The sequence below is a fragment of the Scomber japonicus genome, chromosome 23 (genome assembly GCF_027409825.1).
Source record: "Scomber japonicus isolate fScoJap1 chromosome 23, fScoJap1.pri, whole genome shotgun sequence".
NCBI classification, from domain to species: Eukaryota; Metazoa; Chordata; class Actinopteri; order Scombriformes; family Scombridae; genus Scomber; species Scomber japonicus.
In genome coordinates, this window is record NC_070600.1 from 13767617 (window position 1) to 13839705 (window position 72089).

The 72089-nt window shown below is 39.0% G+C and overlaps 3 protein-coding genes across 4 annotated transcripts; 2 read left to right on the forward strand and 1 right to left on the reverse strand.

Moving 5' to 3' along the window:
• Positions 1-5034: 5034 nt before the first annotated feature.
• Positions 5035-7625, forward strand: LOC128385232 (OX-2 membrane glycoprotein-like). The gene is made up of 7 exons (XM_053344086.1): positions 5035-5080; positions 5813-6151; positions 6352-6660; positions 6740-6769; positions 6875-6971; positions 7143-7193; positions 7400-7625. The coding sequence occupies exons 1-7, from the start codon at positions 5062-5064 to the stop codon at positions 7527-7529; spliced, it is 975 nt and encodes a 324-aa protein (XP_053200061.1). The 5' UTR covers positions 5035-5061; the 3' UTR covers positions 7530-7625.
• A 1771-nt stretch (positions 7626-9396) lies between these two features.
• Positions 9397-29203, reverse strand: zgc:113263 (uncharacterized protein LOC503753 homolog). 2 transcript variants are annotated; one of them, XM_053344068.1, is made up of 24 exons: positions 29141-29203; positions 22984-23186; positions 21270-21374; positions 21030-21125; positions 20050-20160; positions 19164-19287; positions 18491-18968; positions 17912-17979; positions 17580-17826; positions 17275-17453; positions 16654-16876; positions 16434-16570; positions 15704-15795; positions 15312-15469; positions 15083-15222; positions 13956-14208; positions 13637-13752; positions 13317-13554; positions 13022-13161; positions 12681-12930; positions 11963-12093; positions 11378-11630; positions 11135-11232; positions 9397-10162 (listed from the first exon to the last, which is right to left on the reverse strand). In XM_053344068.1, exons 1-24 carry the CDS (start codon positions 29169-29171, stop codon positions 10155-10157), a joined length of 3879 nt encoding a protein of 1292 aa, XP_053200043.1. In that variant the 5' UTR covers positions 29172-29203; the 3' UTR covers positions 9397-10154. The 2 variants fall into 2 exon arrangements, with proteins under 2 accessions (XP_053200043.1, XP_053200042.1); XM_053344067.1 differs by lacking the exon at positions 29141-29203 and adding an exon at positions 25384-25639.
• A 6129-nt stretch (positions 29204-35332) lies between these two features.
• LOC128353090 (zinc finger and BTB domain-containing protein 40-like) lies at positions 35333-39959 on the forward strand. Its single transcript, XM_053313780.1, has 9 exons — positions 35333-35644; positions 35917-36103; positions 36299-36501; positions 36800-36904; positions 37178-37273; positions 38106-38216; positions 38470-38587; positions 38802-38996; positions 39133-39959. The coding sequence occupies exons 1-9, from the start codon at positions 35342-35344 to the stop codon at positions 39957-39959; spliced, it is 2145 nt and encodes a 714-aa protein (XP_053169755.1). The 5' UTR covers positions 35333-35341.
• Positions 39960-72089: the final 32130 nt, after the last annotated feature.

Sequence of the window (72089 nt, forward strand, 5' to 3'; positions counted from 1 at the left end):
ATTGACATTACTGTGTGTCAAATGTGGTAATACTTGTAAGCCCCGCTGTTGTGGGCATGCGCATGTTGTAAAGTGATGTTATTGTTGTTCTATTTTTTGTCTTATGGCAGATTTCCAAGCAGGGAACATCCTATACTTAGACTATAAAATAAAAACAAGGAGGCTCTGCTGTTGAACATGACCTGCCCTCTTTCTCCTTTTGTCAATTGCAGGACACAAAAACATACACAGTCACTTCCGCTCCACCCCTCCAAAATAAACCCCCCACATATACACTGTAAATGCTAAACCGGAAGAAACATATATTGACTCTAAGCTGTAAGCTCTAAGCTAAAAATAGGTTACATTATCATGAGCTTTATTGGGTTTAAAGGGCCCGGTCATGTGCCCCGCCTCCGACCCGGCACTGATTTGTTCCGCTACTGAATGGGTGTATCTTTCTTCTAGTGAATTACTGATGACCTTCTTGGGTGAATCATATCTACATGCAGAAAAATAGAAAACACACAGCAAAAACAGCATGTTGGCATTATTTTTAGAGACCCCCCCCCCCCCCCCCCCCCGCCAATATTTTTTAGCGATTTTTTAGGGGTAGCTCGTGTCTTATTAAAGGGGGCCAATGCCCAGGAAACAATAGTAGCAACCAGTTTCCCTTTTGAATTCCGTAAGTTTGTGTTTCATGAGTAATTAATTAATAGCCATACTAATCAATCATTTGGAGGAAGCTCATCAAGTTGTTTGTCAGTGTTTGATCAACACACCTTTGGCTATTACAACTGAACCACTTACTTTCACCTACAGTAGTACAAGAACAGTTTTCATGATGCATACTGAGTTCATTGCTTTTTGACAACATCTATAACCTTCCTTTCATTTCCTCCATGCAGGTCTAACAGCTGTGATACAAACACAGAAGACTGTGGTGGCAAAAGTAGGAGAAGATGTCCCTTTGAGTTGTCGGCTCATGCAGACTAAAGATGTTCTTCAGGTCACCTGGAAGAAACTTCTACCAGAGGGGAAGAAGAATTGTGCCACCTACAGCGAACACTTTGGGGAAACAGTGAATCCTGGTTTTCAGGGGAAAGTGGAGTTTAAAGATGCTGGACTTCAGAACTGCTCCATAGTTATCAGGAAGGCGATGGAGAAGGATGAAGGCTGCTATTACTGTTTGTTCAACACATTTCCTGATGGTTCTCTGACAGGCAAAACCTGCCTCCAACTCTATGGTGAGGACTAGACCTTATTTTCATTATTATATTATTATTATTATTATGAAAGACATTTCAACAATCTAATTCTGTATTTCTAGTATTAAACACAATAAATGAATGTATTTTCATACCACAAAATGCAAAAAGTGAAAAAATAGCCAGCACTTGCGTACATAATGTTCATATACAGTATATTCAAATAGAACTGCAACAATTAATTGATCAACAGAAAACTAAATATACATACTGGACACAGAGTTTCATGTGAAAGCTGATGTCTATAAGCAATGAATTCATGTTTAACAGTATTTCTTCAATGTTTTGTCTTTGCAGAGCTGCATGAACCCATTCTACAAATCAGAGAATCAAACTCTACTGAAGAGACAGTGGTGTCCTGCTCGGCCACAGGTCGTCCTGCTCCCACAGTAACTCTGAATGTCCCACAACAAGGTCTCTACTTCTCTAACAGCAGCACAGTCAGTGTCACCAACACCAACAGTACAGTCACCGTCACCACGACAGCTGTGCTGTCTGGTTTCCATGGAAAGGACACACAAGTTGGATGTGCGGCAAGACTGTTCTCAGTCCCTGAAATGCAGGTGTTTAAGATGATTCCTGCAGTCAAACGATCGTCTGCTGATGGTGAGGAACATTTCCAAAACCACAGATTTAAAGATCGATAATCACTTCATGATTCTGATCTTTGGTTTTTATTTTTTTCAGGTTTGAATGAGAAATCTGGATCTGACAAGAGTAAGTTAACTTTGAAGTTGTCCCAAATCAAAATTCACATTTGATTTGCAGTTGCTTTATGAATGTAATGCTCCATATCACTTTTTTTTTGTTTTTCTTATAGATTTCACTTTGATCGTTGCATTGTCTGTACTAGTGGCCATTGTTTTGGTTGCTGCTGTAGTCGTTGCTGTCCTACTCAAACATAAACATAAGAACAGGTAATTTCAACCTTCAACTCAGAATCAGTCTAGTGGTGATACAAGAGTCTCACAGTTAAATATGGTAATAAATTACTGACATTAAGAGAATACACAGAGCTTAAAAAATCTGTATAGACAACACCTAGAAATAATTGATATATAAATGTTTTTAAATCCTTCTGTCTGTCACACAGGGATGCTAAGAAGAACAGACCAGGAGAAATTGATTCATGCTGATAGTTGAGCCCAGAGTTCAAACTAAACATGATGAAGCAGCTTTTACACAACTGGAACAAACTACCAGCAGAACTGAAATCATTTTTAAATCCAGGTTAAAAACACTTCTCTTCTCCTGTGCTTATGATTGAGCTCTTTTAAAGCACTTTACATTTTAATCTTTCATTTGCACTCTATGTCCTTTTAATGATTTTACAGCAAATCATTATTTTATGATGCAATCTTATATTTAAAGCTCTATTCTAGTATTTTATTTATGTCTTTCTATTTTTCTGTACTTTGTTTTTATTATTAGTGTGTGTGTGTGTGTGTGTGTGTGTGTGTGTGGGGGGGGGGGGTGTTAATTGTATGTTTTAATGTTTCTGAAATTACATGTTTTTCTGTTTTATGCCATTGTGTATGAAATGTGCTATGTAAATAACATTGCCTTGGCTTGCCTTTTATGTTTTCCTTACGTGAAGCATCTGTTTATTATTTATTTTGCCACTCAAATAGCATACACTACAGGATACATTCATTGTTAGCATATGACCAAACTATGAATAGATTATTTTTGAGTCTCAAATTACCACTATTAAAGCACAAGATCATGTTCACTTTATTTGATCTTATTTCTATTAATGTTATCAAGTTGTTTATTTATCTTCCCTATGTGAGATTCATTTGTTTTTCTTTTCTTCTTCTTTTTTTGTTTACATGCTTTTGAGTCCTTTTTTGAACTGTAATGGTAAGTATGTCAGGTAAATAGTTTGTTGTAGTTATTGAAATAACTTTTCATATTTCAAATGGATCACTTGTTTGTCACCAGTGTTATAATCTTCTATCCATCCTGTTTTAAACCATTTTTCTAAGCTAAAGGGGTAAATTTGGGAAACTGACTCATAAGGCGTCATAAAATACAGAATTCTCAACACTGAGCTCAAAATAAGCAGAATGATATTTAAACAGTGAAGTAAATTGTTTCTGCTGAGTTATTTAAAAGTAATTTGAGCACAAAAACAAAATTCCTACATTGCATTGGAGTGCACTTATAACTTCAAAGATGGATATTTAAGGTTGAAGTGAATTATATTTATATAGCATTTTAAAAAGCAAACATTTTGCTCTTCACAGTGACAGGCATATATGTGCATAACAGATAGCTGTGAACAATAGAGTGAGATTAAGATAGAAACAAGTATAAAACACAAACCCAAAGAAATCAGATTAAACACAATTAAAAGCCAGAGGATAAAAGTGAGTCTGCATCTTTAAAGCATCAACAGACTCAGCCCGTCTAAAAGTTTCTGGCAGGCTACTCCAGACCTGAGAGGCTGCAACAGAAAAAGCCTTATTTTCCCACAAATGGGGCTCAGCCAACATGCCATGATGGGAGGATCTAAGAGGTGTAGCGGTGCTGTATAGGGGGTGAGAAATTTTGAGATATATGTAGGAGTGAGATCATGAAGAGATTTATAGACAATTAGAAGCATTTTTGAAGGTTATCCTATAAAGATAGGGGAGCCAGTGTAAGGACACGAGGATAGGGGTGATGTGGTCTCATGTCTTGGACCTTGTGAATAACCAGGCAACAGCAACTTGGATTAATTATAAGTGGGAAATAGTAGCCTGAAAGATGTTTCTGTCACATTAGGTATCATTAATAACCTACTGTAGCCAACAGTTCATAGACTTATTATCATTTTCCAGTGCAACCTGCAACAGAAACGTCGCCATAACTGTATTGTTTATATGAAAAGTGTAATTCCTTTCTTCAAAACTGCATATAGGAAAGAACTATATACTATATTTCACATAAAGGCTTTGTTGTGTCTTCTGAGTGTATTTTCAAGAATTATAGAAACTTGTTTGTCAGGGGATGTGGTTTCTGACTCACCACTGTTAAGGCTCTAGGCCGTTTTGCATGGTTTCTCCCCTTCCTCTTTGTGTGTGTGTGTTCGTTTCAAACAATCAGGGAAATCTCTGTTACTTTGCATCACATCCATTTATTTTCGTAATGAGTTAAGGTACAGTATCACAAAACATAAACTTAAACTTTCTCCTTATGAAAAAAATAACAAAAGTGCTTGTGTGTGGTCAAAAGACATTACAGATTTACCCCTTCTCATCACAATTTCAACCCGCCTGTCTCCAATCACTCATTCATTCATAGGCTCTGTCACTTCCACCTCCCGACCACAGATGCAATACATATTAATGACAGCAGGGGGCGACTCTACCTTCAACCATACATATCAATAAATAATATCAAAATAATGAGGTGAGTACACTTACACCCATCAAGGTAATTAATCAAACAATATCCTAATATAATGAAGTAACAGGTCTATAAATGTTTGTTTTTTCATATGCAACACTCGGCCAAGATATTAAAAAGGAAGACTGAATTGGCCTCTATCGTTAAAATAATAATAATAATGTTCTTTTAGAGATTACAATGATAACTTCCTACCTGTTGGTATTTTAGGACTTAAAGGTGCAACAACAGTATTAAATGCTGCAAATGTGTGCAATTTTGAATCTTTGCTGAAAGTAGACTCATGACCACGAAAGTGAAAGTTAATGTTCAGTCCTATTATCCCAGAGACACACCTCTCTCCAAAACTCGCAGGATTTTGAATTTGGGCGCACATTGAACAAACATGGCGAGACACGCGGTCTTATATTTCCTTTTTCTGATGGAGGGATTTTCAAAAGGTAAGAAAAGTCTCTTATTATAATGCATATTACAGTTGGTCTCAGTCATTCGTTGTGAATAGATTAAACCTTATAAATAATTGCAACTTTTCAGATTTTGTGAATGACTACTTCGTTACACATACATAACATTATGCTGCAGCAAAAAAACCTCAGCCTCACATATACAGTAGAAAAATAGGGGTATAATATAATATAGTCTCATGCAACCACACAACACAAGTCCTATAAAGTACAGAGTATCAACTAAAATAGGTGCAGTATGCGCCGGAGTAATATGAAATATTGCACATTAATAAATAGATGACGATAGATAATGATTATTGCACAGTGTGAAATTCACGAAAATATGATATTATTGTACTTTGTGAGAATAAATATTAAGTTGTAGCTGTGCACTGGATGTGAGAGTGGAGTTTTTCCCCCCACTGAGTTTATTGCCTTAAGGAGCAAATTCCAGCTTTGTCTGTGTCCTCTAATCAAAACAGTAAGTGCATGTTCTACCTGCCTTTGTGTTTCATGAATGGTTAATTAATAGCCATACTAATCAATCATTTTGAGGCAGCTCATCAAGTTATTTGTCAGTGTTTGATCAACACACCTTTGGCTATTACAACTGAACCACTTACTTTCACCTACAGTAGTACAAGAACAGTTTTCATGATGCATACTGAGTTCATTGTTTTTTGACAACATCTATACTATAACCTTCCTTTCATTTCCTCCATGCAGGTCTAACAGCTGTGATACAAACACAGAAGACTGTGATGGCAAAAGTAGGAGAAGATGTCCCTTTGAGCTGTCGGCTCATGCAGACTAAAGATGTTCTTCAGGTCACCTGGCAGAAACTTCTACCAGAGGGGAAGAAGAATTGTGCCACCTACAGCGAACACTTTGGGGAAACAGTGAATCCTGGTTTTCAGGGGAAAGTGGAGTTTAAAGATGCTGGACTTCAGAACTGCTCCATAGTTATCAGGAAGGCGATGGAGAAGGATGAAGCCTGCTATTACTGTTTGTTCAACACATTTCCTGATGGTTCTCTGACAGGCATAACCTGCCTCCAACTCTATGGTGAGGAATACACCTTATTTCCATTATTATTATATTATTATTATTATTATGAAAGACATAATAGACATAAAAACAACCAGTGTTTGTTTGTTTACATAATGTTCATATACAGTATATTCAAATATAGACACAAAGTTTCTGATGTCTATAAGCAATGAATTCATGTTTAACCATATTTCTCCAATGTTGTGTCTTTGCAGAGCTGCATGAACCCATTCTACAAATCAGAGAATCAAACTCTACTGAAGAGACAGTGGTGTCCTGCTCGGCCACAGGTCGTCCTGCTCCCACAGTAACTCTGAATGTCCCACAACAAGGTCTCTACTTCTCTAACAGCAGCACGGTCAGTGTCACCAACACCAACAGCACAGTCACCGTCACCACGACAGCTCTGCTGTCTGGTTTCCATGGAAAGGACACACAAGTTGGATGTGCGGCAGGACTGCTCTCAGTCCCTGAAATGCAGGTGTTTAAGATGATTCCTGCAGTCAAACGATCGTCTGATGATGGTGAGGAACATTTCAAAAACCACAGATTTAAAGATAGATAATCACTTCATGATTCTGATATTTAGTTTTCTTTTTTCAGGTTTGAACGGGAAATCTGGATCTGATGAGAGTAAGTTAACTTTAAAGTTGTCTCTAGTCAAAACTCACATTTGATCTGCAGTTGGTTTATGAATGTTTAATGTTCAATACACATTTTTTCCTGTTTTTCTCATAGATCTCACTTTGATCGTTGCATTGTCTGTACTAGTGGCCATTGTTTTGGTTGCTGCTATAGTCGTTGCTGTTCTACTCCAACATAAACATAAGAACAGGTAATTTCAACTTTTAACTCAGAATCAGTCTAGTTGTGATACAAGAATCTCACAGTTAAATATGGTAATAAATTACTGACATTAAGAGAATACACAGCTTAAAAATCTGTATAGACAACACCTAGAAATAATTGATATATAAATGTTTTTAAATCTTTGTCTGTCACACAGGGATGCTGAGAAGAACAATACGCCACACAAACCAACCAAAGACACTTATGAGTAAGACAGTTTCATAATTATTCACTTGCAATATCTCCTGAAATAATGTGTTATTCATACATGAAGCCGATTCTGATATACTTTACTCTCCATGACCCATTGTGTATTCATAGACAACCTGTTTATCCACAGAACTGTTAACTTTAATTGAGTGATATATTGAATAATGTGAGTGGAAATAGGCTCATCTTTTGTTTATATTTAAGGAGCGAAACAGCTTTAATGAAGCAGGAGAACGAACACATCAGGAAACGAACACCTGTGAAGGAAAATCCAAAAGAGGAGAAACCAGAACCATCATCTCGTACAGTTAGAAGACTATGTGACTCTTTATAGACGGACTTGAGCAAAGCTGAAAGCATGCATTGATAAAATGTGCTTTGTAAAAAAAATCAAAAGGTGATGTGCTTATCTTAAGACGGAAAAGATGAATGTACAAAGATTTTTGGATGCATTTGTATGATTTCTTATTATATTTTTGATAACATGGGAGGATAACAGGGATGAGTCATTCCTATATCAGAGCTGAAGAGGCTGCAGGAACAGCTAGACCCGCCTCCTCTCCAATATAAGGTTAAATGCTTGTGTATAAATCCTTGTCAACCCAAGGACTTCTACACAGTCCTAATAGAGGAGGGTTCACCACAGCTTTCTAACAATGCTAAGCTGGTTGATGCCGACAAACCTAACATGATGTATGTATGGTGTATCGGACCTCGTGTTTTTTCAGTTGAAGATATTGTTTGGTCCACAGTGTGTAGGATTTAGTGACATCTAGTTGTGAGGATGGAGATTGCAACCCACAGTGGAGAATTATATATTAAAGATGGAGCCATGTAAACCATTAAGTTAATGAACAGCCTGTGCCTTTCTGCTCTGGTGTGTGATAAAGCATTAGCACAGCTGTGGTTACAGTGTAGGACTACAGTTTGGGTCATAATTCAACACAATTACACAGTCAAATATATGCCTGATGGGAAACGTTTGCTTAACAACTCATTACTCAGCAACCTCCTCTGATTTCCCATCATTCCACTTCACTCCACGTACTTTGTTTGGGTGAGAGAGATTGAGATAGAGTACACTAGATCACTGCAGGTTAGTAACACAAGACAAGTTCTTCACATAACATTGTTGTGCATACTTATGCAACATTAGTGCTATATAGATGTTTTAAGACCTGAAATTTCCCTTCCTACTGTATGTCAGCAGGAAGAAGTATTCAGATTGTTTATTTACAGGATTGGTTCACAATTTTTCAAGTCTCCCTTAAAACAATAACCAGGCACCCAAATAAACATTGCAAGAGGTTTTTCTTGCTGTGATCATTCCTCTGACCATTAGAAGCTCTCTTCATAATTCACTTACAGTGTACAGTACATGATGGGGGCCACATTCTTCTTTGCAAAAATGTATTTAAATGTTTATTCAAATCTAATATGAAGCCAAGTAGATATCTTTCAACATTACTCTGCAGCTCATCAGGGAGACACTGTCTGAGGAGCCACAAAGAGGGACTTTGATGCAAAAAATACTGTAAATGTGGCAGATATCCACTTGATAACTAACTCAGACTGCTGATGCCTCATATAAGCTTCAGATAAACTTTTAAAAGCATTTTTGTAAAAATAACTGAGAGAACACACTGTAGATTTTGCCCATCATTTACATTGAAAAAGCATTTGGAGGGGATCTTTTGATAGCCAGTATGAACAGGAGGAATGAATACAACGAGGGAAACCACTGTCGGTGTTCAGTGTTAAGACAGGCTAGAAAAACTGTGAACCTATCCTTTAAATAAGAGTAATATTACCAGAATATAAAAATACCTAATTCAATCCTGCATTAAGACAGTCACTTTTTTCACATATATAAATACTCAGCTTGGAGTAATTATCCGTGTCTATTTTGGTTGCATATTTGGTTATTCTTTGTGTGCATGTTTTTATCTGTCACTTTTGTAAATAATTTTCTGGGCAGGATGATGATATGCATTTAACCACCTCCTTGATTTTATTAGGCACTGATTGTATTTTGCAATAAACTGTGGTTGTTACCCTTTAAATGATCTACTGCTGTTCATTTTATTGTTTATATTAACACACATTTTTAAAATTACACACAAACAAATCACAGAAATAAATCCTAAATTAGACATTTCAATTTTTTTAATGTAACAAAACATACACATTTGTGGACAAAATATGCCTCAATAAAGTTTGAAGAGTAACATATTTAACGTAAATTGTAAAACTTTGAAATACATATTAAAACATTAATGTAAATAAATAAAATTCTGAACAAGTTCAACACAAATTAAGACTTAACTTAACAAAGGAATCTTTTACTTTTCAACACGTAGATTTCAAACATGACAAACAAATGCAAAGACAAGTGAGACCTGAACTAGCGAAAAAAGCAAATGTAGGCTGTGGTTACAGTGCTAGAGGCCTTGTGTGTATTTGTTTTTGCGTGTGCTCTGCTTCAGTTACTTCAAGTTCAAGTACAAAATAAATTTGATACGAGTAAAAACACGTTTTCCAGAGGAAGACGGCATCTTGTGTGACTCCCACCACCATAGATTCTTTCTGGTCCCTCGAGCCCTGAGCATCCTAGTTTTAGTGTCATGGCTCTGTCGTAAATATTCAAGAAGACACTCCGGTGGAGGAACACAAACACACAGTCACACACAGTCACACACACACACACACACACACACAGACACACAGCAATCCATACCTCAGTAGGTCTGTGTGTCTGAAGAATGTAAAAGTATTTTAAGTATATACAGAAGCAAATGTAGATGTGTGAGCCTGTACAGGCTCTGTTCTGTCATATGTAAACAACTGCTCACTGCAGCTGATAGATTCACAGTTTCTGCTTGACTGTCCTTGTTGGATGTTCTTCTTCCATCTGCTGCTGTTATGTGCTCTCAATATGGCTCTACGATAATGCATGGTTTTATGACTCTAGAGAGAGAGAGAGAGAGAGAGAGAGAGAGAGAGAGAGAGAGAGAAGAAGAGGTGGAGGGAGTGGGAGAGAACAAACACATTTTTAGATGTTAAATTGTGTTTTAGTAGCTACTTTGCCATTTTCTTTGTTAGCGAGGGAGCTAGTTGCTGATCTTTCTTTCTGGATTTGTTCTTTTAACTTTAATGACAGTAAAGAAAGTCTATGGAATAGTTTAATACTGAGAAATATGCTTCCTTCAGTTTTATATGAGAAAATTGATAGACTCTCTAGTCTGTCCATTAACTATGTAGCAAGAGCAAGAAGCTGATTAGCTTAACTTTGCATACGAACTGGGAACAGCTATCTTGAGTCTGTCCAACATTAGCAAAATCTACCAACCAGCATCACATTATTATAAAACAAATTATATTTAATTGATTTAATTTATACAAAAGCACAAAAAAGATTAAAAACACCACCACACCATATAAAGCCAAAAAATGTTGATTTTGAACTTTGTTTTTTTTTATTGGATTAAACATCAGAGATATAGCATGGTAGTACGTGTTAGAGTTGTTTTTTTGTTACATTTGGACAGAGCTAGCTAGTTTCCTTTGTGCTAAGCTAAGCTGACCAGCTCCCAAAATGTCAAACTGTGTGTATATAAACACAATGTACACACACTGCACTGCACTGTGTACAAAAACAGCACAAAAAACGAGTAACATCCTCTCTAGTTTCATTTTTATACACTGTATGTTGTAAAAAAAAAAAAAAAATTAAAAATAAAATAAAATAAACCCTCAAAGTAGCTGTGATCTTACTTTTGAAACAGAAATTGGACTGGAGATAATTTGATGAATCTTTCCTGTTACAAATTGAAGTATAGCTGTCATAGCTTGCTGGTTCAGGCATTATTGTTAAAGCTGCTGCCTAATGATGTTGCCTGATGAAAATCTATAAACATGATGGGCAATGTGCCTCCTTACCTATGGCTGTATCCTCGGCTTGGGGGTCAGAAGTTACATACTTGCTGCCAAATATCTGCACCAACTGGTCAAAGAACTTGCATTCTTGTTTTTCTCCTCTGGAAACATGAGAGAGAACAGCAGTAGATCAAATGTTATGAGGTGTTTAGAAGATTAAACTTTTATTTTGGGGATGTTCAGGCTTTAAAATGATCATTACACTTCCTGTTCATCCCCCAACAACTGAAAAACAACAGTTCCTACTTTCTGCCTTCCAAGAAGTGTCGGAAATTGGCCCTCAGCCTCTTTATCCTTGTTTGACATTGCTCAGGAGTGCGCAGGTAGCCCTGGCTGACCATGACCTCAGAGATCTGGATGAAGATGTGTTTGTTCTTGGTGCAGCCTTTCAAGTTCTCCTGAATCTCCTCGCTCCCCCAAATTTCCAGGAGGACCTCTGTTTCTCCGTCGCTCCAGGGCAGCTTAGTGCTATCAGACACCCATTGGTTACCTGAGCCAGCTGACAACAAACAGTAGTAGTAGTAGTTTTAGAGTTATCTTGGTAGTATATGGTATTAATTATAATAATCAGAAAAGCTACACAGGTTTATTCACCTCAACTCATCTCAACATCTAAAATGTTATTGTCACCCCTGACTCCTTGCTGTGCTAAACTTGGTGTTTTCTTGTGGGGAGTGACAAAGAGCTTAGATGCCAAATATCAACGCTGTATACAGACATTTACATACATGATCCATTCCACAAGAGTTGGGTAATTGACCTAAAGATTAGATTTTTATAATTTCAAACATTTCAACCCTGTGTTAAACGTTTATACTTTATTTTTTTAACCTTTCTTTTGGCCCACTTCAAGTGTGCTGTCATCCGGCTCATCTGTGACCGGCATGTCTGTGACTGAGCTGTCCGTGTTCAACTCCTTAGTGAAGATTTTGTCCATCTCACTGAAGAATTTAAATTCTTCCCTGTAGGCCAAGACCAAAACAGAGTTACCACCAGTCACCTCCCATTTGAATATGTAGCCTGGTGAATTAGCTGGCAAAGATAATCCCAGACATTTACAATGATAAACAACAGTGAGTCATTTTCTTGAATAACATTGGTCAAAATCAATCAGCTTTTATTGAGCTGTGGCAACGACGCACAGTATGAGCACCGATGAATAAAAGATTCATTAACTTTGTTGTTTTTCCCTTGGATGGAACAGAGGATGATACCTTGTTTGACTCTGGGACTGACACAGAGTCCGAGGACAGTGCACTTTGTGAGACAGCGCAATATTGACGCACAGTGACAGCTCTGATGAAGAGTTTTTTGGGACTCAGTAAGCACACAAATGAGTTAATATACTGGTCCAGTTCAGCATGACACCCTCCAAAATAGACTGCGACTTCTACACCGTTTTTGCGGTACCATAAAGTTCGACTATGTGTAAAGTGTAACACCTAACCAACCAGGATCTCCATATGATGCTGGCTATTGAATACAAAATATAAATAATAGAAATTAAAAACATTTATTTAGAAGAAGAAATAATTTTGTCATTACTGACCTTTCATGGAGGAACCCATGCTTAAGGCGCTTGATGCGGGTGTAGCACTGCTCTGAAGTCCTTATATATCCTTGATCACCCATCTTCTCTGAGACGTACTGGAATATGTGGCGGTTCTTCAGGCACCCCCTCAGGGTGAGCTGGACAGTATCTTCACCCCAGATGGCAAGCAGTGTGCGAGTCTCCTGGTCCGACCAGGGCGTCTTTCTGCTCAGGTCAGACAGGAGGTGGCTGGTTGAGGGAAGTTCGTCTAAAAAGGAGAAACAGCAGCATAACTATTCGATATACAAATGCATAATGACACAAATTGCACTTATTAAGTGGACCATATTTAAACTTACACACAGCAGGATCCTTGTCTATAAATGGTGACAAGGTGGCGTCAACGGCAGCGCTGTCCACCTCACTAAGCACAGAGTTGTCACCAAGCACAGGAGCAAGGAGGTCAAAATATCGAAACACTGCAGGCCGGCCTCCACTTCTGGAAAACATAAACAAAGGTTAGCTGGGAAACACTGAGCTGCAGTGGATATTTTATATTTTCAGTTTTTTCAGAGTTCTGGCAACCTTTAAATGACCAACTGAATAAATCTTAATAAAATGCCTCTAAAACAATTGCTTATCCATTTTATTTACCTCCGATTGTTGCAGAATCGCCTGTAAGTCTTCTTCAACCTTTTGATCCTAGAGTGGCACTGCTCTGCCGTCCTCATGTATCCCATGGCGACCATCTTCTCCGATATTTCGATGAATATGTGCCCGTTGCGGACGCAGGTTTTCAGGCTGTGCTGCACATCATCTGCAGCCCACACCTCAACGAGAGCTGCTGTCTCCTGCTCCGTCCACACAGTGTTCACACAGTCTGTCCCTACCGCTGGAAGACGCAGCAGAAAACTTATCAAAAAGGGGCATTTCTTCTACTGCTGTGTGAGTGTGTGAAAGAATGTTGACTGTACCTGGATCCTGTTCGGGTTGTTCGTCTCTTTCATCGTACTCATCAACAGAAACCGCCTCCGGTCCAAGTATTTGTTCCAGCTGGTTGTAGAACCTATAATCTACTCTTCTTCCACATCTACAAAGAGTGAAAAGTTGAAATAAGAGCCATTAGAGCGTAGTCTTGTTTTCATCTGTTTTGTTTTGTTTTTTTCTTTGGGTGTGTTAAAAGGCGCTATATAAATTTAACTTATAATTATAATTATAATTATTATTATTATTATTATTATTACTTAGTGATACTTGATTATATTTGCAAACAGACAGAAAGCTTGATCTCACTTCTTCTTGTCGTAGCACTGCCGAAAGTTGTTCCTCAGTGACTTGACTTTCCAGCGGCACTGCTCCTGGGTTTTTGTGTATCCGAGGCTGCGCAGTCTCTCTGAAATGTCGGCATAAACTCGTCCGTTGTGGACAAAACCCCTCAGCGCCCTCTGAACTTCTCCTTCGCCCCAGATATCAATAAGCACCAGGGTCTCCGCATCTGACCACGAACCGGGTGCTGGTTTATCTCTCGATATGTTGATTTCTCCATCTTACAGTCGAGACACAACACGCGTCAGCACTGCACTCTTTCACAAGTTAGTTTCAGCCAGTAAATGTGATTCGGCTGCACTATTACATTTCCTAATATGCAGCAAATTCTAATACAGTGAAGCACTAAAAATACTGTGGTTGCCATTTCTATTTTCTTTTCATTTAAAAATGCTTTGAACAGCACATGGATCAACTCTACATGAGATAAGTACAGTTTATGAGTAATTATGTGTTATAAAATGCATTAAAGCTATAGTATGTCAGCAGCAGTTTTTGGTGGCCAAAGTTAGTTACTCTTAGTCAAATTGAGATAGATACTGCTTACTCTACTCTACTCTTACACTATATTTTAGCATTTACTATTATATTGTAATTGTTACATGATTATAAAAAGTTCTATGGCCATGCTTCAAGTATATGGGAGACCCATTCACTCCCACACAATAGCATTAATAACCCAGCAGGTGTCATAATTGGAAATGCTCCAATTACCCAGTAATAAATGTCACATAAGCCCCTTATTGTTATGTGTTCAGTCCATGACTCAACAGTACAAGCTTCTTATGATTATGGTAGGTGTACTGACATTAAAATAAATAAATAAATAAAATAAACAATCCTGCATTATATTTCTGAAAGCATGTGGGGCTCACTTTTATTTTATTCCAGTCTCAACCAAAAATATATTTAATTTACAGTGATATAACAGAGAGATAGACAGCAAAATCTGAATTTTATAAGGTTTTTGTTATTTGGTTGCTTTTACACTGCTTGAAAGAAAACATTACAACGGTGTAAAACAGCACCCTCCAAAATCTTGAGTATTACTGCTATGCAATAAACTGCTATGAGTAGATGAGGAGGTATTTTACCTGTTTCAGACAATGATTCAACATTGGAGTCTTCGGATATTTCAATGGAGTCCGTTACTACAGTGGAAGATGTTGATGGTTGCTTGTCCAGGATTTGTTCCAGTAGATCATAGAATTTGAAATCGACAGTCCCAGATACGCTACAGACAGTAAAATTAAAAAGGAGTTAAACACACACATCCTGTTGTTAGTACAGCATATGAGATGAATATTAATGTGCAGTGTTTACCTCATGTTTTCCTGACACTGGCGATAGCTGCATTTTAGCCGTTTGATTCTGGTGTGGCACTGCCCTGCACTGCGGGAGTAGCCATTGGCACAGAGTTTCTCTGATATTTCTGTGAAAACGTGACCATTGTGTGGGTAACTTCTCAGGTTTTGCTGGACCTAAAGGTGAGTGGTAGGTGAAATTCATATTAAAAGGGACAATTTTGTGAAAGACCTCAAGACCATCAAGAGTTTCACCTTGCTTTTGAACAGTTGGAAAAAAGTCAAGGCGAGGTCCCAGACCTCCACAGTGTTGTCCTTATCTTTAATTTATTCTTTAGCGATGCAAATTGGGAAGTGCAATTATAAAGTGAAATGAAATGGCAATTCAGTTCGACTATCAGTCTGCTATACCTGCGGGTCTCCCCAAATCTCCAAAAGGATGATGGTCTCTTTGTCGGACCAGGGCACTTTCTTCCTGTCCTCCTGAATGCCCACAGCGGACTCTAAAGAAACGCAGATACAAGAAAGAAACAATTTGAATGGATGATTTCACACTTCATTTGACAGCTGAGTTCACAGATTTTTGCTAACATTTCACTGTTTGGTATTGAATTGGCCAGACTGCTTTTGTTGCATTTTTGTTTTGAGTATGCCGTGATACTGAAGAGGTTTTTTGACTAAGTTGAAACATATACCGGGTACTTCTATTTAACAATACATTTCAATACACAGAATCACCTCTAAGTATTATTATTGTTATGTTATGTAAATAAAGTTGGTTCAAATGCAGTAGTTAGTTGAGTCAGAAGAGACAAAAATCTCAAAGTGTGGGTCCAAAGGATTGTTGAAGCGTTGTTCTTTATATTAACTTCTTATTTCTTCCTTAAACCCAATAAATCCCTATATAAAAGAAGCAGTTTCTCATTAAATGCTTGAAATATGACTTGAATCAGACTCAGAAAACTTTGTTAGATTGTGCTGCTTGTTGTAAATATTAGGTACATACAGTGATCAGTCAGTATATAGACATTAGATGTCAGGATTGATGTGGTGTAGGTAAAGGAAAGAAAGTAAAAACACCATAGTTGGTTAATCTGAGCTCTCTTCCCACACCCCCTGCAGTTATTAGAGAATATTTTACCTATGTCCAGATGGGAGTTGGCAGGCAAGTCGTTCTCGTCGTCTTCAGGCTCTCCCGGTATTTCATCCAATTGCGGCACTAAAATGTGTGCCATTTCATCGTAAAACTTGCACTGAACTTGCTCCTGCCCCTTCATGCTGATGTTTGGGGATGAGAGGATATATCAGTAAAAATCCTAAACTTTTAACCTTTAATTATTTTTTGCTTTAAGCATACATACTTGTTTTCGTAGCATTGCCTGAAACTTGATTTCAGCCTCTTCAGCCTTGTCTGGCACTGCTCGGGTGTTCGGGAGAATCCTTGGGCAGCCATGTGGTTGGATATGGTGGAAAAAATTTGCCCGTTTCTGTGGACTCCTCTCAGCTCCTGTTGAAGTTTTTCCTCACCCCACATGTTGATGAGGGTCAGTGTCTCAATGTCTGTCCAGGGAACACTTCTAGTTCCTTAAATATACATAAAAAACAAGAATTTGAGAATTATTTTTTTGGACTAATTGGACTAATTTTAATGAGCTTGTTTGAAAGTTAAGTTGAACTAATGCTGTTTGTTGTGATGATGCATTTTGCTACATTATTTTGTAAATGAATTGTTCCTTTTATCTGTTCATATCCTGTTCACCTGATATACAATTATTGGCGTGTAGGTCAGATTCAGCCTTATGGAAAACTTTTAACACCACCTAACCAATAATGCCTCAATTTGAGGTGGGCGTGTATATTTGAGCATAACACCAATTGACAATACTGCAAATTATACCTTTAAGGATCAAGTTATCAAACATCTAACGTCATTGTTGAAATTATGGTTCAATTAACTAAATTACAGAATAGTGACATCATACCGATTTCCTGCCGGTTTGTGTGGCCAAGAAACTGCAAATCCTCTTCGCCGTCCTGGGACTCATCTTCATCGATTATTTCTTCAACATCGTAAGTGACCTCAGGAACAGCCGAAGAAGCTGAGGAGCCGAGTATTCGCTCCAGCTGCTCGTTATATTTATATTCCAACCTAGAGTTCCCTCTGGTGTTAGATATGGGGAAATGCAACAGGCATTTTTGGTTCAATTGCTTTATTTGCACAGCCATGAAGGTTAAAATTTCTGAAACTGAAATTATTGGACAGAAAGACAAGTCATTTAATACACACCTGTTGTTCTTTCGGAAACATTTCTTCAGTCGTTTGATTCTTGTCTGGCACTGTTGAACTGTTCTCATGTAGCCCCTCTCTGCCATTTTCTGTGCAATCTGAGTGAATATATGACGATTCTTCAAGCAGCCCTTCAAAGCCCGCTGCACAGAGTCCTTCCCCCAGATGTCAAGCAGATGGAGCGTCTCCTCGTCTGACCAGGGAACTTTCAAGTCAGTTACAACCGGGAAAGAACCTTCCTGAGAGTCTAAAATGAGACACGAAGAGTTTGTCAAAGGCCAGTGGTTAGACAAAAGCAAATACACAGTGATCCATGTGTAAATTGTACCAACCTGTATATTCTCCCCATATTGAGATTAGAGGAGATTCATCTGAATTCTTATCATCCACAGAAGATTCCCTGGAAAGGTGAAAAACATGTCATGGAAAAATCTGTCATGTTGGCTGACACCAGGCATGTCCATACTATTTCGTAAAGGGCCTTGTACTGGCAGGTTTTTGTTCCAACCAATCAAGAGCACACGATTCGACCAATCAACTGTTTGAAGACTGCTATCAGCTGATTAAATGAGTCAGGTGATGCTTGGTTGGCCCTTTATGGAATAATATGGACACCTCTGGCTTACACACTGTTTTACAATTCAATCACAGTGATTTGTCTCACTTTGTAACCTCCAGTTAGCTTGGAGGTATTTGTAGTACTTGTTTTGTGGTTGGAAATGAACACGATGTAATTCAAAAACAAAATGAAATACGAGGAATGCAAACAGATGGATTGAATGTGCACTCAATGAAGGCGATAAATTAGTATTTTCAGATGATTATATGACAAGACGCACATGGAGTAACACACTGAACCAATGAGAACTCTCTGTATGTAATAAATAAATAAATATTTCTGATAATCTTACAAGAAAGCTGATGCCTCCATAGGCTGCTTTGTGGGAATGTCTACACCTCCGCTAAGCTTCCTCTTCCTGGGAACCCGCCCTCCTCTGACGCTTTGGCTGTTCTCATTGGCTGCTGAGTCCGTGCCCGCTGTCTCATTAGATGTAGTGAGGTCTATAGTTTCATCGCATGGACGTGTGTTAATTGAGTTTTGCACTTTCCTCTCCTGAGAAATGCTACAGTTTCCGCCTCTAACCTGTAGCCGCCAGCTGCCCGAGTCCCCCGTTTCTCTCAGTCTTTGTCTGATTGTCTCAGAGCCCCCCCCGATCGGCCTCTCCAGGCTGCTCGTGTTGTTGGGTGCAGCGGGTTGTCCTTTGTGCTCTGCAGGGGCTGAGTCTTTGAGAGCAGGTGAGCAGGAGGTAGTGTTTGCGACAGGTTTGGTCACAGGAGGGAGGGACAGGGAGTAGAGGATGCAGTCATCCATCGGTAATAATCTAGGATCTACAGTTGAGAGAAACATGGTTCATTAGGCCCCAAATTGGTACAAACATAAATCATGCAACTGTCAAACATGTCTAAACTCATGTTTGTTCATGCATATTCACTCTCACTTAGAAATAATAGTAACACTTTCACAGTGAGTTTACACCGAGTAAACTTTACAATCAACTGAGAAAAAATTGAAACCTAGAGTACCTTTTTCTTCAAAATGACCAAGGTTTCTGTGGTGTTCAAGTACAGTCTTGATGTCCTGTGGCGGGAAAAAGGTTTGTAAACAGTCGTCTAGGAATGACGGAGCATCTCCGATTAAAGCTGCCATCTGAGAAGAGAGAACACATCACTAAATGTATTAATCCTGAGGTCATTTATTATGCACTTACTTAAATTGCAAAATGACCCACACAGAGTTAAAATGTGTCAACCAACAAAACAGTAGCTGTTTAAGGAAATCAAAAACATTTATAATATTGCTCTCCTTTTATTCTTACACTAACGCTCTGCCTTTGTTGCATTGTTCTTGTTCAACAGCTTGGTTGAGAAAAAGAGGGAGAGGAGGAGGCTGTCTATTGGGACACTGTGTTGCACCTGAGCCCAGTTAACCCTGTCTCTGGGTCATTGGTGCAGACAGATGAGTCCCTGCACTGAGCTCATGTGACACCTGAAAAGGAGGCTCAGTTTGGAATAATGCCAGAGTCTATTTCCCATTGATACAGAGTCAATGTTGCATTTAGCTTGCAACAAGGGTGTGCAGACCTTCCTCACCGCTTAACAAATCCCCAGGTAGCAGTACATTTCACATCAACATTGTAGTGGGCAGAGAACATAACAGGGTAGCCAAGATTTTGCCTACTATGTGAATACTTTTAGTAGCAAAAACTGCATGTCCTTATAACAGGTGAGTATCATTCTCTGTCTTAGATGCATTGATTTGCATGTCTTCCTGATTCAAACATTATTTTCTCAAAGTAACATTCAATCAAATAAATGGATGTAACAAATTCCCTCACGTACAATTTCATTATTATTATAAAAGTTGGCTGATAATGGGGGCCAGAACAAAGTTCAATATGAAATATGGCACCTGTGTGAAGTCTGGAACTGGAAGCAGCTCCTCCAGCCTTGATATAAACTCCCAAACCAGCATCTCAAGTGCTGCGTCGTACTTTGAGCCAAAGTACGCAGGAAATATGTCCTGCAAAGAGGAAAATAAAGAAAAACAAGAAACAGAGATAGAAAGATTAAGAGATATATATTAAATACAGTATAATTTAAGTGTGTTACTGTTGGAAAACTTTCCTGACCAGTTAGGTCATTATTACAGCGTACGCTTGTAAAGGCTGCTTAATTTTCCTACAGTATCCTAACTGCACTTGCAGCTTGCAGCAGACACCAGTGTCTTTCTCATGTCGGGTATTATGTTTGGTGCACATTTTTGAAAAACTGACCTTTTGTAAAACTGCAGATCCGATGTGTGAGCATTTTTATTACTGTCACACCTGCAGTTACCAATTTGACTCCCCACCATCTGTTGTAAATGTTAGAATTGTATAACTTAATTACTTAAAACTCTAAATGTTTTGCTTCTCTCCTAATTAAAGATCAGTCCTTCTCTGTCTCACTCTGTCTATCCACAAACAACTGGACCGAATCAGATCACTAAAACTGGCATTACATGTAGCGATGATAAACCGTAAGACTGAAACAAAGGCCCTTTCTGAGAAGTCATTCTCAAACGTGTTCTCAAGCAACAGAAGATGCAGTATCTCTACATACATAAATACTGACCTTCCCCAGCAAATCTGAGGAAACTCTACAATCCATTTATGCGTTTTATACTTATACTTTTTGAAGGTGTATCTCTGCACATGATAAGAATCCATACAGACCAGTCTTGTGTTATATTAATACCATAGCCTTAAAGTTCTTGTCTCTTGCAATAAACCTTTTGGGATATACAATATGCCTGATGGTACGCTGCTGGGTGGTCTCCATGATAATGTCTTGAATCTTTTATTGATTTAATGTATAAAGGATCATTTACAGGAGTGAGTATTGTCTCACCTGGAAAAAATGTTTTCTCTCAGAGGGATCCTCCAGTAAAGAATGCACCAACTCCACAAAGTTCACCTCAGACTCCTCCACCTGGTCAATGGTAACCTGATATACACAATAAGAAATGCTCAAATGAAGGCAATAAAACACAAATGAACTTGCTCACATATGCCACAGCTGCTGTGTGGTTTGAACAACCCTGACAGTCATAACACTCAAAGCATATTTAATCAATGGCAGTTTACATACATGGTGATCTTTGGCTGAGCTGACTGGGGCTTTGATTCTGTCCAGATGTTGCTGAATGGTCTGCATGTCTACTGGACGATCCCCTCGACACATCTCCAGAACCAGCTGTTGTACACAAAAACAAAAGGCAACACAATACACTTAAACAGCCATGACTAGCTGATGTGATGCAGGACTACAGCTATTGAGAGACTTCACGCTTTTATGGGTGACTTGAATTGAAAATTGAACATTGCTAAATTATGTTTGACAGTTTCTGTATGTGTGAATAAATACAGATATACAGTAGTGGTCTAAAAGTCTGAGACCATATTGAAAATCTATTGAAAATATTTTCACGTAAATCTGGAAATAATCAAAAAGTTTGAGGATTTAGAAACATTTAAAAATACAAGAAGTTATGGCATGTAAATATTTAAGATTCTGCACAGCAATCAATTGTGAGCAAATTTGTGGTATTGACCAACTTAACTCCTTTGTCCCAAAAGGTCAGATTTCCTTGAGTTGTCTCCCTTCCATTGAAGCGTTCAGATGACACTCGGGTGGATTTAATCTACTCATCAGAAGCTTGTTCACATGAATGAACTTGTAGTCGCTGTGCCCTGTGTTTCCTGCAGATTATTGCTTACTAAGTAGCATTGTGATAGTGGGAAATATGGCATCAGAGCCATAAGTGAAAGTGTCACGAGTAAAAATGTTATTCTAAGCAAGGAGCAGTACATGGAGCTCACACTGGATCAGTTGTATCCAAAATGTATCGGGCAGACCAAAAGTGAACACACCATCAAGCTTAGCTCCCTGAGAGATAGAAAAAAAACGTCATCACAGATAAAGAATTTGCTAAATAAAGAACGCAAGTACAATCAGTACACGAATATCAGAAGAAGACTGTCTTTTAGCAGTGTCAGAGGATGAGTAGCAGTTCCTAAACTACTTCACAGGAGGGGAAATAAGGCCAAACGCTTGGAGTGAGCCGAGAAATATGAGCATTTCACAGTAGATGACTGGAAAAAAGTCCAAGTTTTAGATTAATGGTAGTAACAGACAGCTGTATGTAAGGAAGCGAACAGGAGAGAGAGTCACACTGTATAAAACCCACAGTGAAACATAGTAGTCGGAACATTCAAGTCCGGGGGTATTTTGCCTACTCTGGATTTGGAAATCTGCACTAAATTGACTCCACCCTGATCAAAGAGAAGTACCGCGCCATTCTTCAGAGACATGATGTACCCTCTGGTTTGCATCTTTGGGGAGAAGGATTCATACTGCAGCAGGATAATAAACCCAAACACACCTCAAAGCTTTGCAAGAACTACTTGAGGACCAAAGAAGATGAGACCTGACTGTCATAGACTTACCTCCACAGTCACCTGACCTCAACCCCACTGAACATTTATAAGGGCACTTGAAGACAGAAAGCCAGTCCATGCCAGCTCGAGCACATGCAGTCATTAAAGCAAAAGGGGGACTTAGAAGATATTCTGAAATTCATTTACATTTTTCAAAGATTAAACTTTTCACTCATATTGTTAAGCTGATATCATGCAAGGAAAATACGATACTATTGGTAGCTGTAAAACTGATCAACTATTCATAAGCTACTTATAATGGTTTATCTATTTTAAATGTACTTGATAAAATAACAACAAGAGATAAACTGCTGTAATAAGTACACGTTCTGAATATTCTTACAGTATTAGATATTATTACTGACCCTGGCTCTTAGTCCCAAGATGAGCTGAGCCCTCTGACTGTAGCTCATCAGCTCTGGGACCATCTCTGTCACCATGGTAACAAACTCCTCCAGCATCCCGTAGTGATCCACAAGTCCCTGCTGCACAACTTGCCACATTGCAGCTGAAAAAAGCTGCAGGGGCGTGGCCAGGAGGCGTAGACAATGGACTGGAAGATCATTACCTGAAGTGGAGGAGAAACGTAAACACCAAAAGATGTGTTAACACTGAATGTAAGCGACATGTATCATTCTTCATTCAGCTAATGAATCAGAGACAATTTACAGACATCAGCAGGCAACAGTGAGTGTCCCAAATCCCCACAATTACACACAACCTGACAGAAAACAAGAACAGGAGTAAATAAGCAAAGACAGGTCGCTGTTTAACCTTTAAATAACTACACCTGTCCATTTGTTGTGCTACAGCTTTATGGTTTATATTCACTGTTGGGTATTTCCAATCGCTTAAGGAAATATATGAGGATATATATTGTGAGACAATAAAAATCACCTGTTGTTCTAAGTGGTTAGGGCTGGGCGATATAGGTAAAATCAAATATGACAATATTTTTGACCAAATACCGCAATATCGCAACAATATAGCAGGGATGACTAATGGTGCTTTCACAAAATATTTACACACTTAAATTTTTGATAAATAATCATCAGTAATTTGGATATAATGACAAAGCAGGTAAAGGCAAATAATACAACAGGTAGCACAGTCTGGTAAGTTCAGAAAATTACATCAATTTATTCTAATGCAGCCTTAAAACCAGAAAAAGACAACACTTCTGCCGTATCATGACTTCTATGACGATATCCAGTCTCATATCACAATATCGATATAATATTGATATATTGCCAAGCCCTAATAATGGCTATTACTATAATATCTTTGATTGTGTTGGATCTTTGTGGGTACGTAATTCTGCAAATCAATAAGCAGGACGTATTAATGTCAATATAAGATTTTTACATGATTTTTGCATCACTGTGATGAGACACCTTTGTCAGGCATTTGCTTAATTAAATAGGCAAGAAATAAACATGCTTGTCTGCTTAAGTTCCTCAAACATAAAGATTCTACATAAAGCTTCATCTGCTGAGGAACAACAGGAATATTTTGATGGCTATAAATGAAAGCTCCAGAGCAGCTGCTTAATGGGTCCTTTAAAGCGATTGTTTTTGTCAACAAGCTACTCAATTAATTTTCCACAAAATGGTACTAAATCACAATACATCAACATACCGCTATAAAATGGCATTTGTAGACTAGAGCTGCAACACTTACTGTATTAATTGATTAGTTGATCGACAGAAGAATGGAATAATAACTTCAGCCATTATTTAAGTAAAACTGCAGAAAACGTGCTGGTTTCAGCTTCTCAAAAGTGAAGATTTCATTCTTCATGATTTTGACCCTATGACCCTATTGTATGTTTGGACTGGTTCAATTACAGATTAAGTAATGCCATATTCCTACTTGTCATAGGGTAAGGAAAATATTTCAATGTGAAAAATCAAAACATAAACAAATACTCTTTTCAGTTGTCCTCGCATACAGTGAAGGGTATAATACCTCATTAAAAAAATAATTTTAGGTGTCTTCTCTGATAATTATGCAGAAGCCTGGTGTGCATATGGCTAGTCTTGTTCACTGTTTTACTACAGCAGATGTGTGTGTGCAGGTGAAAGGATTATACACCACAGTCTGTCTTAGAAAACAAAGGCTGGCAAAGTTTTTACATCCACTAACTGAAATGTTGACGTTTACACAAAGAAAAATAACCTACAGCCAACTTTAAAAAAGTACAACCAAGCGATGACAACAGTAAATAGAACACATCAGCACTTTAACAAGGAATCTGAGCAACTTGAGTCGACAGCACCCAGCTGACAGCACATATGCTGGCTCACTATGCAGACGTGAACTTGATTCATGGAGGCAAGGGGCGAGGTGAAATAATGACATGACTGTGCTGCTCTCAGGTGCACTAACAGCAACATCCATCAAACTCACAACAAACTCGCATCAGGCTGCAGGCTGTGCAACCCAGCAGCATACTGCATGACAGCTACTACAGAGAGATGCCTTTAAAGGCTAATGATAATGATCTGATTCATATAAACGTACATGGAGGGATGGAGAACACCTTGCACTGTAGATGCAACTATTATGGATCAAGATAATAATAATAATAATAATAATAATAATAATAATAATAATAATAATAATGATGATAAAATAAAACACTGCAGGATTATTATGGAGAATGTAATAATTCCATGTCGGTTACCAGGTCAGAGACACACAGATCAGGCAGATCAGGGATCATTAAATGACTTATATGTGATGTTTCAAGAGGGTACACGCACCTCCACCGCTGCCACATTCAGTTCCGCGTTTTATTTCCATTTAGCAGCTAGACAGAGAAAAAAATGACCAGATGTTCCCCTCGGCTTGCAGCGATCTCAAAAACAAAAAAAAAAAGCAGGGATAAATGATTTCTGCTAATTTCTGATTGATAAATCAGCCATCTGCGGTCGCCATTAAAACCCCCGAAATAAGAGCTCGGTTTTGCTAAAAGGAGGGGGGGTCTTATTTTATTCTCGCATCGGGACGAGTGACAGAACAAAGGTTTCTGGTCTCATCCGCCTCAGTCCAGATCACGGCAAGCCCCCTTTCCTGTGGTTGGCTGACGAAGACCGGATCCAGCAGACACATCTGGTTTTTTTACGCTAGATGGCGCTGCAGGCTTTACATTTACATCAGGCATCACTTTTCTATTACATTGAAAAACGTGCTATATGTTTTATGTATGCATTCAAAATATACAGTTTAAGTACTGACACTTACTCATTATGTGGAATGGACGCTGCCGTATATTTATTATGATGGATTAATATGAAAGATAAATAGCTTTTAAGCTCTTTTTTCATTGCTGTATATTTAATCTATAGGCTAACTATATCTGCAACAATTAACTGGTTAATCAATAAGCTGTCAACTATTCGATTAATATTTTGATATTTCTTTATAGTTTTGAGTCATTTTTTTCCAGCTTCTAACATTTGATCGACATTTTTCACCATTTTCTTACATTTTATAGACCAAACAACGAAGTGATTAATCTAGAAAATGATCGGTAATGAAAATAGTTTGTTGCAGGACTGTATCTACAGTATAACACTGCATCATGTTTTAGCAATTCATGATAAGCTTTGTATACAAAAATCTTAATCTGCAAGTAAATCTAGTTGTCAGAAAAATGCACATTTTTACCCTCTGACGTGTAGTGAAAGAAGTTTAAAGTTGCAGAATATCAAAATACTACAGTACCTAAGTGTAAATTGACATCACAAAACTGCTTGGTGGTTTTTGTTTTTTTGTTTTAATAGCTCTTCAAAAACCCCAAAATATTCAGTTTACTATGACAGGATAAAGACAGCAGCATATTTTCACAACTGAGAAGCTGGAACTAGAGAATAATTGGTATTTACTTGCATAATGACTTGTGTAGTGGTTACTGAAATAGCTGCTTATTATTATTTCTTATTGATTTATTTACTAATTGTGTCACCTCTAGATCCTGGCAAACTTTTCTTTAAAAAAAAATTATTACAAAAAAAAAGTATTGGAGGAAATAATTATTCCCTTTATTCATTAGTAGTTTTACCTTGAACGTCTCTTAAATTAATTAAACAGCTGTTGTGTATGTTCTTGTATACATTACAATTCATATTACCTCATTCATTTGAGTAAATGATTTACTTCGTGTCTGCCTTTTTTCAAGTCTCTGGAGCCAGAACTCTGAACTTTTCACCTCTCACATTAATGCACAAAGAGCACACGAACCAGGGTTAAGTGTGACAGAGCAGACCAAAATCTGATAAAAACCCATCTGCAGGATCAACTGGGATTCTCTGTGGGGTAATCTCTTTTTTTCCATTAGTGAGATCTATCAAAGCATTCCCACTCACTCCCTTCTGCACACTTTGTTCTTAAAACTAAAGGAACAATCACCAAAACATTATGTCCTCCAGAAATGTGCCTTAAATCTGAGGAAATCAATCTGTGAACTATTTATATCAAGTCAATATCAGTATGTTTTGCATGTTTATTTCATTTGGCATACAGTTTGAACAGAGAAAATATTTAGGGGTCACTAAGCGATTTGATGAGCATAGTCTTCCCTATCACCAAATCTCAACCATATTAAACAGACAGAAACAGGTTTTGGACCGACATGTTAGACAACACTCAACAAAATGAGGATCTAAAGGATCACTGTAGCTGTTCTGGCAGCTTGTGGTGAACCGACACCTTAAAAAGACACTTTTCCCCCTCAAAATAACAAACCACTTCTGTCCAATGAGTCCTTTTTTAAGTAATTTTGCTGTTCTACTTGTAGTATTTTTTACCAATGCCACTTTTACTTAGCTAAAGGATATGATAGTGTAGTAGGAACATTATATTTTGAACATTGTATAACCTAGCCATACAAAGCCTGGAATGAAAACTATCTTCCCTTTTGCTTCTCATGCGATAGGGACTAATTAGTTACTTGTCCTTGAACACGCAGCTGCTCTTCCTCCACAGGTGGACAGCTTCTGATAACACCCAGTACATGTACGCACATCTTGACTCAGTTTCTTTTTTTTCCTTTCGTGACATGTACTAAATGTGCATTCTTTCAACCAGCATCAGTCAACAATTACACTCTGTACGCTGATCCTTTGCAATAGTAATACATATATGATAGTAACGGGAATTCATTTGGATTTTAGACCTATTATCGGACAAATCGAGACAACTGAAGACATCAACATGGGATCCTAGAATCTATAATGGGCTTTAATTTTTTTAAATGAAATTCATAAATAATAATTATTATAACCGACGAAATAAATAATGAAAATAATTGTTGCAGTTCTATGTATGAGGATTTCTTCCACCAGTGGTGATGTTATATGCTGTGAAAGTTTGTCACTGATTAATTGTATTTTTGACAAGAGAAGACAGTACAGAGAGGGAGAATACATAAAAGAAACTAAGGTGGTTTGATACAATTATCCTCTGTGAATGCATGTGTTCAAGTGAGTCCAAGTTCAAGTTTAAGTTTATTTATTTGTCATTTCAACCATACCTATTAAATACATACAGCTGAATGAAATCGTGTTTCTCTGGACCAAAGTGCAGAGGAAATAGAATAAATAACTAAACACACCTAAGATACGCATAAAACCAATTAAAAGACAATAAGGCAGCAGCAGTTAAAACAAAATAAGATAAAGTTCAATCAAGTGCCTGATAAAAATCATAAATAATTAAGAGGTAGCTTATATACAGATGTGCAAAATGTTATGCATTTAAGTGTCTTGTGGCTTCTGTCTGTTTGCATATAAAACATACAAGTTACGGTACATGACCTCTCTTCAGCGCTGCAAACTAGTGATGATTTTATTGAGGACCATATCTACATGGTAACCCTACATTTGCGAAGACTCTCGCGAGATTTCTTACACGCAATACTTTTTAACATCAAACATGATCATTCCATGCACATAACAGACATTAACCACAACGTTGTGGCATCATAAAAAAAAATGTACAATGATCAATAGCGCACAAAATTAAGGCACGACGATAGTTTCGTAAATCTGGGGTTACCATAGTCGTCTTATTCTGAAACAGGGAACCGGAAGTGCTTGCCAACAACTCTTAAAAATAAATAAATAAGTAAACCTGCAACGTGAACAAGACTACAGTATCTTGATTACAAGTGTATGTGCACCGAGACGGGTGTATGTAGCTTCCTTGATATAAAACGTAACGTTGCAAGTTGGCTACGAAAGCTTTCCACTGCACCGCTGACGTTAGCTGAGCTGCACCGGTTAACGGACTTGACATGGGGGAAAGTCCAGGTCTGTATCATTACTGTATGTGCTTCTCACAACTTATTTTAAGACACTGTTCGTTAAATAGCGTTAAACAGCTTTTAGTGGCGCAGTTTGGTAACAATGAGGCGGTAATTGGTCGTTCTGCTTTGTTGAGTAACTTACAGCGCCACCTAAAGGTAAATAATAATAATAAATTACAGGATAGGTAAGAGTGTATGAGGTATGTTCGCACCATCTGCTGTTCCGAAGTGTGGACCCTGCATCAAATCACCAGTCTCTGCTGTGAACCCAGCGGCCATCTCATCTGTATGTTTGACGAAGATTTAGGCTGAAATCAAAAGTTCAAAATTGCGCCCTCCGGACATTGGCCCCATTCGTGCAGTCATACGTACCTTGACGTTTTCAACGTCATTACGTCAAGTATACGCTCTGACCGCCAGTGTTTCCACGGCGATTAATTGACATTCCAGACCCTGTAAATCATTTCCAGGGTTGAGAAGGTTACTTTGGAAATATAATAGGTTACTGATTAATAGTTACCCTATTTAAAGTGTAACATATTACAGTTACATTTATTTTGTAATTAAATTATGTAACACCGTGGAATGTAACTAGTTACTCCACCCCAACACTGCTAATTTCATACTTATTTTAATATTTAAAATAACTATTAGTTGCAGCACAACATGGAATGACTAATCAATTAATATGAAAATAATTGTCAGACTACCAGATATTATATATATAATATTCAGTTTTTAAATAATAAATACATTTACTGTAAATTACTGTAATGGATGTCTGTTATTCCAGAGCAGTCCGACCTTTTTTATGGTGTTGTTGAATGTTTCTTAAGATATAATTTAATTGTCAAAGATTTATTCTGTACACGTTAATAATGTGGTGTTTATTTGTTTCATTGCTGGCATCTGCTGTCAGATCCTCATCTTCCTCGGTCATCCATGCACCTGCTGGTTCCTCCTCTGAGGTTGATGTCTGCCTGTATGTGGCAGGTGGCTCAGGAGCGAAATGTCGACCAATATGAAAAAGTGGCTCAATTCATTGCGCTGGTGACAGAGATGGTTCCCGGGCTGATGAACTACAGGCTGAAGTCTCAGCTCATCCTGGGGCTGAGAGCTCGGGTGAGTGAATAAGGGTATATTTATATATTATATATATATTTATATATATTTGTATTTTTATCTGCAGAGAAAAAAGCAGTCCCAGTGGAGTAAAGGGCCTGCAAAATCCCACATGAAAAATCACTTTTTAAACATGTATAATGCATCCATTGTCTCATCTGTCAATACTGAACATTAGTTGTGTTACATAAGTCAAGTATAAATGTATATGTTCGTGTTTTCCAGCTCATTCTTGAATTGTTAAAGAGGATGGACATGGTTGACAGTAAAGCTATCCAGGATAATCTTAACAGTTTCCAAGAGAAGGCAACAAACCACAACCCTGAGGAGGTAGGCAATATGAATGTGTCAGTACATGAGGACACATTACACTGTCATAGATGCCTAATTAGCTTTAGATATCATAACCATATGGCAGTATAATATTTAGGTAGATTGCTTATCATAAAAGGTTTTATTTTTACTATCACGTATGCATGCAGTATCTCCTAAGTATATCCTATGTTACTTATCTCTTTTAGTGTAGTAAGGCAGGAATTTGAACAGAAAACTGGTAACTCGTGCATTTAGAAACATCTCCTGGGTGCACAGGACGAAGATGGAGCAGTGGAGATTTCAAAGTCAGCGTTTGTGGAGCTGGTTCAGACTTTGCTTAGAAATCAATCAGAAAAGGAAAGTTTTTTCAAGGTGAGTTCCACTTTTTCAAGTTTTTCAATGGTTAAAGTTATAAATATATCTGTGAAATTATTTGTTAATCCTCTGTGCTTTATATATGATCATGTTTATGCCATTCCTGCCAAAAGGAGGTCTTCCCAGTACAGTATGGAGTTCATTTTGATACAGCATTGCAGATCCTGGTGTGGGAGTTCTTCTACCGACTGGAGAACTTCCTCCCAGTACCAAATTTTTCACAGGTAGGTAGCAAGGTGACTGAAATCTATTCTGCTATTTATTTGTAGTTTTACAATAAACAGTTCCACATTGTAAATAGTTATATTGAAAGAAGAAGAATAAGCAAATAATGTGAATTTTTAAGATAAAAATATATGATAAGTGTTGTGTTTAAAATCTGCCCACTCTTCTTTTCCAGGTATTCTCCATGTTTGATCTTTCGTCCTTCGACTATGAGTTGGGGCAGTTTGTTTCTGATCCTGAAGATCTGAGGAAGATTTTGCAGAGGCAGCAGGAATGTCAAAAGCTTACTAAGGGTAGCAATCTGTTAACATTTGATATTCTTTTTCTCCAAAGGTGCTGGTATATTGATGCTTTTGCAAATCCCCAATCACCATCTAATATTTTAATTTTATTACAGCCACTAAGGTAAATGGGATGAGTGAATTTAATTGGGAATGCACACTGTACTCCTATGGTGTTTGTGAGTAATTAGTGAGATAAAACGTGTTACCAGTGCTTCCTCAGTACTATGTAAACAACTAATAATAAAGTTGAATTGCTTTGATGTCTGACATGTTACTGGCAGTACCAGACCAGTGCTTTTTTACATGTAATTCTTCCTCTAACATGAATGTTATCTGTTTTTCAGTTGAATTGACCTCCATGCCAGACACCATCCTCTCCACACTCACATGTAAACAGACTTCAGTTGCATCTGAGGATCATAGTGACGACAAAACAAAGGGAGGAGGCAAAGATAAAAAACAAGACACTGCGAAGTCACAGGAAAGAAATCAAGAAAACAGCTGCAGTATAGAAGAGATGTGTGAGGATAAGGAAGAGACTGACGACAGTTCCAGTGAAGATAATCCATATCCTCGGCCGCAGGACTGTGGACTGTCACCACTCATTTCTTCCCCATGTCCTGAAGAAGATGGTGAGGCAAGTGACAGTGGTGAGGATCTCTATCTCTTATACTGTAATGTTGTTATTGTTGGGTCTTTCTATTGGCGATTTTCATTTAATCGTTTTCACGTTCTGTGGTTCTGTGTGTCATTTAACTCTCTTCCTTCCTGTTGTCAGAAACAGCTGGTGAAACCTCTTTCCAACAACCCAGATGCTCAGAAAGCTCAATGGAAGGAGTGAAAGAACATCTGAATCCGAGTAGAAACAAGGAGGCATCAGAAGAGAGCATGATCAAGTCCTCGACAGAAGGCAGAGCTAATGTGTCCCCGCTGTTCAGAGAGGACTCCATAAGGGCCAATAAAAACACCTGCCGGGAGTGTGGAAAGACTTTTGCATCAAGTTCCAACTTGAAAAACCATCGTTACGTTCATTCTTCGGAGCGACCATTCAAGTGCACTCAGTGCAACAAGACATATAAAAGTCCTAAAGATCTGAATCAGCATTTCCTTATTCACTCTAATTCTACAGCACTGTCCTTTGCTTGCAGCCTTTGTGAGAAGAAATTTAGGTCCCACTCTTCACTTACGGTTCATCTGCGACGTCACAGTGGAGAAAGGCCATTTCCTTGCTCGCACTGCGACAAGAGGTTCCTGACAAACTCAGTCTTGAAATCCCACATGCGTATTCACACTGGTGAGCGCCCTTATGCATGTACTTTTTGTGACAAGAAATTCACACAGCTGTATCCGCGCACCGTTCACCTCAGGATGCATATGAAAGAGAAACCGTATCTGTGCAGCACCTGTGGTATGTCATTCTGTAGCTCCGGGGCCCTGCTGGTACATTCACGCACTCACACAGGGGAGCGGCCTCATCAGTGCGAATCCTGCGGAAAAAGTTTTGCCTCAGCTGCACAACTTATAGTACATCGGAGATACCACACAGGGGAAAGGCCATACCCTTGCTCACAATGTAGTAAATCCTTTCACTGTAGCTCAGGACTGAAGAAACACATGAGGACACACACGGGAGAGAAACCACACCAGTGTTTAACATGTCACAAGACATTTTCCCAAAAGTCTAACATGAAAATACACCTCAAAGTCCACAAGAACATCTAGCAAGAACTGGTGTGGTAGTTTCTAGAGACAGGTTGCTATCACATGCTCTGTATCTTAGGTAACAGATGACAAGCAGGACAAGCTGTTTTAGTGCATTTTCATATCAGTAAATTACTAACAATATAGATGTATCAATGTGTATGTGAATATGGACTTGGATTACTCTAATATTACATGTTGTAGTAAATGTAAATACACTGATTTTAGAGTTGTGTTAAAGTTAAGGAGTGATAGCTGATATTTTGTACAGTGAGAATGTACCTAAGCTTCCGTCTGTAAAATTCAGTTATGACTGTAATGAATGTGTGGACCAAAGATTTTAAACACTGCTTTATTTGAACTCCACATATATTTCATAAATATGGTAATAAACTGTTGGGTTTTCACAATGCACTGTCCCTGCTTCTTGAAAGAGAGTGGATCATTGGTTAGGAAAAAATAATTATTCAAGTCTTGTCAAAGTACTCATCACTGTTAGAAACTGCCTGACCTGATTTTAGGTTTTAATTATATTTCATCACCTGTGGGCACACAAGGGTTCTGGCAGGAAACTTGTATTGCAAGATAACAAGTCTCAGCAGATTTGAGAGATGTTATAAGTGATGGCACCGTAGAAGAATGGAGTATGTCCTTCCATTTTGTAGTGAAAAAAGTGGCTGATATGCCGATTCAAATCAAGGGGAACAAACGGAAATGAGGAAAAAAATGCTTAAGCATGAGGGCCATAAACTTGAAATAAACACTGAAATCACTGTTTTCAATCAGGAGAGACAAGTGAATGAAGCATCTTATTATACAGATGATATTGATAATTAGTCTTGTCAGAAGTCTTTGGTGCTCAGACAGAGAGAGATTGTGTAATCAAAGGACATCAGTTCTGAGCAGCAGTAAGATACATCCCCCATGGATGGTGGTGGCTGATGACTGCTGCTAAGACTGATCAGACTGATGATTTTGATGAAGTGATGCACTCATGAATCTGTGAAGGATGGGCAGTGATGGGAACGTGGTGGGGCATGCATTACAGCACCATGAAAGCACTATGGCAGAGAGGGAGAAAACATTTAAAAAGACAACCACACAACGACTGGCTGACAATGAAGGTGTGTCACTGTGCTATTGGACAGATGTGATCAACTGAAATCTGAATTGACAGTAAGGATTTTATGAACAAGCATGTGTGAGGTATGGGTGGGATGACAGATAGTTTGAAAAATAAAACTACAGATTTTAGCCTGCAAAAGATACGTCTTTTTGAACTTTTGCTGTAGCTACATATAGTTCAGAGGCCAAATCTACACTGGTTAAGCTGGATGATGTCATTCCTGGGATGTGGATACAAAAACCAAAAGCGCAGCCTTGGTGAAACTTGACAAAGGATCCAACAAGGCCTGAACTGAAAACCAAGACTACTAACTGAAACAATAAGTTGATGGGGAACAGGTGATTAGACAAGGGCAGACTGGAAGTTGATTGGCTATGGACAGGGCAGGGCTGACCAGACTGATACAGGACAGGTGTGAAGTCTGGGGGGAAAAACTGAGGGCTGCCTTGCCTGGGGAGGGGAGCAGTAACACAGAAGGGGAACAGAAAAAACTGAAAATCTAAACCTGAAAACACACTCTTGCACAACTCAAATTGAAAATATGTCAAACCAAATGACTGAACATCAAGAGTACAACACTGGAAACAGAGAACAAACACAAAAAAAGTCCAAAATCCCAGAGGCCATGACAATCAGAGTAGCAGGTTGCCAAATGGGATATCAACAGTGAGTACTAGTTACATGTAAAGACATTATGTAATTTAATTACAAAATCAATGTAACTTTAATCTGCTACAGTTACTGAGAAAAAAATATGTGATTAGGTTAGATTGCAGTTACCTATGATAATGTTGATTACAAAGGGGGTTACATCTGAAGTCAGACCTTTAAGGAGGAGGGTTTTTTCTTAATTTAATTTTGTAAAAAAAAATTTAAATGTCAAATTAGAGATAAATCTTGCTTTATAATGATCTATCTTATAAATCATGTCAATATCCATGAAAAACACCTGAACTTAGATTTTGGTGCTTAATGGGTACATTTACCCTAACAGCTAAAAACAGAAAATTAGAAAAGTAATCAAAAAGTAATTGTAATATTACTTTGAGTAATTGGAATAGTTACATTTTTAATAGGGTTACTAAAAGGTCTGAATATAATAATCTCTGCAGAATTGTGGGCACAGTGGTGGGTATATGGTGAGATCGTCATGCTCTGGTCACACTATCCCAGTTGGTGGCAGTAATGAGCCATAAAGTTATTCGCCAACCTTCACAAAAGTCAACAAGAAGAAGAAGACGACCGTGCACACTCTTCATAACAAAATGTTTGCTTCTTTTGAAGAGCGATTGTGCGAGCAAATCCGTCGATACCCGCACATATACAATTCATCATTGAGAGAGTACAAAGACAACCAGCTGTTGTTGAAGTCCTGGCGAAAAGTCGCTCAAGCTCTTGGCAGAGATGAGAATTTCTGCCGTCAGAAGTGGAAATATCTGCGAGACAGATACGTGAGGGCCAAGAGAAAGCTGAAAGGCAGGAGATGCGGTCCCTACTCACCTATCATTATTTCCAAGTTAGATTGGCTCTCTGACTTCATCAGGCATCGTCCAACGGAGTCAGAAGAGGTAATTTTTAACTATTTAATCATTAAACTGTAAAATATTAGTGGCTACAGTCAGTGCAAGGTAGCCACTACTTAGCAAGCCATGCTGTGGCTCATGGTGTGGATAGCAGCATGAGCCACAAACTATTTTATTTAATGTGGCTGCAGAGTGATCGGCATGGCATGAAATAATCCTGCATTTTTGAGTTGTTACTACGTATGCACTGCCGATATTATCAATGCTGACTAGTTATTCTTCACATAATTAAAGTGCATTGCTGTTATATGTTTCAGTTGGAAGGATCTAGTGAAACGGTGATGTTGCAGCTGGAGTCAGTCACTGCTGGTCCCTCTGCTGAACAAGTCCCTCTGTGTTCAGCTACCCGTGTTTCCCTGCCTGCTCAGGGAGAAACATTGCTGCCATCAGCATCTCTGGAAAATGCAGCATCCCCTGTACCATCTGGACGAGTGTCTGCTGGGGGTAAATATCTTACCAGAAGACAGTCACTACTAACATGTGTGTTATCTGTGTTACAAACTCCATACTACCACTTTATTCAGTATGCCAGAAAAAAAGATTATAACAATGGAATATAACCCTCCAAATTGCCATTGAGTGTGTATATCAGATAGTGCAACTGTACAAGTTCAACGTCTTTTTGGCATCTACCATCAGATCGTCATCTTGCTCTGTCATCGCTGCGCCTCTTGGTTCCCCCACTTAGGCTGATGTCAGCCTGGATGTGGCAGGTGGCTCTGGAGCGAAATGTGGAACAATATGGAAAACTGGCCGAATTCATCATATTGATGACAGAGATGGTCCCAGAGCTTATGAACTACAAGCAGAGTATTCAGCTGATCCTGGGACTAAGATCTCGGGTGAGTGAAATGAACGTGGAAATCATATCTGGATATGTATTTTTTAAATCAGTGGTGAAACCTTTGTCAAAAATGAGACATAAGCCCACACAGCTCTCTGCCTTCCCACCACTGTTTTTCCATTTTTCATGTTTCCATGTAGTTGCACTTAACACCTCTGAACCTCTTATTTCAAGGTTTGAATAATGTTCAGTGCTGAAGTCTGGTCCACAAACCACAGTTTGTTTCTGTTGTTTTCTTTAATATTAATATAGTGTGCACTCAACGTAAGTTGAGAAATAAATGTCGTGTTTTTCAGATTATCTTGGAATTTCTAAAGAAAGAGGATCCCATTGACTGTGATACTATCCAGGAACACCTCAACATTTTCCAAAAGAGCACAACAAACTGCGATGAGGAAGAGGTGTGAAATCCTTGTGTCTGACATAAGGAGATCATTAATCTCCTATGTTTATTTAACAGTGTCTAAACTAAAGCAATAGCTTTACAGCTGGTGGACAGAGATAATTTGGTCACCAAAATCCTCTTGTGAGTGTTGAATGCAATTGGCCAGCCTCCAAAAATGGCAGTGTTGTCTATTGGCATTTTATAAATGACTTATTTGCGAAGAGGAACACTTGAATGGAAAATTGATCATATATTTATGAAAATTAACCACTTCTGTGCTTCATGGCAGGATCAAGACACAGAGGTGGAGATTTCAAAGTCGGCATTTGTGGAGCTGGTTCAAATGTTACTTAATGACAAACATGAAAAGGACAAATTTTTCAAGGTGAGTTCTGCTTTAACATAATTGAGTCATTGTTCAGTCTGTGTATTAACTTATTGGTCATCTACTCCTTATGCAATGATCAGCCAAAACATTAAAAACACTCACAGGAAAAGTGAGTAACTGATAATAATTATTGATCATCTCTGCATCTGTCAAGGTGGGAGATATTAGGCAGTTTTTGAAGTTGATGTGTTTCAAGCATGAAAAATGGGCAAGCGTAAAGATCTGAGTGAATTTGTCAAGGGGCAAATTATGATGGCAGAACACCTCCAAAACAGGTTCACCAATGCACATGGGAACCTAAGACTAGCCCACCTGGTCCAGAAGACCTACTGTAGCACAAATTACTGAAAAAGTTAATGCTAGCTATGATAGACATCTGTTACAACACAGAGTGCATCACAGCTGGCTGCCTATGGGCTGGTCCCATCAGTGTGCCCATGCTGATCACTGTCCACGGCTAAAACTGTTCAGGAATGGTTTGAGGAACATGATCAGAGTTCAAGTTGCCTTGGCCTCCAAATTCCCCAGATCTCAATACGATTGAGCATCTGACGGATGTGCTCGAAACACTAGTCTGATCCATGGACACCCCACCTTGCAGTTTACAGGACTCCTGCTGCTGAGTTGTTTTGATGGCACAAGGGGGACCTACACAGTATTAAGCAGGGGGTTTTAATGTTATGGCTGATTGGTTTAAGTGTGTACACTCAGCTGGTAGCTATTTTACGGGAAAGCAAGTGGCGCACTCAGATAAAACACAATCCTTTTTTTGTTTCATTCTGTATGTATTTTCTCTAATTGTTTATGTTTTTTTGTTTTCTTGTCCAAGGAGGTGTTCCCAGCACTCTATGGAGCCCATTTTGATACAGTGCTGCAGATCCTTTTGTGGGAGTTTCTCTACCGACTAGAAGAGTTTTTCACAATACCAAGTTTTTCAAAGGTAGGCAGCAGCATGAAAAAAAGTGCCTAGCCATCAAATGCTCTTCATCTTGGTAGATAACCAGTCTTTGTACACAGGTCCTCTATTATGTACAAAGATTTGTGTTTGTGGTTGTTGGTGCACTCCATTAACTCCAGTAACCAGTACTTCCTCAAGAAATCTTTGGGGTGAAAAAGAAAGAATAAAAATCATGGAAATGTCAAGAAGAACCTTTTTTTTGGAGCATCTTTTCATTCTTTTTCTGCTTTTCCAGGTATCCTCCATATTTGACCTGTATTCCTATGACTTCCAGTTTGAGCAGTTTGTCTCTGATCACGAGGACCTGAAGAAGATTGTGCAGCATCAAAAACAGCGACAAAAGTTGACTCAAAGTAAAAGCCACATTTGACATTTTGTAAAGGACTATAGTAATGATGCACTAATCAGCCCATTTTTACTCATCTTTAAAAATGTTATGGTTAATGCTTTGACTTATACCTACTCCTGATCTAATGTGTCAGTAACTGATGAATTTAGATTGACAATTGTCCATCAGCACCACTTTTTGAGGAATTCTGCCTTTTAACATGAAGGTCTCTGTTTCAGGTGAGTTCTCCTTCATGTCGGACACCATTTTGTCCACACTTGCATCTCACCAGACATTAGTGGCATCAGAAGATAGCATTGATAGTATGATTGGTGAGAAAGGTGACAACAGCAGTGATGGAGAGACTGACAACACTTCTCAGCCCCAGGACTGCAGACTGTCCCCATGTCCTGAAGAAGGTGGTGTGACAAGTGGTGAGGATCTAGCTCTTATACTATGCTGTTATTGTTGCCTCTTTCTGTTAACCATTTTAATTATTTCATTTTCCCAATGGTGAATAAACTCCAATTGCTCTGCGTGTCATTTAACTCTCTTGTTTCCTGTTGGCAGAAACAGCTGGTGAAACCTCCTTCCAACAACCCAGATGCTCAGAAAGCTCAATGGAAGGAGTGAAAGAACATCTGGATCTAAGTAGAAACAAGGAGGCATCAGAAGAGAGCATGATCAAGTCCTCGACAGAAAGCAGAGCTGATATCTCCCCTGTGTTCAGAGAGGACTCCATAAGGTCCAATAAAAACGCCTGCCAGGAGTGTGGAAGGACTTTTACATCAAGTTCCCTCTTGAAAAGCCATCGTTACGTTCATTCTTCAGAGCGGCCATTCAAGTGCACTCAGTGCAACAAGACATATAAACGTTCTAAAGATCTGCATAGGCATGTCCTTATTCACGCCAACTTTGGATTGCCGGCTTTTGCTTGCACTCTTTGTGAGAAGAAATTTATGTCTCACTCTTCACTTGCAAAACATAAGCGACGTCACAGTGGAGAGAGGCTGTTTGCCTGCTCGCACTGCAACAAGAGGTTCTGGACAAGCTCAGACTTGAAGTCCCATATGCTCATTCACACTGGTGAGCGCCCGTACGCATGTACTATTTGTGACAAGAAATTCACACAGCCGTATGTGCTCACAGTTCACCTCAGGATGCATACGAACGAGAGGCCGTATCTGTGCAGCACCTGTGGTATGTCATTCTGTAGCTCCGGGGCCCTGCTGGTACATTCACGCAGACACACAGGGGAGCGGCGTCATCAGTGTGAATCCTGCGGAAAACGTTACTTTTTAGCTTCACATCTGGCAGCACATCGTAAATGCCATACTAGAGAGAGGCCTATCCTTGCTCACGATGTAGTAAATCCTTTCACTGTAGTTCAGAACTGAAGAAACACATGAGGACGCACACGGGAGAGAAACCTCACCAGTGTTTAACATGTCACAAGAAATTTTACCAAAAGTCTAACATGAAAATACACCTCAAAGACCGCAGGACTGTCTAGTATTCTTTTGTGGAAGCTTTTATAGACAGGTTCTTATCACTTGCTCTGTATCTTAAGTAACAGCTGTTTTTCTTCATATCAGGAAATGACTAACAGGTATGCATCAATATGTATATAAATATAGACTTGTAATACTCAAATATTACATGTTAAAGTGAATGTAAATACACTTCGTCTGTTATGAGAGCATAATATCAAAGAGCATTACGTTTTGTGTTAGCTCATACCTAAGACTTGATTTTAGAGTTATGTTTAGGTTAAGGAAAGCCTCTTTGACTGAGTGACAACTTATCTGTTGTGCAGAGTGGGTGTAAATTTTACCCATGAGGTAAAAACCGGAAAATAATTCATTGTAATAATCCTTTATCGGTGCTGAGCATCATGATGAACTTCTGTATGTAAGGTTCATTTATGGTGAGTCTGTGGCCATTGGGATAAGGGAGGTTTTGTTATGCTTATTGCTTCAGAGACCTTGGCACCGATTTACAGATTACCACCACTCTAGTACCCATTCTGTGTAACGTAAGTTTACTTTAGTTTATCTTGTGTTTAGTTATATTAAGTTAGTTTTATTTTCCATCCTACATACATTTGCATTATGTTTATCTTGTGTTTTTTATGTGAAGCACTTGGTGCATGTAATGTCTTTTGTAGCTGTATTTTTTGTATTAAAAAAGGTGCTAAACAAATAAAGTCATTATCAATGAATGCATGGACGAAAGATTTTAAACAGCCAAATATATCAGAATTACAGTAATACATTTTTCGGTTTTTACAATGCACTGTCATCTTGAAAGAGTGAATGGTTGATTCGGGGAAAAATAATGATTAAGGTTTTGTCAAAGTACTCAACCCTGTTAGAGGATGCCTCATATGAATTTTTTTCAGGCCAACCAATCACATTTCCCAGTCCTAAATCTAACAAGACAAGGCAAGGAGTTTGCATTCGTGATATATAAAATATGATCTCCGAAATTCCTCTGAAATAGAATGACAGATTAACTCTCAGTTTCATTAAAGGTAAAACTGCTGCTTATTGTTTTCATTAAGTATTTGATTTATATAAAATTTCAGAAAACAGTAAAATGATCTGGGTCTATTTGAATTGCTGGGGTGGCTGAAAAAATATGTCAGGACTTGAAGACATTCAATTTATAGTGTTTATTTTTAAACCAAGAAAGGCAGCAAATACTCTTGATCTGTTGATCCACTAATCGGTTAATCGACTAGTCATTTTAGCATTACACCTGTCTCTTCATTGGAGGCACATAGCAGTGACTGACTCATCTACCTGGCATGTAGATGCTGTTGAGTGAATTCATGACTAACTCTTGTAGCAGAAACAGCTGGTGAAGCTGCCTTCCAGCAATCCAGATGCTCAGAAAGCCCAGTGGTGCGAGTGAAGGGACATCTGGATCAAAGTTGAAACAAGGAGCCATTGAGAGAAGCCTGATCCAAATGGTGCACAAGAAGCAGAGCCAACATACTCCTACCATTCAGCAGGAACTCAAAACACCTCTTTGCAGTGAATTGAAAGGTTTTTGATAAGATGTTCAATTCTTTGGACTTCCTGAAAGGACATCACTGTTTTGACTCTTTGAAAGTGCAAACAGAAGATACCTTTCAATGTTTTTTGTGTAAAAAGAGTTTTGAAAAAAGATTTAGTTGCACAAGTACATGTGGGTTCATAAAAGAAACCAATAACACACCTGCCCTCAGTGTGGAGAGGCACTTAGTTAGCTGTCATATGTGAAGTGACACAGCAATGTTCACACTAGATGAAGCGTTTTGACAAGACACTTAAGGTCCACCCGCCCAAATGCATTGAGGGAATTAATATACTCATTCCTCACTCAGGACAAGCTGTTATTTCCATCTTCATATCATTAAAATATAAGATGTTGCATCTCAAAAAATACTGAAGTGTTGCTTCTGTCACAACAAATATGGTGTTTATATCTATACAAGGCATTTAACTTCATAACAAACTATTAAAAAATCTCCTTTCTTCTTGGTGTTTATTTTATTTTATTTTTTACATAATCTGACTCAAACATCCTTACACAACAGTTACTTAAGAAATTATTGGGAAAAATCTTAATCTTAATATGCTAATGTTAAATTTAACTACGGTGGCCGAACTGAAAACTCAAATATTGGCTTTTTTCCCCCTTTTCTGTAAAATGTCACATACATATTGAATACCTGAAAATTACTTAAAGAATTTACAGGAAATCAGTACCAAATTAGGGGACCGGTAAAATAAAGTATTAATAAATTTTGCACCCTTTGACTTTAGCCTCTACCCACTGCCTCAAATGTACAGTTTATCCTATTAACCACCAGATGGAGACACATACCTTGTGATATTCACACAGAACATGGACAATAAGTGGTAAAAGGGCTGTAAGAAATTTACTTGCTTAAACTTCCCTAATGGCATCTCTCACAGGAAACAGGACTCAATAATTCATAACAGGCACTCATAAATTTCAATGACTTTCTAATTAGGAGGAGCCCAGAGTAATTGTCTCTGAGGCGGTCTTAACAGGAGGAGGATCATGCTGACAGATTGACAGGGTCCTTGTGGCAGATTGCTGCAAATCACCTAATTATAAGTAGAAATCAAACTTTAGGCTTTTAATGGTGATTATTTTGACTTCATTGGATCATGTTACGATTGGCAGAGAGGAGACGGATAAGAGTGGATTATGTATATGACACATGTCCCATGTACTTGATTGTTTTCCATTAACTTGATTGTAAATTTTGCTGTTGTTGATGTTGATATCTGATCTATAGAATAATGAGCACTGAATTTATATGTTAAGTGGTTTTTATTAATTGCTGGCATATTACTTAACACACGCCCCTGTTTTTTTTATGCCGTTAGCCTAAACGACATGCCCAAGTTGTGAGCAGCACAGATCCCACATAGTTTGAGACTCAGAGATGTGTCTGGTATCATTGGAAAGGAAACACTCTCAGGATTCTTGTAAAAGTGTCTGTGTGATTCTGTGACTTACTGACAAAGAGTGGCAGAGGTTACAATGATGGGGTTGTTTACTCGCCCATAGGTTTGCCTTTACAATGACATGTGTACAGACATTCAGGGACCTCTCAGCAGGATATAGACACAATGAGGCCACAGCCACATGTCTTGGCTTCATGCAGTCCAAATTTGGAGTCAAAAGACCAAAAGATGAATTTTTCAGAATTATTTTTCAACAGGTATGTCCATGCGTTTTCCTCAGGTCCTTTTTGGAGACTCCAAATGGACACTTGGTTACCAAAGCTGTATAACCGCAATCAAACACCTATAACTTCACATCCCCTTTGCCTACAATCAAAATCTTGGTCTCTAATGAAAGCTGACGCCATATTATTATTATTATTATTATTATTATTATTATTATTATTATTATTATTATTATTATTATTATTATTATTACATATAACCATATTTTTTTGTTTGGCCATATCTATCTATCTATCTGTTTATTTTGGTATAAGTCATATGTTAAGTCGAAGAAGAACCAACCGTGTACCAAAATGCCGAGTGCGTAATGATATATGGTTCAACTCTTTTACGCACAGGGCGCACGCCGGTTACGCTTGGAGTTTGTTTATGGACAGCCAAACTAATAGCTTAGTGTCATACACCGTTGGAAACCTCTGACTATTGGCTAAAAGGTTATCAACTTCATTTCACCGAATATTTCCATAGGCTAGAACAGCAGTCAATCAAAGCCATGTCGTCATTGTTGTCGGTCACATGTCCTCATTGGCTTTGGAGACATGTACTGCCTAATCCTAAACACCGATTGGCTTGTGTGTGGTGTCGTCAGAAGCAGAAGAGGCTCACGGTCGTAAACATCTAGTCACGTGTACTCTGAGATGGACGTGCAGGTCAGGAAATGACGTAAACGGACCGTATATAGTTTGTTATGTGTGTTATTACGTTACGTGTTGGACTAAATACATGTTGACATATTGAGGAAAGTATTCCGGTTTTATGGAAACGGATTTCATATTTCAGCAGAATGGATATTTGGCGAGCTGTACAGAAAGTGCTGAGTCATAAGATGATCGTTGTGGATAAAGGGAAGACTTTGAAGGTATGTAGCATTATAGCTTTTCTTACTTAGCTCAGGGGCTAGCCGAGCTAATCGCTAATACTATTACGGATGTGAGCAACCATATAAGTCGTGAGTGGTATTGAATGAATCAGGACAATCTAAGCTTTCCAACGATGTACGGCATGAGTATATATGTTTAAGGGTTGGTGTAAAACATGCAGAAGAACTTGTGGCTACCTCCTAACATCCGTCCCGTTCCGTAGACGGAACAGCATGCGTTAAGTGGTTAAAAAGTGTTGTATGAATGTCAATAGCGTTGGAGTCAGGAGATGCTTAGTTTAGCATAGCATAAAGATTGAAAACAGGGAAACAGCTAGTTTGGCTCTGTATGGCAAATAGCAATGGGATGTTTTCATACTTAGGTTTTTGCACATACTAAATGCTTAATAACATGTTATTTAGTGAGTTTTAGAGGTGCTCGCTGACAGAGTCTGTTTCTGTCTAAAATTGCATTAATCATCTCTTTTTGCAGTCAAAAATGTCATTAAACGTATTATGAATGAAGAAAGATGGTCTTTAGGGAAATATCAGAAATGCTGATTTTGTTATAAGTCGGTTGCAGGGGTTTTCAGAGGTTTGTTTGATTGACAGCAGGCTAACTGTGTTACACCTTGCAGTACTGAGACAAAGTAAGCAAACTGCTGTAGCTACAAGTCATGGGCAGTATGTTGCTAACAGGGAAGAGCAATGACCAAATCAGCATTTAATGGGTCCAAAGTGAGATTTTCGGGTATTTTTACATGTTGTTTAATGAGCTGCGGCTGAGCAGTTAATTAGCTTTCTTGCCTTCTAACTGATCTAAGCAGCGCACTTTTAGCCAATGAATGTTTGCCTATTCAACAAGCTAAGGTGCAGGGCAAGATGCAGGGCAAAGTTGTTTACATAACACATATCTATGCTGTAGTAGACAACTAGGCAGTTAAATTTAACCTGGACTTAAGACATTTGTAAGTAGTATCAGTCTTCTCATCTAACTCTTGGCACTGAGGTGAATATGTGTGTTATTCCCCATAGTGTTAAATCATCCCTAAATGATGCCAGGAAGAAAATGATCTCTGATTGATAGATTTAAAGATTTTTTATTTTCACATGGACATCTTAAAAATACTGATAATGGGCTGTCAGGCACACTTGCCAGACTAAATAACTGCTAATATTGCAGAAAGGGGAATAGCATTCAAATGAAGTAAAGTAGACAGTGTAATAACAGTAATCACTTAGTGGAAATCATTTACAGCAGTAAAACAAAGGTCACTGACATCCCCATTCGGAATGTCTCATGGATATTAGCCACTATTTACTGATGGAGTATAATTTAGTGAGATAATCCTTAAGGACAGTGGCTAGTAGCTGTGGAGGGACATCCAGAGGTATTTTGTATGTATGTGAGCACATGAGCTTTGGCTTGGCAGGAGACACCAGACAGGTGGATGCTCAGCCAGCCAAAGTGCCATTACTTGCTCCGGGGGCAGCAAGTGTGTGTCTCAGAGTGTGTGTGTGCATGTGCATGCATGTAGTAATTACTTTTTCTCTCTGTGTGTGTGTGTGTGTGTGTGTGTGTGTGTGTGTGTGTGTGTGTGTGTGTGTGTGTGTGTGTGTGTGTGTGCGTGCAGACGGGGTGATTAGAGATGGGTGGCGGGCGGAGGGCTTGTCAGAAGTTATCTTCCCATCTCATCTCATCATAGGCAGTCTGGCGGATTCCCTCGATGGCTCAACAGCCCGACACCACGGTGCTGCTGTCAATCGGGCCGTCAACGCCTGCAGAAATCGATGCCAATCTCCCTCCGTTTCTATTTTTAACCAAGGCTCAGCACCCAGGCCTTTGATAAGGATGCTGCCTTCTTTTGGCTCTCCTCTTTGCCTTGGATAAGCTGCCGCCCTTCCAACCTCTTTCTCCTCCCCTGCTGATGAGAGATGATAAGAGTCAGACGAGATGGAGTTAAAAGCACAGACCTGCCTGCCACTCTGAAACACGCTTTCATGATGGAGAAAATTATGATGGTTAGCACTCTTACAAGCTGTAATAGCCATATAGCTTGTAATATTATTAGTCAGACACATTACTGCTTTTAAATTGTCACTTTTGTTACAGAATTTGGGCAAATGAATCAAAATATATAATCAATCATTCATTGCACATTATTCATTGAAAAGGTAGATACACTAGTTCACTCATTACTTCATAGCAAAAGTAATGAGTCACATTATTTAAACAATTTTTGGGCTGCCACATGAAATGTCACATCTTCTGTAAGATCACTTGTAGCAATAGAAAATGAGCCAGCAGACATTTGGGGGTATTTACTGGCCATCAACATCTAGCTTAATGGTAGCTCTGTTGACTAAGCAGCAGCACTCCAGGATCTGACATAGTAGGGAAAGCACAGGTGGTACTAATAACATTAATGATGGCCTTGTTCTATTAAAGTGTCCCAGTAAGCCATTACAGTGATCCAGCATGCCCATTACCAGCAGGACCGAAGCAGTTAAATGGAATGCAGTCACTGTTAATGCTGTCATTTACAGCTGTGCTTTTCCTACTGTAATATGTCAAAACTTTTGTTAAAAAGACCTATCTCATCCTTTGGAGGTTTCATGCATTGCACACTTCCAGTAGCAAGGCAGCTAAGAAAACACAGCATGTAAAAAAAAGACAACTTTGGAGTTAAGAGGAAAATGGTAGACACTAGTCACCATGAATAGTGTCTTCCTTCTGTTAGAATTTTACCACCTCTGCGGTTGGAGTTAGGACTTAGGTCATGGTTTAGCGTAGCAGAGATGGTTAGGGTTTGGGATAAAGCTCAGTGCAGGTTAACGTAAGGGCAAATGCAGATTGACAGGGAAACATACGACTATCTATCAACTGCATGCAAGAGAGAAACAAAATATATCCCACCATTAAACTTCTGGTAAAATAAGAAACAGATTACCCACACAACTAGGATTAATACCTGTAATTACTGAATTGAGAATTGAATTCTTGGCCCAACTGAATATGCGACAGGTATGTTGGATGAAAGTGCAACTTGAAGGAGATAAGAAAAACTCATCGCACCTTCGGTTAGACAGACCAAAACGAATAAATATAGAAATAAATATTCCAGCAGTGAGCAAGACAGTGTGCAGAAGTTTTCCCCTCATAGCTTTCACGTTGTATTCCCCTATCTGTTAGTGTGAATGTAACAGTGCCTCTTTTGTCTGAGCCCTGGTAGATGAGTGGTAGGACTGCTTTTTTATGCAGGCAAGGGAAAGTTGCACTTTATTGGGGTTTAACTGGTTTTCTTGCATACAGAGTTGTTGTGCAGCTGATTCCCAATTGATCCAGTTTGATCAATGTTTTGTAGGTCTATGCTAAAGAGGAAGGTCACTGATTAATCTGGTCTTTGTTTAATTTCACCTGTCTATGTTCATGATATGTCCAATGTAAAGGAGTCCGCTTTCGCCTCTCCCCTGTTTGAGGCACAGTACAGAGCCAGAGTCATCTTTACCTGTGCCTGTTTTTAGCAAGGATTCCTATTGAGAAAGGTAACTTTAACTGGTATGGTAATGTAGGAGGGTTATCCCCCCCCCCCCGCAAGGTATTTTAGCCAGTTGATGTAAGTGACTTTTACCATGTTTCTCTTTTGCAAATTCAGTGCCAGACTGCTGTTTTGTCTGGACCAATGTAACCATGCTGTTTGGATATGGTGTCTTTTTAGTTTTGTGGATCTAACCCCAGACTGTTGCAAGCTGTCAACTGTTTTATATCCTTGCTTTGAAGTCAGATTTTTTTATACCGTGTGTAATTGTTTTTTTGGAGTAACTTCTAAAGCTTGGTGAATATGAACCAACTGGACTGGTATCATACACTTCTGGATGTGTATTCTCCATCATGTTTGGTTTATTTATTAGTATTATAAAATAAAAGGCCTGTGTCTTAGACTTATAATTGTCTGTTTCTTTCATCTTCCATCCCTCTACTTGTAACCAACATCCTATTTTAATGATCAGTGCTAAGTTTTGAATTCAATGCAGGCCTCCAGCTCCTCTTGAAAAATAATTTACTTGTGCCAGTGCTGAGGTAGCTGAGACCTTTATTAGACCTTTATCGGTTTAGAGACATCTCTGTCCCCCATTATACACTGGGTTCGGACACATGGAGTATTCTGATGTTTTAGAGCGACAAGCAATAGGAGCAACCTTACAATAGTGGTCTCTTTGATGATGACAATGCCTCCATCCACATTCCACTGAATGGTTTGATGAGAGAGTGACAGCAGTAATTTAATAGTCAGCAATTTGTCATGGAATTTGCACCACTAAAGTACTGTATGAACTGACTCCTGCGTCACTATTTTAGTTTATAGTGTGCTCACATACTGTATTTTCCTAGACGTGTCATAGGTTTGGGTACAAGGTAGCAGGGCAGGAAGACCCAAATGAAGACAAGGAGTTTTAAAACTAAAAAAAATAGCCCAAAGAAACAAAGCAGACAGGTGCTAAACAAGCAGAAGGTCTAAACCACATGTAACAGCAGGAACAGGTAACAGGATGGCCAGTGCACAAGTATATAACAAAACAACATTGACAAACTGGAAGGGAATGGATGGCAGAGGACAGGTTTATAAACTACTTGGGCTGATGAGGTAATGAGCAGCAGGTGAAGATAATTGGGGACTGGCAACAGGTGAGTAGGTTGGTGTGGGAAGCAGGAAAGTCCATGGGGAATTTCATGTAGATGAAAAACCAAGAAAAGAGAGTGTGTGCCTGAAGGCAGGGACAGAGGCTGAATGGCCAAGGAAAACAATATAAACAGGACTGGGGAAAGAATCATGACAAAATTGAATTGTGTTTTATCAAATTAGTAGTAAACAGGTATTATTCCAGTGTAGGGGGATGGTTTCTGGAGTGGAGTTCAAACACTTGGAGGATCTACTGTACAGTAATTAAAGCTGTTATGAGACGTGTGGTTAAACAACATCCCACTAAGAGGCTTTATGAGGGGTTTCCTTCAATTTGTTTCCTATCTCTATACTGCAAAGTGATCTGTAAAGTCCCATAAATTGGTAATGAATTAGGTGCAAGCACAATACAAGCCAGGATGTACATTTTACCATGTGATTTGAGTTTCCCTTCTTATCCTATTTCTTCATTGCTACTTTCTTTTGTCTGTGTCTTTTGTAGACGGGTTCTCCTCCTCCTCTATGGACTCAGAGGTGCTTTGTCACTGCTCTGTGTATGTTACAAAAGGAACTGCTGGAAAATGAATTCCCCTCTCATGAGGTTGACTTCAGATGTTGCACATTAATAATCACTATTGCCCCGTGAGTTCTACGTCAACAGCAATCATGTGCTGACAAGAGTGAAGTTGCAGTGGGAGTTGTTAGAAAATTGTCGCCGCTTAATCGTAGCTGACACAATGGTAATGCTGAGGAGTGAGAAATGCTTAGTTAAAAAAAAGAAGGATAATTTGCTTTAAAACCCAGAATAGTTTTTTTTTAAAAGAATGTAATTGCTTTGATATTTTCCTCAGCACCTCTGTCAAGAATCATCTCACTAATTTGACCATAACTTTTTGTCATCTTTTCAAGGTGTTTAATTTTAAATAGAACAAAAAAATGACATGCACTTAATTAGTGTTAGATGTTTTAACTGTGTCTCCTGGTATCTCTGCCTTTTGTTGCAGACAGAGCAGAAATGAGTAGGCAGGGAGGCCTGCTGGCTCGACAGAACGTTATGTAACTGAGAGGTCACAGGTTTGACCCTCATGACACCCACTGTCCAACAACAGCTGTGTATTTTGGCATGGTGCCCTCCAGCAAAGTAACCCTAACTCTTCTGAAGTCATTCTGCATTAAATATAAGAGATAATCATGTTTTCAGTGTAGAAAAGGAATGAATTGATCTTAAAGCCCCAGTTATCTTCTCCATTACTGTATCTGGGAGAAAATATAGCATTTCTTTCAACGCATGTCTTTTTTGGCTCAAAGTTGCTGGCAGAACTAAATTCAAACATTTTCCCTCTAATTGGGTGTTTTTGTGGATGCCGGATTAATCAGCCGCAGGATATTTAATGTTGTTTGGGCAGCTGAGAGGTAATACAGCCAAGCCATTAACATATCATTAAAGAGTCCTAAGCACTGTAATTGCAGCCAAAATGCTGACGCTACACTCTCATTAAGTGGACTCTGAGAGTAGACGCCTTGTTGTGATGGGGTTTAGTGAGATGTTGAGAAAAATCTGTGTAACTCAGCACACTGTCGTCACAGTGGGATGTCCACAGGTCACACTGTTAGCAGAGATCGATTCCAAAAATGGCGACACCTGAATTTTCATTTTAACATGGCTGCAAAACAAGCAATATTAGGACTTTGTAGTTTTGTGATTACTAAATTATTAAGTATTTTTGCTTTTGGAGCTGTCACTTTTTGTAAATGTGGAAATTAGAAACTCTGTTAATGTAGATGGTGACACAGACTTCACTGCAACACTTGCTTTTTTCCTGAAACACAACAACCTGGTGAATCTGACGGTGAAGCTAAGCCTGCCGCACTGAGCACAACTGCTAAATCCACTGAGCTCATAAACGGAGATGTAAATGAACATGAGGAGACAAGTTAAAGGTGGATTTAAAGCTTTTTTAAAGCTTATTACTCAAAGGGATTATGCAAAGGAATGTTCATTTTAATATGAGGATGGATTTGATTTTTTTCAGTATTTTTTAATACAAGCTAAACTTCACAACAAAAACTCATAATTTGCCCTTGTGCATAAAAGTTTGGTTTTACAGAAATCATTTGTGGAATTTGAAAAACCTGCACATTAATGTTGACTCATCCTCTGTATCTACATATACTTTGCAGGACTCATCTGTGTCAATATTTGACAGACTTTCTGGTTTAATTACAGATTCCCTTTTGTGCACTCGCCCAAATTTCAGGGATTATCCAATTACCATTTGCGCGCCAACAAACAAGGGGGCCTCTTTGCCCTTCACTAATTGGAATGAGGAGTGGTGCCAGTGCTCAAAGGAGAGGCCTATCACTGAGAATTATTGAATAGAGGAGTAAAAAAAAAAAGGATGTGTGGTCTGCCTTGGGCTGCTTGTGGATTTCCTCTGATTTCATCAGATAAAAGATGGCTGAGGCGATTCCCCCAGACAACAGCCAGCTGGTGTGTGTAGGCGAGCTTCGCTGCCCAAATCTCCGAGAAAAGAAAGTGAAAGAATCACGCTGTGCCTCTGCAATTCATCCTCGGCATCCGAGTTACCCCTAAACAATCCTTCAGCTCGCCTGCTGTTAGGCAGCTTTGTAGAAAAACACGGTGTTATGGGTAATGACATATTTATTTTTTAATGAATCAGTATGTAGTTGTGTTATATGTGTGGCAATTTCATGGCTTACAGCAGATTTAAGATGCATTCAACATGAGAAGTTATGACACTGAAGGGCAGTTTCATTTGCACTGATTGGGTTCTTATAGGTAATTTAGTATCCATTGTCTATTATTGACTTCCTTGAAGCTCATTTGCAGTAAAAATTGACTGCTTGTATGATTAAACCACATTTTTACCACTGTATTCCTGCTACTCACTCACTGTGTGTAGTGCTTCTTATTTAGCTTCACATCAAATCCAGTGAGGGTTTGGAGTTAAACAGCCCGACTTACAAGAAAAGACATTTTGTAAAGCTGATTGTGTGTGTGTGTGTGTGTGTGTGTGTGTGTGTGTGTGTGTGTGTGTGTGTGTGTGTGTGTGTGTGTTTGGGTATACATTTGGGGTGTGTCAGTGTGTGGCATTTGAGAAACAAAAAAAAGGAGCTTGATAGACAAATGAAACAGGAGATATGTGGCAGGTTGAACAGGCGTGATTCATAATTTATTGAGCAGCACTGACATTACAACAGGGAACAAATGAAGCACAGAACACAAAAGAGCATTATTTATTACAGGGAAATGAAAGGGTAGCCTGAGGGGGGTTAGATACAGTAGCACAACACTCATACATTAAACCTACTGTACACAAATACACTACATTTGTGCAGCTGTCAGAAGAAAATCCCATCTCTGCAGTTTTGATGATTTTCGTGTTTTTACCTGAACTTGAGGATTTACATGACCTTGTGTGGCTCGTTTGAGTTTCATAACCTGAGGACTCACCATTGCATAATTAAAAAAAAAAAAAAAAAAAACATGGTGAAAATGAGCCTGTACTGTTTTATTTCATTGAACATTTTGACATTTTTGAAATGTGATGTTTAGGCAGAAAAAGGCGCACACACCCTCGGGCAAAGCAGAGGATGGCAGCAATCTATTCAAATGCAACTTCCCCTTCATAAGCCAGTGCTATTTTAAATAATTCAAGCTTTTTCCCATAGATGCTTATGTGGTTGATTCTCACCTTTAGATTCCCATGGACCCCTGCTGGTCCAGAATCGAATCCTCTCTCAGCCTCTCCTAATGTTTTTCTCCTGCTCTATTATTCTCTCAGACCTCCCCATGTCTCTATAAAGAAAAAAACCCTACGTAGGAGTGGGAACCTGAAAAATAAATTAAACTGATAATGCACCCACTGAATATTAGATCATAACAACTTACAGCGCTGAATAAATCATTAAACCTCACCAGACCATATCTACTGCAATTTCATCTTGAATAATTATCCACCTAATATCAGCGCCAAAGTAATGTCACACAATTGCAAGCATGTGTCAAACTCTTGTAATATCCAGGGATTCATAATTCAGTTTTTGGTTTCCGTCAACAACCCATTAAAGCTATATTCAGATTCTGCTCATGGGGAGAGCGAACAGCTTATTTTATAGCAAATACAAGCAGGAGGGTGACATTTAAACCCAAAACCCAAAGCACCCAACTGGACCCAATTGAATTTCTTGTTTAATTGGTTGACACTGAGTGCAGCTCTGGAATTACATTATTGCTGGTAAATGCCATCAACAGCCATTCTGAACTGGCCAAACTGTGAGTGGGCAGAAAGTTAAGGGGTTGGAGAAACGCTCAGTTATAGTTATTTAGGCTGTCGCTAACCCTAACCCAATAAGTTCACATTGTGGAAATGTCTTGGTAGTTGGATGGGTCAAGAAAATGTCGAGTTTCTTTACTGCTTCTCTTTTAACCATTATTCCCCAACCCTAAACCCAGGTTGTCAGATTCTGTACATTATCAAAAAACACTGATGACCTACCTCTCCACAATGTTTCATTTCATTTGTGGCATCCACTTCCTGATCTTCCTGATCTATTTCTGTGAACTTTCAAGCATCAGTTCCTTACAGCGACCCCAGGGCAGAGGAATGCAGGAAAGAGTTTGAAATTCAGGGCACGTGCAGGCAGCATGCAGGTGGGAAATCGCTGCGAAAAGTAGGTCTGTTCAAAATTAAAGATTCTCTCAGACGAATTTGTCAGCCCTAAACTTACTGTACACTCTCCTCTATTGTCTTAACACCAATTGTTCAATTGACCTAGGTCTAAAACGATAACCTGAAACAGACACTACTCCCTGCTGTGATTACCGTGTGCTATTTTTACCGTGTGCATATACTCCTGATGATTTGCAGGACATTGATGTGAACATGGCAGCTGTCATATCCACAGGAAGCTCACTGCTTGTGTTGGCCAGCGCGTTGAGCACTCACCGCGTGTTTAGTGGCTTCTACTCCTACATGAACCCATCTACCATCACGTAGGAATAAAAAGCCATAAGACACAACAGCAATCTCACAGGAGGGAAGAGAAAGAAGGAAGAAGGAAGGAACATTAACGGAGGGCTTTGCATCGCAAAAAAAAGGGTTGTGCTCTCAGCCAGGAGGTTGAGCAAAAACGACAAAAGTGTAGAGAGTTATCCTCCAAGAGGGCGGGAAAACAGGGATGGCATGGTTGAGGAGAAGGTGGATTTGGAAGAGGGAGGGAACAAGAGAAGGAGAGAACAAAAATAAGCTCATTCAAAAGGCAAAGGCAAAGGTATTTACAAGGCCTCCTGTTGTCTTTCTCTTTGTTTGATTGTGTGCTTCTGTGCAGCAAATGAATATGTATTACAGGCATTACAAGACTCTGAAATTCCTCTGTGTGTAAACTATATTTGATATGCTCGAAGCAAACTGCTGATGAACCTTACCGAACTCCATCTGCTCTGTTTCCAAATACACACATTTCCTTAGTCTTAGTCTTAGTCTTAGTAGCGCGGGTAAAAGGTACACTGTTTTTTTAAGATGTTACCCAAATAAATGTCTATCCCTTGAAACAAGACATGTTCTCACTAATATCCACTTTATAGTCTCCGTCCACAGCCCTGTAATGTTCCATCTCCTGCAACAGAAAGCCAGTCACGTCTGCGTGTGAAGGAGTTACAGTACGAGTGCATGCACACACAAGTCAGGCACGTCCAGATAAATATGTATGACTCAACCGCAGTAGGTTTCCTGCTTTGTATGCTAATGATCTTATACAAGTTTAATAATGCAACTTTGGTGTGCTGAGGGTGGAGGGGGGATGGAGGTGGTGGTTGTGGTGGTGTTGGCATTGGCGGGGGGTTGATGCATCGAAGAACGGGCCTACAGATCCTCACAAATCCTCTGCCAGGCCTCATGAGACAAGGTGTGACTAGTGAGGTAGCGGATTACATTTAATCTAAGAAATGTTGGATTTACATGGAGAGTGGCTACAGTTTATATACAGCCCATTACACATTTGTTCAGGGATATACACAGAAAACATGAATTTAATGGTCAATAATGATACTGTTCAAAGAACCGATTCCGATTAGCAAGATGAATCCAAAAGTAACTAAAGAATAAAGATTATATTAAAGCAGTGTGATTCAGTATGGAAATATTGTTCTTTTAAATTGCACTTATTTATCAATTCTTAGTTCTTTTGCAAAGATTTCTATCTATCTATATAATATATGTAGTAATGGAATAAACAATCCTATATCCTATAAGTGCTGCTCATGTATTAATGCACCAGTGCTGATAATCCAGTAACATAATATAATTATATAAAAACTCTTAAAGGAGCTATTCTGGATTATTAGTGCTTCTACCTGTGAAAAAGTGTGTACATTTTGCTGATAATACAAAAATCGTATTAAACCTCCATACTTTAAATGATCTCAGAAGTTCATTCAGAGACTTGTGAAAGAAAAGAGTGAGAGAAGGATTGTGGTTAAAAATAATGAAATATGATTAGCAAGGGTTCATGTGTGATATGTGTATGGTATATGTGTGTTCATATCTTTGGTCTATGTTTTGTTTGCACTCTGTGTTAGCTAAAACACATCCTTGCTGTCAGGTGACGACCTCCTGGTGTCGCAGGCATCAAATCCTGGAGAATCCTGCAAGAAAAACAGAGGAGAGAAAACAAGGAGATGAGAGGTATGTTTGCAGATGAATTATAATTCTACCGGAGGAATGAAAAACGTATTATTCTGCTGCAGTTGTTTGGTTATCTAATGAGTCAATCTTATGGCTTTGTTATTGAATTAAGAGTAATTATCTTGTGTTTGATGAGTACCTCCAATAACAAGAAACAATTCACTATTCAAGACAAGCTGTCAAACTGAAGAAAGTTTTTCATCTCTCTGAAAGCGTTTGAAGTCCTGAGGAGCTCAAACTGTGATTTAACAGGCACACCCACAATTAACAGCTTCAAACAGCCATTAACCACAAACCAATTATGTCCCTTGTTGAGCAGCAACTACTTCTTGATGACTTGTGCGGTTTACAGTGCCTAATGAAAAGTTAATAGCGAGCACGCTCAGACATTCCTGCACCTGGTACCACCTCCGCTGAGGTGAAAACAGTTCTGTATTGAAATCACGAGGCATACGGGTAAAATACTGCCTGTTAGAGTACTGTACTCACATTTTGGAAAGAGGATCAACTGTCCTCATGTACAAAATAAGTTGAGCTTTTAATTCATCATCCAAAAGGGTCTGGAAATTGTTTGGGATAACACTTCACACAATGAGCTGTGACATCTTCATTGAAAAATGATTGATTGGGCTGCCAGGGAGAGAGGCTGTTTGAGAGACAGATCACTCAAACAGTCAAGCTGTAAAAGCCCAATAATATGATGAATGGTCTATTTACCCAACAGATGAGGAAAGACTTGCATAAAGATTAAACTTGCGGCTTTGGACGTGTCCTGGTCACAGAAAACGGAGGTAGAGATTTGAATTTATACGTCTGTGTTCTCTTTCAGGGTACATGTTGGAAATTCATTTAAATTGCAGCTGATTTTTGACTACGAATAATGCAGACGGGATCATTTATCACCTCAGATTGTCTTGCAGCAGGAAAAAATGGGTTTATTGATTATTATGAGGAATGCACTTCACACCTGTGCAGATTTCCACCTGTACAAACTCCCACAAACACGGACCACTGAAGGTCCTGAAAGATCTTGAAACAGCCAGATATTTGTGATGAATTGTTTAGTTAATTCCCTCTACTTATTTCATTTTGCACAAATAAAGTCACATTATCGTTATGGCAAAACAAAACCATTTGTAGTTGCACATTATTCTGCTTCACTGGAGGCCCTTGTATCTTCATATAGCTATACTATATATGCATCTTAAATGGACCCTTTAAGTCTTATAACACACACAAACTGTATCTAAAGTCAAGTCACTAATCACTTAACCAAACAATGTCTCTGAGGATCGAGGGCGTGTGTTGATAGAGTGACCCAATTTTTTACACATAGCATCTATAATTGATGTGCAATAGATGTAGCAGCCTCAGATCTGATAAGAGCTTGGCTCTGATGGATCTCCTGATAGGCTTTCGTGGGGGGAACAGATGTAGAGTCGTACATCAGAGAGGGATGGGGTTGCCTGTGATCGTTTCCACCCTGCAGCGAACAAAATAGCCCTCATATATCCCTGTAATCTGCATTAGCGCTGGAGCACAAGCCAGGAGACAGCACAGAGGGGGATGAGTAATGGGGCTACCACTGATTTGGCAGGCCTATATTACACCTCAAAACTGAGGCATGCCCAACTGGCGAGAATATGAAATGAGGATGTCACAAATGAACATCATTGCCCCCAAACGCACGATTTATCAGACTATATTACACCCCCCCAAAACATGTTTTTTTCAAGCTTGAGGATGTTTTTTTCTGCTTTTCTAACTAATTTTCCAACAATGTTTTCTCACAATAGCTTGAGCAACATTTAGCAGTGCTTCTCTTGACTGGCACATTTCAGCATGCTCTCTATTTCTGCCCAGAACTCAGTAGGTTTTGGGATGAATAATGGGCTAACTTTGGTTTGGCACCATCTGTCTGTATTACAATCAAATCTGAGCCATGAGCAGTTCTCTGATTGGCAACAGTATAAACATCAGCCCAGACCCAGGTTAAGAAACTAATGTGTTTGTCCACCAGCAACAATGGCATGTCATGGCATCCTACAAATCACATCCAAAATAAAGGGTATTTAGGAAAAAGCAATTAGTTCATGTCTCTATAACCTTTTACTCACACTTCTGAATCAGCCTTAACATCAGAATGAAGCATGTGAAGTTATTTTTAACTGAATATTTTAATTACATGAGTAAATTTTGCACGACCATAAACTCCAGCTATAACTCAAATAGCAGAAATCTTATCATCTCATCTCATCCAAAGAAGTGAGAATATAAAATAAGAGCATAACAAACATCATCCCCAACAAGCCGTCTGGCATTAAACTCTTATAATGGCTTGTAACAGGATATGCTTACGGTACTTGCTATCTGAAATTAAAGCGTAGATATTATGTGCATCCCCTGAGGACAGTCAAGTAGTTATGTATATTCTGCTGGGACATTAGTGTGAATTGTGTGTGTTTGTGTGCTGAGTGCATGTGTGTGTCTCTGTTGCTTCTCTGTGTGTTCAAGTAGTTTAATTTCCTCTCATAATCCATGGTTTCCCCACATTAATAGATTGATTGTGGTGTAGTCTTGTTTCTATTTCCAATTTTAAAAAATCTCATAAAGGTAACACACAGCTCAGGGAACGAGTACTGTATCCACACTACGCTAATGTTGTTATTTATGCTCCATATAGAAATGTGATTATCAGGAAGAGAAAGATGGATGCTGCAACATAACAAAGGGAGCAAAACTCTCACTTCCTCATCAGATACAATCAAATCATTTAATCAATGCTGGTGCCTGAAAACATCAGCATATGGCGGCATTAAATTTACATTGTGGAGTGATGTGCAGCAGAGGCCTCTATACTTCAACCCATCAGTTTACAGAATATGTATGCATGCATGCTACTGGTGGCGGCTTTTCATTATCTGAGTGACTAATCAGCAAAATGGATTTAAGCTGAAGAGAAGAATGGAAATAAGTACAAACAAAATGAGCAGATGCGCTGTCTCAGATAATAAGCCCATGAGGATGAAAAGGTGTAAGATTGTGGACATTTAAACTTAATTCTTTGTTGCATCCATAATGTTTCAGCCGCAAGGACTTTCATTAGATATCCTGCTCCTGTGAAATCTACAGGAGCAAATTCAGCCTCGCTGGGCTTTATAAAGCTTTATTTGTACCACATAGAGCAACCTGATGTCATTAAGAGACCACAGGATTTTCATTAGGTTATTGTTAAACGTGCGTCGCCTGAAATTCTCTTCCCGGTAACCTTTACACTCCACTTGATAGCCTGTAAGTTTCTGCTGCCGCTGGCTTTCCCACTGCAGGGGAATGAGAAGATTGCTTTTTCCATTTCACGTGTCGCCACGATAAAAAGTGCTTGTGGAAGCATCTTGCAAGCTGGTAGAAGATTAACTCTGGCCTCCATGTTCAAGTGCAACTTTTAACCTACCAGAAAGGGTATTATTTTCTCCTCTGAAATGTAAATGTATAATTTTCCTCCCAAAAAACCTGAAATAGTCTAAGAGATACTGATTCAAATACAAACTTATTTAGGGTTTTGCTCTTGCTTATAAAGAAACACATTTTGTTGTATGATTTGTACTTTATTATATGTCCTCCCATTACAAAATAAGGCACTGTTGTCACAATGATGATGATCACGCAATTGTGAGGCTGATATTTTGTCAGATAGATTGTGTGACCGTATAAAATAAAAGGAAACTGGTTATTAAAACATTAAAGGACCAGTGTGTAGGATTTAGTGACATCTAGTTGTGAGGATGGAGATTGGAACCAACTTAATACTCCTCCCCACCCATTGTGGAGATGTAGGAAAACATCACTATGTTGGCTGCAAAACTCGTGAAAAGCACCAAAGGCTGTCTAGAGCCAGTGGTTGGTTTGTCCATTTTGGGCTACTGTAGAAACATAGTGGTGCAACATGGCGGGCTCCGAAGAAGAGGACCCACAGGTGATTATACAGTAATTAAAACATACTCGTGAACATTATATTCCATTTCTGCCAAGTTTGTTCTGGTAGATGCATATCATGTCATTAACAGTATACATTTATCATATATTTTTCTGCAGAGGGTGTAACGTATGGGTGGTGTAATGTATTTTTAATTGCTGTATTTTCATTGCACTGCAGTATCAACCAAGAACTTACATGCTGCAAGTCTGCTGTAACATCCTTCAATACTGAATTACATAGACTTTATATTATCTGGATTATTGGAGGTATTCTACCTTGACTGAAGTGACAATGTTACCAGTCTGAGCTCATGTTCAGGTCACTGAGCAAGATAACAGCTCACTTTTTTCCAATATATGTACATCATTACAAAGAAAGGATGTTTATGTAGGGCAGCTAAATGAAGAAATTATTAACGGTCTAAAAAATCAAAATCACCCCCCCCGCCCGCCCCCCACACGTTTGCAACAAATCACCCTTATCTGCTCTGTCCTCTCCCTTTCTCTCTCTCCCTCTATTCCCCACTTTCATTACTCATTCAAGGTTTTCTCTCTCCCGTTGACTCCAAAGTGAGAACATTTTCATGAAGGCAATAAAACGCTCATCAGCAAAGGCCTGAAATGATTTTTTAATATGACGACATTTTAATGAGGACTGAAGGAGATGGCTGGTTTGGCTGATGGCAGTGCCTCTTTATCAATGAGTGGCAGGGAAGAACTAATGGCACTAAAAGAGACAGGCCAGCTACTCTCTCTCTCTCATCACATTCTGTATATTCTTTATTTGCAAGAACTAAATTAAATTTTGCCAGGATTCAAGTATTAGAAAGATACAAAACCCTCCATTCCTCTAGCAGGCCTCCTGTCACTATAACTGGGAAATCTGTACAGTACATTGCCATATTTGACCTTTATTGGACAGTTAGACACACACACACACACACACACACACACACACACACAAATTCTCCTTCTCCTTCCCCTTCCAAATGTTTACGTGTTTTGTCATTGATTGGAATTTAATCTGAGGACTTCACAGTTTAGCTGCTTGAGAAAACCTGTCAGATGTGAGTGCTGAGATTGAGTGCGCTGCCAAAAGGTCGTGTTATTGGACTGGAGAGGTTATGATGAAATTACAGATAGAGCCAGACAAGGTTCAGCGTTTGAAATAAACAAGTCGTGAGGAGTCCCCATCTACAGTACGGCACACATCATGGCCAAAAACGAACACGTCTTGTGTCTGTCTGAATTGTTATTCAGGATTATAAAGCAGCTTTTCATGTTTGGTGGAAATTACACGCCCTTTGTGAGGATGACTGATGCCTCCAAACTATAATACAGCTGAGATATATTGTAAATTAATGTCACAAAAGGTGAATGTATATATATATATTGCTATCTGTCAGTGTGTTTTGAATGTGACTTTCACTTGAAGCTTTGTACCTAATAAGCCAGAAAGAACCCCAGCAACAACTAAAGGCTTTGTCATAGTTATAATATGCAGCAAATTACTGTCAGAATAATGTCAGTCACTTAGATGCTTTTCTCATTAATGCTGTTATATAACACAGCGCGATAAGAAAGGTGCTTACTACCATCATTACATACTATGTTGCTGCTTCATATTTTTTTTAACGAGACTTTCACTTTATGATCTCACTCCAGTGAGTGGTCAGACTTGGCTGACTTTGCTGCCCAAGGTCAGGACAAGAGCGGTCTGTGGAGGAGAGCCCCCTGCCTGCCAGACGCTCAACAAAACCACTTCTCTACCTCCTTCCTTTTACCATACAAGGTCGTCTCATGCCGGCTACGCCTCTGCAATTAGCATGCAGCCTGTGGCGTGGTCTGTCTGGCGGCGAACACACGAGCATGGCGCTCTGCTCTCCTAATGAGATGCCAGTCAGCGAGGGTGCCTGCGAGACTGTGGAAAAAAAAAAGAAGCCCTCCTGGGGTGTTTGTGCACCATCTCATGGGCAGTAGAGGAGACTATTGAAGTGCACAGCCGGCATGGGCAGGGCAGGCAACTAATTTTACATAACATACACTATTTGGCAGATGCTTTAATCCAAACCGTGGTACTCTACCATGGATGCATGCTTTTTTAGTATGGGTACATCCAGAAAGTAGTTTGCTACAGCTTTAGTTGCATAGGACTTCACTGGTGGGAGACAATGTTTCACTGAAAGGTCAAAATGGCCGGTGGATGTGGCAACTGAAGGACTTTAAGAACAGAAAAAAGTCAATGATAGAGCATAGTTTCCTAATAAATCGGCTGGCAGAGTAATCAAACTCATGACATTTCAAACCTGTCTTAATTAGTTATGTTTAAATGATAAATGGAGGAACCTGATCTCCAATATTCTGCACTTTACACATCTACTATCTACACTAAACACATGCCTGTAACTTACAAAGCACTGCATTTATGTATGCTACAAAAAAGCATTGCCAGGGAACAAAATCTAGTCAGCAATTATAATTCCCCACAAAACATAATTCCATAAACAAATTAGGAGTATACTCTGTTGAAAATTTTGTTTGTGCACAATGTTATCACTACCACCAAATAAAGTCATGATGACTCATTTGTCTCATCAAATAGGCAAGGTCATATATATATATATTTTGGTCCTGAACGCAATCTGAGTCCTTTAACATCGACTATTTGCACATATGTTACATAGTATATAGTATTTTGTATCAAAGGAGAAGAATGTCAGTGTAGATCTGCTGCTGTGATCTGTCCACGGCCGTGTTAAGAAAGAGAAAAATCAACACGTGTGCAGAAACAAACTGAAGATGAGGAAGCTCTTTCTTTGTTTCCTTCATTTTGAGGATGCAGTGAACTGCAAAACAATCAAAGCAGAGCAACAGAAAAATAAATCTGTTTTTCCATTCCCACTACTGTTTAAATTTGCATTCAGGCCCTGTATATATTAGCCTGGGTATATCCATGCTCTCATTGCAGCGAGATTCTACTTCGCTCAGAAAGTTAGCATGACCACCAAGACAAAACTTTCGCCTGAGATAGGGAACCAATCACAGAACGGGGAGGCGGGCTCAAGGCGATGACGACCGTAGAGGCCACGGATGTGCAGCAACCGTTCGAAGCAGCAGTAGATTGTGTGCTAAATAAATTGGAAAGCAAGTTCACTTTGAAAATAGAACAAAAATTGCACTACATGATTTTACATGATTGTCCAGTAGTGTACAGAAGCATTTGATCAACATTCGTTGATCCTGCCTTAAATACGAGGAAATGAAAGGCTCCTCGCCAGACCCTACCTCAATCTCACATGAGATTGAGACGCGGTCTGGTGTTAGCCAGGCTATGTATATATTGTATTAAACAAAAAATATCACTGGTATTCCAGGTATTCCAGGTATGTGCTTTCACTTTTCACAGTAGCATGCTAATTGACTGATTAGCAATTTCCTTCACAGCCACACTATCTGTGAACACCAGCTGCTAATTATTTCAGTTATCAGCAATTTGGTCAATTATAATAGAATAGGTATACAGACAAGGAGAGTGTGAATTACTAGTTGATACGTCTATTAGCATCTTCTATTAGTAACAATGCAGGTTAGTTTATCACTTTGTATAAAAAATGTGTTTGTGTATATTTATTTTGTATTGCTTTGAAATAATAAAGACATAGATGGTGCTTGACCTTTTCACCCAACATCAAAAGAGGGAGCATTAATGCACCCTATGGTGATGACATAAAGTTAGCTTTTTACTGCATATTATTGGCACTACTGGGCATATCTAGTTACTTACATACAGCATGTAATGTTTCTCTGCAGTGCATGAGGCATAAAAATCACATTTTCCTACAGCGAGGGAGGCATTATGATGTGGCTCTAATCGCTAGTGCTGCCTACAGCATGTGTGACTTTAGTGTGTCTATTTAGTCCTGTTTAATAAAAGGACTAAATAGCTGCTATTAGGTGCTATTAAACCCTAATGTGGACAGCTTTACAGGTATATAAAATGGAAAGAGCAGTCCGAAGTTCTCAGCTCATGAGAGGAAAACAGAAAGGTTTTGTGTCTGACTCAGATCTGGGTCTGATCCTCTGAGGCGTTGTGTATACACAGAGTGCCATGTTTTGACCCAAATTGCTTCTTTTTGCAAAGGGGATTGATGTAACTAGTTGTTTGGAGGGATTTGTACTAGATGTTTTACCTTGTTAAATGAAATTTTCTTTAAGTGATGGATTTTGTTGCGGTTTTATAAAATACCAAAATCCAACATTCCTCAGTTTGTTGTCTGATGAAAGTGCAGTTTTGGGTTTCATCTCTTTTTTTTATCTATCTGGGCAAAAAAAGAACTAAAAAGCTGAACACACACAGGATTAGCAGCATACAGCTGATCATACACATCTTAAAACAGCCCTGGGGGCTAAAGGCGTGAAGCATCGACATGCCTCACAAAGCCTCTGTGCCTGCTAATGGCCCCGTTTGTAATGGCATCCGTATAGCACCGCTTGACGAGCTGCCAAAGGGGGTGTTCTGTTATTGCGGAGCCAATCACCCACTAAGTATTTGCTGGCTCCTATTTCCTTTCTGCTAATGTGCGAGCCTCCCCAATGCCGCAGCTAAATCGACTCTTTACGCCTGACTTGTCACCCTGCAGCGACGCACAGAGAATCCCAAAGATGCATCGTCGGAGGGCAGTCCGACATCCCTGTTGCCATGGTTACGTTTATGGGCAGGGATGTGGTTGGGCGGGTTATGATGCTTTTACTGCAACCCTAAATCACAGAAAGTGATGGTGTTTGATGATTAGGATGATGAAGCTGACGTGACCTTTGCAAGGGTGTTGTTTGGCAGTGATTGCTCACTTTAATGTGTCTTTGGATCTACTGTGTCAGACTGTGTGTAGGTGGAAGGTGTGTTTGTAAACTGCTTTAGTGAAACCAGATTCAGTAGATCTTGAAAAAGCTAAAGGTGGAAGGAGGATTAAATTATTTGATTCTAGTAAAAGTATTGTTACTTTATGTACAGCTGAAACAATTAATCTATTTGTTGATGGTCAGAAAAATAATCAGCAATTATTGTGAAGCAATTAACCATTTAAAAGATCAAATTAGCACATTACAGCTTATGCAATGTGATGATTTGTCTTGGTTGGATATGAAATCTGAAGAAATTGTGATGAGCATTTTTCACGATTTTCTAACATCGTAGCAAATGAATTGATAAAGAAAATGATTCTCTGCGTCCCTACTGTAACAACACTTTACTGATTTTAACACATTGATGAAGAAGGAGGTTGTGATAATGTATTTCCCACTAATCACTTAGAACACTTTCAACCACATTTTAAAGGACCAGTGAGGTTTAGCTACATCTAGCAGTCAGGTTGCAGATTACAACCAACCGAATATCACATAGAAATATTGTGAATGACAGTACTTGTAATTATTTATGTTTTACCTTCATTTTGTCATTTTGGTTAATTGAGCATGGGCATCTTCTCAAAACATATAAATCCTACTGAAGACACACCCAGTAAAACACAACACTAATGAAAATAATCAGAAAGAATAAAAGCAAGTTAATTTCCTATATGACATGATTTTGTTTAAAAAAGTTATTGGGCAGTTCTAGCAAAAGTTTCAGTGTAAGTAAAGTCTTAATAAGTGCCTACAGTGTAATAATTGTGCGATTATTAACTATCAACTTGTTTTTCAAATGGGGGATATCTCACACTGGAGGGAAAGTCTATATAGAGTTTTCCAGCCAGGTAGCAATGTCAGGTTTGAAAGTCCACCTGCATGGTAAACAGAAAGGTGTCCTGCTGATAAGGGCAGCAAAAGCAAAGCTATGTAAGTGAGAGGCAAATAAACTCAGAAAGATGTGAGTCCTCAAGAGGTCTGTGTGCGAATGAGTAATATGTGAAAGCGAGTCGATGGCTAGAGAGCCCAGACATATTTTGCCCTCTGTTATCGGCCTGCACAGATGTGCCTCAGCCTTCTCTGCAGCGCTCCCATTCGCCACATCCATCACAGAAGTGCACCTTGGGAGATTGAGAGGATGGTGCAAGCGCCAAGCCCACCATCTGCCGTCGTTTAGAAATAAATGACAGGCCCAAACCTAGTGGGAGCCCGTCTCATTCCACTGCCAGCGCTGGTGTGGTGACGGGTCCGCCCAACCTTCCCTTTTTCCTGAAATGGATGTGTGAGACCCCTGCCAGTCATGCTGGAGTGTGCCTCGGAGAGAGACTTGGAGTGGATTTGGTCGGTGAAGCACAGCCCTTTACTCAGGGGAGCGGGCAGGTGGAACAGTGTGGTGAAACCAGCTGTCTCCCTACTGATTACAGCAGCCAACAAGGAGAATTTGAAAACTCATGGACTCGAGGTGGATCCGACTGGAAAGCAGCTCAAACTCCACTTTATTTGATTAGAGGTTTATTGATGATTTGCCGATAAAGAAACAATCAGTTTGAACAAGCTGGGAGTTTTATGGACTGTCTGCAGGCAGCAGCTTCCAACATATCTCAGCTAATTGATATTTCAAACACATGCAAAATAATGTGTGCAAAGTCCATCCAGAAGGAAACAAAACTGTGCAATTTAGCTGTTCTCCCAAGGTGCAGATTAAGGAAAATTAAGTAGTTAACGGTACCAAATGGACAATCCAGCTACTGTGCAAGTGATGAATGAAGCCATGGGAATCATAAAACTAACACACAGACATAATCCTCATCAAGGTGAAAAACTACAGCCCAAATATAATTTGCCTAAAACACGAGAAAGCTTCTCCCTCCTTGTCTTTAATCTCCTAGTGGATGATTTCCTGTAGCTTTTCTTTGCCAACTGTAAAAACAGACAAAGCACTACTTCGCTGAGTTCTCGCGCATGACAGCTAATATAAGTTTGGCCCCAGAACTGAGATGGGAGGTAGACTTTATTAATTTCATGGATTTGGAAATGAGCCATGGTGATAAGGCTATCACTCTCTTATCTGGGGATGGCGGGGGCGTAATTAAGCCGATAGCCGGCGATGATGAGGAAGTGGTGTGAAAAAAGCCTTGGGGATATGAGGGCGGAATCTTCAGGGCTCGTTTACCAAAGGGATGATTAGATTGGCATTTAATTGCCACCTTTTCTATTTTTAGGGTGGGAGGTTTTCTTATGAGTCACCCTCCCCCACTTCTTCGATTTATTTTATTCTTTTTGTGTGAGTGTGTGTGAGTGTGTGGTCAAGGTCAGTTTAAAGAATGTTCGATTATCAGATGGGCTGAGGTTAAGTCAAAGGGGTATGTGGTGAGTGAGATTGAGGGGGGGGGCATGTCCACCCCCCCCAACCCCCCCCCCCCACCATGCCGGCCTGTGTGGATATCTGGGAGATTGGGGTCAAGAGTAGGTGGATAGCAGTGTAATAGCACAAGACAGAATGTTTGATAGAAATTGCAAAGTTTCATCTCTTGAACTTTACCAAGAGCCTCAAACTCTGATAATTGTTTTGCAGCTACAAACCAGGCTTACCAATCAGTTTTTATTGATCCCTCACTTCAGTGTCTCATGGTTTCACTGCACCAGTTGTTATAATTGTGGTGACAAACACAAAAATCCGGACTCAAAGCCTGAACATCCCCCTGAATCCTCTGAATCCTATTTTGGGTCTATATGACTAGCTCGACCAGACCGGGGCATCTGCCACAGAAAATATATCAATATTCTCTGTGAAGCTCAGGTCAGAAATATAAAATACAGTTTTACTTCAATCCAATCAAGAGCACGGAGAATGAGTATTTAAGTTCTCTTCACTAACAATTACTGTCAGGGTAATCATGAGAGAGGGAGAGACTAGCAGATGTCTCATGAAAATGTTTAACTATTGAAGTGTGAAAGTTGAAAAGTCCTAGAAGTCAACATGAATATTTAATCCCTGCTGTAATTTCAAAATATAAAATTAAATCTAGTAATAACCAAGTCACCTCTAGCTCTTTGCACTTGAGTCATTTTTTACACTGAATTCAAGCGTTGACCTGTCAGGTTTCGCTTGATTACTTTGTAAAACCTACAAACCTTCATAAAAAACAGCATACACTGCATTGTCACTCTGTTCTGAACTTCGCCCCCTCAAACGATGGTGGCACTTCAGTTAAACACAGCATGATTTCTCTACACTACCTACATATTGCTGATTTTCAACACATCTTGTAAAAGGAAACAAATCTTAAAACTGGCCCAATATAATATATTTTCATTTTTTAAAAAGCCCTCTTGTTTTCTTGAAAGAGCAGTGGACTGTAGTTTTTAGCAAGTGTTACTCAAACAGGAGGAAATAGTAATTTCATCCACAACGGACTATTTTCTGCTGTGGATGAATACACATTTGGTGCTGTAGTGAGCATTTTCAACCTCATGATGGTGTACACTAAATAAACTGCAATGGTGTGATGGTTCATGGCTTCACTGTGGCTCACTTATGCGTGTCTAATAGTTGTAGTGATGATGTAGTCTGGTAGTAACAAACATAGATATCTCCAGCATTGTAAATGTAGCTATATCACGCTTTAGATACCCAGAAAAGAATAGTTTTGGTATTTAGAAGGGATTAGTTGACAATTAGACAAATGCAGAATATCAGCAGCCTTATCATTTAAATGTCACAGCATTGGCATTACTCAGTGTTGCATATGGGGATTAGAGTGACTCTAACTCTAGCTGTGATGCAGTTGTTTGATACTTCTGATTTACTGGACACATTAGGTCTATAGCCTTGAATACACTGGCATTTCTTCTTCAACAAGTGCAGTAAACTTTGATTTGGTGACTTCAAATTGCCTGTCTGCTAAGATAGGATTGCACGACATGAAGCGACGCTGAAAACTAATGAAGACCTTTGTGTGAGACAGATGTGGGAATATTTGTCTTGTGCCCCGTGACACCCATGATACCTTCCAGTGTAAACATCCCGGCCTGCAGAAACGGGGCTGCAAATCGGCAAAGCCTGCCTGTAAAACCATAATCCCCGCTCTTCCGACAGACACGCGGGAGAATAGAGTGTTATCACCCTGGTTGACACACTCCTGTGTTTTCTCCTGGCATCCTCGGGGGTTTATCACTTCGGCATTTCATTCCATTATCCCAAGCACACCGGGGCTGTCCTCAGAGCAGAGGAACAAGACGACTTGTCAGGGTCGCAGAACAAAGAGGGAGCATGTCGAGCAGCGGATTAGACTGGGAGAGGAAGTATGTGTGTATGTGTGTGTGTGTTGGGGGGGTGGGGGGGGTAGGGGAAAAGGGGATGCGGGAGGAGAGGGAATGTCAGGGATGTGAGAATTGAATAAGGGATTGAAGGGAAAGAAAGGAAGAAAAGCTAGAGTTTTTAGATTTCCCTTCGCAACCTTTTTTTTTCTTCACTTGTAGCTGATGTAACTCTACGTCTACAAAATCCCCTGTGCTCTGATTTGCACACACTTGTATGTTACATGCAAAACCACATGAGGAAAACTGGTATTTCTTTTGTCTGCAATGGACACAAGAGGACTACTGACATGGTGCAAAGGAAAACTAAGACGATTATGTCCTAAATTATAGAAGGTGGTGTGGAAAAACAATTTGATGTGGGCGACTTTTTAATCTACCTTTGTTGTCCTGCTTGGTTCATATTTTTCAGTTTATTATACCTGAATCTACTAAACAAGAATATATTCACTCTAGTAGCTTAAAGGTGCTGTTACCTACAAAGCCTTGTATCATTTACTACCTATAACACCACTATATTGTTTTAAATTCATACATTTGAGCATATTCAACTCTTAAACTACCTATAAATACCTAAAAGGTGATGTAATTCAGTTAGTGGTGGGAAGATAGATAATGATTACAAATTCAGGAAATCCTTCTAATGTTGAACCAGACTACGAGATGAGGGTTTTTCTTTTTGGTTAATATGCAACCTGGTACTCTAAATTTAAATGAGCAAGCTTGGTATTAGAGTGTTCAATCTGAATTTAAAGTAGGACTTTTTGGTTTTTATCTGCATCATTCAAAATACATTAATAAATGCTCTTTGAAGTCCGGATACATGGCCCAGTTACTAAGCTAACTTTAGGTGGGTTTTATTATTTGAAAAAAAAAATCAGGATGGTACTTGTAATCGATCAATGACTCACTCAGGCAAAGCATCCTGCAGACAAAGACCTGATTTTGTGCTTAACCACTGCAGATTTACACCTTAGCATCTGCATGTAGACACACCCAGACACACAGTCACACACACACACACACACACACACACACACACACACACAGGCAGGTGACATATCATCCCACAATACATCCAAAAAGCTATAAGGCGCAGACAAGCGCATGCTGCAACCCCTAGATCCCACACTTCATTACGCGTCCAGCCATCCCTGACTGGAGTAAATCGATGCAGGATAATAGCCAGCGCCCTCACCCCTCCATCACTCCATCTCTCCCTCTCCATCCCATTTTCCCTTCATCCCTCCTTCTTCGTCTTGTTGTGTCTACATTGACTCTTTCTTCTACCCCCACCCCCCGCCCCTCCCACTCTCCTCCACACTATCCTCACCCCTCTGTCCTGCAACCCAACCCGTTGCTCCATCCCTCCCCGCTTCCCTCTCTATCTCACCTGTCTGTTTTCATCACCAGTTTGGATCATTCCTCTTATCAGGCCCCGCTGCCTGCAATGCCGCCATCGTATAAAACATGTCTGTTGTGATCACTGACAGCTTGGCCCTGCTGCATTGACAGTAACAGGGATAATAAGCTCATTTTGCATACGGTTACATGTCACTTCTGTCTGTCTGGCCTGCTTCCTATAATTTAGGTCTTTTCCATCTCTGGGAGAAGGCAGCGTTATTAGTCTGCTGAAGATTGGCCGGAGTGTTTAAAGATTCCATTTCATTAAGGGTGTGGGTTTACACGCAAGCAGAGAACTTAGCTGTTGTTACACTTTGTAACGGCTACATTACCTTCATTTAACGAACAAAATTGATAATGGCTGCCATCGGAGGAGGTATAAAAGCCACTGAAACTGTAAAAGTTTTGCTATTCCTCAAACTAGCTGTGGAAATAATTTATTGTGGTTAATGGCCCACTGCAGGCTTGTTGCAAACAATTAAAGCCGTGATCCATTATCGCTAAAAACAACAATATGGCCTGTCATGCTTGCTTTATTCATAGTCATGAGGTCAAGAAATATGTGAACTCAACTTTAGTTGGAATTCATATTTTTTAATCAATTTAGCATATTTTTGTGAATGCTACCTTATATGACCATGTAAACTTAAATAGAGCGCTAAAAGTTGCAGCAGTATTATATATGCATTATGAACTATTACAAAATATGAAAAACACTCAGTTTATGTCTGTATCATCCACAGCAGGCAAGACAGCTGCTTCACTTCACTCTATCAGTCAAACCAAGCACTCAGAAATACTGAATTATTAATAATTAAGCTTTAAACAACAACTTTATTTGTGATTTGCAGGATCTGGTGACTAAACAACAACGGTAGCTTGAAAGAAGATAAAAAAAAAGAGCTACATGAAATATTCAAAGGCACTGTGATAAAGCGAGGCTCGAGCAACAGGGGGAAGACAGCTCTCTGTGAAAAATCAAAAGATCAAAAGACCCCGAACCTCCTCCTGCAAAATCTCACATATTGAGAGTGCGAAACATTCCTGTGGTCTGAATCAAAATCACTGTTCACTGAGTAATGCACTTGCAGAAATTGGTTGCAGTGTTCAGTACAACACAGACAATAGAGAACAAATAGAATATCTCCCATCGCAAAAAAAGGATAGTTTAGAAAATGTCTGCAAACATGAAAGTAAATTTCAGTTTTGAATTATGAATGACCTATGATTTATAGCTCGACTGATATATTGGTCTGCTGATATTGACCTATCACAGATATATTGGTATGTGCTGATATATATTTTGTTATGGAGGCAGTATTTCATGTATATTTCATCCCTTTTTCTTAATTCAAGTTATATATATATATATATATATATGTACTGTTTATAGTTATTTATAATTATTAAATTCCCAGTAAAATGTACTACTTCACTGATGTCATTTTATACAATGAAGTTTACTGTCAATCTATAAAATATCATGCCTCCATTATATATCTTTGTCACAAGTGTTTGATAACCACATATAAGGGATCACTGCAAAAAGTAATGTGTATTTATGTTCATCTTCTGTATAAGATTATCAGCCAATATATTGATAGATTGGAATTGTTTTACCCCCTAATATCCCCTAATGGCCCTTAACATCCAATATCAGTTTGATACCAGTACAAGTTTGATGACCAGTAATTACATAGCTGTATTGACAACTGAACCACAGAGGGAAAGCAAAGTGCTGAAACTGTTGAAACTGTAGTTTGTCAGTGTGGAAGAAAAAGAGTGGATTTGTTCAATGTGCCATCTTAAAAATACAATACATTTTTCTCTTTTTTTGCTTTGACAATTTTAGAAACTGCAAAAAGTCTAAGTTAGCTGCTCAATTATGAAACATTTAACTTGG

Excerpts from the sequence above, each read along its gene's own strand:
- zgc:113263 (XM_053344067.1), bottom strand. The coding sequence starts at position 25,423 with ATGGAAATAAAACGCGGAACTGAATGTGGCAGCGGTGGAG. Across the intron at positions 17,980-18,490 it reads ATGGAGGCATCAGCTTTCTT|GGAATCTTCTGTGGATGATA; the intron begins GTAAGATTATCA and ends TCACCTTTCCAG. Across the intron at positions 16,877-17,274 it reads CACAAACCGGCAGGAAATCG|GAACTAGAAGTGTTCCCTGG; the intron begins GTATGATGTCAC and ends TGTATATTTAAG.
- LOC128353090 (XM_053313780.1), top strand. The coding sequence starts at position 35,342 with ATGTTTGCTTCTTTTGAAGAGCGATTGTGCGAGCAAATCCGTCGATAC. Across the intron at positions 36,905-37,177 it reads CAAACTGCGATGAGGAAGAG|GATCAAGACACAGAGGTGGA; the intron begins GTGTGAAATCCT and ends GCTTCATGGCAG. Across the intron at positions 38,217-38,469 it reads CAATACCAAGTTTTTCAAAG|GTATCCTCCATATTTGACCT; the intron begins GTAGGCAGCAGC and ends CTGCTTTTCCAG.
- LOC128385232 (XM_053344086.1), top strand. Across the intron at positions 6,661-6,739 it reads CAAACGATCGTCTGATGATG|GTTTGAACGGGAAATCTGGA; the intron begins GTGAGGAACATT and ends TTCTTTTTTCAG. Across the intron at positions 6,972-7,142 it reads CAACATAAACATAAGAACAG|GGATGCTGAGAAGAACAATA; the intron begins GTAATTTCAACT and ends TCTGTCACACAG.